The 72,089-nt window shown below is 37.7% G+C and overlaps 1 protein-coding gene across 1 annotated transcript; it reads left to right on the plus strand.

Moving 5' to 3' along the window:
* Positions 1–48,713: 48,713 nt before the first annotated feature.
* On the plus strand, positions 48,714–49,190 carry LOC114305109 (17.9 kDa class II heat shock protein-like). Its single transcript, XM_028250226.2, has one exon. It carries the CDS (start codon positions 48,714–48,716, stop codon positions 49,188–49,190), a length of 477 nt encoding a protein of 158 aa, XP_028106027.2.
* The last annotated feature ends 22,899 nt before the right edge of the window (positions 49,191–72,089 follow it).

A 72,089-nucleotide genomic window follows, 5' to 3' on the forward strand; every position in this document is an offset into this window, starting at 1 on the left:
GTAGTAGTAGAGGTCCAATATATTTTTTCTTATTAGTTAAGATCCCTCAATAATGTTATTATTGAAATTTCAATTAGTTATAGAAAAAAAAATTTCTCTGTAAAATTTCTTTTTAAAGAGGTTAAAATTTTTATGAAAAAAAATATCTCTGTAAAGAGTTGGAAATTTTTTTATCTCTATGAAAATATTAAAAAATCTCAACTATTATAAAAATGTTACATATTCTTTATCTTATAAAATTTTAATATCAGAAATCTTAAATTAAAAATCGCTATATATATTTAAGGGTTACAAATAAACTTAAACACTCACTTGTCTATGAGTGCATGCTTAAAAGTGTAGTGGGTGCATTTCTAGGTAATCTAAGGCCTCGTTTGGGTATATATTATTTCAGTAATTTTTTAACTAAAATATAAGATAAAAAAATTAATATATTTATGTTGATTTTTTGATTTTTTTAAAAAAATAAAAAAAATAGAGAAAAAATCTTTAAATTTTTTATATAAATTATTAATTTTTTAATTGTTAAGTTAAAATACTAAATTGCCAAACGAAAACTACGTCCATTGTCGTGGTGTGAAATGCAGTGTCAGTAGAATTGTTGTATTTGTTAATTGCAGATTTTTAAGCACAAACTGGTAAAAAAGAGCAGAAAGTAATTGAGCAAATTACAAGTAGGTGAGAGAGCGATAAAATAATTATATTATATATAAAAAAAATTTCGGTGTAATTCTGATTTACAGAAAAGATTTGAAATGAATTTGTTCCATATTTATACCACTATAAAAATAAAATTATTTTCTTACCATTCCACTTAAATGTAATTTTTTAGGAGTTGTGCTATACACACCGATTACTATCAATTAGTATAACATTATAATTTTAAAATTATAGACTATACCTATTATATAAACAATAAAAACTTTAAATCAATAAAATTATATTATATCATCTATTAATACATCAATTAATATACTAATTAATAGGTATAGTTTTTTTTCTTTTTCTTTTTTCAAAGTAATTCAACCCCAACTGAAACTTTGGGGGCTCAAAGTGATTTTCTTGGGTTTCACCCTCCAAAATAAGGGCTATTTCTTGGTGTGTGGTTAACTAGTTTAGATGTTTGTTAATTTCTTGGTGTGTGATCTTTTGGGCCAGTTCAAGGCAGGGAGCATTTGACTTTTATTGGCTTCTATACTTTGATTTTTTAATTATTTTAATTTTGTTTAAAAAGTTTATTTGAATTGATTTTTTAAACTTTTTTTTTGTAAGAAAAAAAAAATATGATTTAAATATGATATTTTATTTTATTAATTTTTTAATTTATTTTATATTGTTGTGACTAAAAAAATCACCCACCTCAAAAAAATCGAATGCCAAACGAACTCTTAAGAATGTTGATTGGACAATATTGTTTAGGATTGTGGAATCAGGGGTCTATTATATCAACGGTAATGATACATTCCACTAAAAGTGATACTCTAAAGTATCATTAATGAGTTGGCAAGCACTTAAAAAAAAAAAAAAAACCAAGACACAAGCAATAGGCCCCGTCCAGTGCCACATCACTAGTGGTGCTTTTAGAGCACTACTTTTAGTGGTCTCAAGCATTATTGATTATATCAATTACACATTACAAAAATTATTTTAAAAAAAAGTAAATCATTGTGGGTTTGACCAGATTTCACTGACTTGAAATTTAAACTATACGTTCATTTTTAAAATAAAATTCAACATAAATTTTCAAAATATATAGTATTTTTGATATTATATAAATCAAAATTTTATTTTATAGATCATAGATCATCAAAAAATAATAAATAAAAAGGAAAGAAAAGATAGAGGTTCTATAATCATAATCATATAAATTTTGATATTTATTAAAAGACAACTTTAATTAATTCATATATTTACTATTTAGTGAATTAATTTTATTTTTTTATAATCCAATTGTGGATGTAAAAGTTTCGTTTTTAGCAGGCACAATCTTACAATCCTCTCAAATTACATAATATGGAACTCAGTTGAGAGGTCCATTTCGCCTAAGGTTAATTTTTTGGGCCTATAAAAACAATAACAATATAAAAAATTATATTTAGTAATGATTCAGACTCCCACAAAACATTACCCCCATAACCTCCACTCACTTATGATTGGTCCAAGTAAGGAGAAAAAAAAAAATATATATAAATACATCATTGGTTCACATCACTGTGGCGGTGGTTGGGGTCTCCCCAAAAGGGGGTCCCAAACATTATTCAATTAAATTTCCCTTAATCTGTTCAATTGTCATCTATTTATCTATCTACATCTAAATGTCATCTTTCTATTCACGTGTCAGCTATCTATTCATCCATTTGTTCATGTGTCACTCGTTTGTTCACCTAATTTGCCTATCTATCCAAATCACCACCATCACCGGCCATCGCCAACAACTTTTTCATGTTGCCCAACTACTATTCAGTGACGGTCTAACAATGGTGTCGTGTGCAATGGCCATCACCAACAACTTTTTCGAGTGGTCCAGCTATTGTTTAGCGGCGGTCCGATGGTGGTGGTGTGTGAGAGTGTAACAACGCAAAGGTGAAAACGTAAGAATTTTTATTTCGAAACAATAATTTGTCATTTTGACTAAAATTTTAAATTATCACGTCCTTGCAATTAAAACAAATCAATAATTGAACTTAATGCCATAGACAGCTTTTTTTTTTTTTTTTTTTTTAGTTGGATGTTTGAGCCAATTTACCTACACCTTGACTATATCCATGACCCTGAAGTTAAGGACCAACCTCCAGCAGCCTCTTGGGATGAGACTCGAACGCGAGATTTTGAAATTTATTCTCAAGTTCTTACTACTTGGCTAATGAACTTTTCACCAATTTTCTGTGCATAATATCTATATACTATTATACAAAATGCACTACTTACTCTATATGAATATTTTGGTCACAAAATTTTTTTATTCCTAAATCATTTTTCTGACTTATAAATATTTCAGTAACTGCTGATTTTATTTAAAAATACCTATGGTTGTGCACACCTTCTGTTACCTAGATATAGGTATGTATTGTGGTGAGAATAGGAAACTAAAATAAAAACATGACAATTGGTAAGGGGCCTAAAGGGAAAGGAAGAGTGAGTGCAACGTAGGAAGCTTTTTATGTATATGTAGTAGAAGGGGCAAAAGCAGAAGGAACAGACAGAGAGCAAAGAAAGAAGAACAATAACAAGAAGAAGAAGATGATGATGATCAACAAAAGTTGCATTGAAGGGTGCATATTAGATGTCCAATCTCCATTGCCACTGGAGAAAAGACACATGAAGCTCTATCAATGGGCACAAGCAGATAAAGAATTCTTGAGACTGTTGACCAAGAACAAGCAAGAGGAAGGCTCATCATCATCACCATCACCATCACCATCACCATCTTCTTCTTCTTCTTCTTCTTCTTCTTCTTCTTCTTCTCCTCCTCTTGGCTATGCAAGGCCACCCACAAATCTCCATGAGAGCTATGCTTGGAGACAGAGATATCTCAGAAGTTACACCTTTAGTACCAAGAAACAAACTACTGCAGCGAAGACAAAGAAGTGGCTTAGTGCAAAGAAGAAGAACTACTTGATCAAACCCAACAATGATCCAAAGGTCAAGAAATTTTCTGAGAATGGGTCGTGTTCTTTCATTGATGCTTTGTTCAAGTTCGTGTTCCTGTGTGTGGCTAAAGTTGATGTTCATGAAAATTAGGAGCCACTTCGTTTTTTCTTTTCTTTTTTTGTTTTTGTTTTTGTTTTTGATTTCAGTTATGGAGGATGGCTTGTAGCTAGGTTTGTGATGTAGTGGTAGTGAATGAGTTCTTGGGTCATGAATCTCAATGGCAAGAAGAACTATCTATTATCTAATCTAATAGTATGATTAAAATAAGTTAATAACATTTATGCTTTGTTCTGTTCTGTGGTGATTGTCTGCTAAGCCTGCACTAACCACAAACCTGACTCTTCTTTTGTCCATAAATGCTCACTTACAAAAGCAAATGAATTCTTAGAAAAAGATTGCAAAACGATGAGTATCGGAATTGGTTGATTTTATTTTCAATAAACAAAAAACACTAAAGCTAAGTACTCAGAGATTTTGCCATAAATTTACTCATAATGGTATCATGTGATTGAGATTCAATTATTGTATTGTAGGGTCCATAATTTAGATAAATCTAAGTCATACAATAATATTTTTGGATAAATTTTCTGGATTTATAGCATTGTTGCTCTTCCTGTATTCTTCTCCTATCCATTGGGATAGGGCTATAAGAAAAGCAGACGGAACCAAACTAAACACTCAACACCGATCAAAATTTTATTTTATTTTTTGCCATTTTTTCATAAGATACGTATTTTTAGGATGATTTTTTTTTTTTGCCCGGATGGAAAAAAATAAAAAAAAAATTTCACTATTTTTTTTTTTTGAAGAGATTAATGTCATGCATTTTGTAATAATACTTAGCCTTTGTTTGGTCGGAGAATTTGATGAAGGATTTGAAAAGGGAAAGAGAAAAAATGTGTGAAATTAAGTACATTTTATTCACATTTCGTTTACCTTTTTCATTTTTTTTTTCAAATTCCTTCCACATCCCCTAACCAAACATAGTGTTAAGGAGTTAGACATTTATAGAATAACCCCTCCTCTTTTCATTTCATTTATTCTTGTAGAATTTTAGGTTGTGTTTGGTTAGCCTCTCTAAATATATTTTCATCCCATGTTTTGCACATGGCGTTTGTTTAGAGTTTTCAAAATTTAATTCAACACTCAATTTTGAAAATTCTGTCAAAGGCGGGAAAATTTGGGTTAACCGGTTGTCTGGCCAGTTGACCGGAACAGTGCAAATTTTATTTATTTATTTATTTTTGACATATGTTAATTATTATATATTCAAAAAAAATATTTTCTGAATTTTTAAATTTTTTTATGTGTTTTAATAGAATTTTGAATTGTATGTTTGGTTATGAGTTGTAAGTTTTTGTATCAAATATCATGTGTCACATCAAAAATTTTCCACTCAATTCAAAACTCTTTCACCAAACAAATTTTTCACACTCAAATCATAATTTAAAAACTCAAAAACTCAAAATACAACTCCTACTCTCAAATTATAGCTAGCAATCTCTACCAAACACAACCTTATATTTTTCTATCCAACCCTCAAAACGTCCGGTGAATCTTTTATTTACGTTAAATTGAAAATTTGATAAAATAGAATACAGTCGATTTTGACTTCTCAATTAATAAAATCGTAAGGTTAAACTCAAAGTTAAATTTTTTCTTTATATCCTGACTGGACCAAGCCACTTGCATCCTAGATTGAGGAAAAAAAAGGTGATGAAACCATTGAGCCTCCGTTTGGGAAGTGGATTGGCTTTTTAGCTTTTTAGCTTTTTTGGCTATTTTAGCCTGGGCTAAAAAGTTTTGTTTGGGAAGGGCTTTTTGGCTTTTTGACTTTTTTGATTTTTTTTGTGAGAGAAGAGTGTAATGATTATGGGTTGGATGTGATGTTTTGTTTGTTGTGGCTAAAATAGCCTGTTTTGTCTTTTGTGGCTATTTTAGCCCCAACCCAACTTGCCAAACACCACCTGAATTGGAATAAAATTCCCTATATTGGCAAACGGTTGAGAGTGCTTTGAAAGAAGAAACAACTTGTATCATTGAGAACTATTTGACTGCCTTTAAGACCCTGATGGTGGAGGTAAAAAAAAATTTGAAAAATTACAATTTAGTGGTACATTTATAAAATATTATAAATTTATTAAAAAAATTTTAAATTTTAATTATTAGTAAAGTTTACCGTTGATCTGAATTTTTTTTTAAAAAATAAAAATACTAAATTGTAATTGTTCAAAAATATTATCCTCCTCAATGAATTGTATATTTCTGTTGGTTGCTTACTATCTAAGCACAGCGCACTCCACCCACCCAGAAAAGAAGTATTTTGCTAAAAATTGTAATAGGTGGCCCTCTCCTATTAACACCAAAAATCTTTCATAACCTATTTCTCATCTCTGATTTAAAATAAAAAAAAACAAACAAAAAAAAACTGTTTCTCATCAATTTTACTATATGTACGAGTAAGAAATAATCTTCTCGTATAATCCTGTTGATCAAGTCCGTGCTCCCCCAAACGTCGTCGCTTTACTCTCTGAAAATACAAACGTGAGCTAGCCAGCAGGTGTGTGCCGGATACCTCTCCGATGCCTAAGTCAGCAAAATAGACAAATAGACAAATAGACAAAAGCTCTGTGTATTCGAGAATCAAAGTTGTGTTACCTCTCTATAGGTGATGTTATGAGCTTTTATAGGTTCCGTGTTGCACAATCCTAGTAAGACTCTTACTCCTCCATGTAAAGTCCTCCTAGGAATCACATTCCTGAAAGATAATGTTTATCCTTCAACACCCCTCTCACTGCTTAAACCAAGTGAGATGGTTTTACCATGGCTGGATGTCAATACGACCGAGATAACATGGCCACGCTAAGCCGCAGACTAGACCGAGCTCCAACTAGCTCGGTTCTTCCTTTCACTGCGCGTGTACCTCGGTTGACATATTCCAACTGGGTTGTTTGAAACCGTGCTATCCACAATAAGCTTGGACCGAGCTATCTAACAGCAAGGTCCTAAGCAGAAGCCAACATACTTCGGCCCAACATAATATGATCGAGCTAACTGTCATCGCGCTAACTGTGGTGACCGAGCTAACCACCAAGCTCCTTCGGACCGGACTATTTGCAAGGCTCTTCTGGACCGGACTAATTACAAGGTCCTTTCACCCGGCCCTTCTTACCGTGACCCATATAATGGCCCATTTACCCAACTTGGCCCGATTTATATATAAATTACTCTCTCAATTGCCCTATAATTCCATCTGCGCAACATGATAGGAATTACCTGTTACCAGCCGAGCTAAAAAACACTTTAGCCTTCCAACCGAGCTAAATTTACATCGTGCTACCAATCTGTCCGGTCAAAAACGTCTCTTCAGTCGTACTAAAACTGAATCGCTTCCTATTCCACGGACACGTGGCATACTATCATTAGCCCAATGCAGCTGTCACGCTGTCTTCGTATTTCGCGTAATTTGAATAGTCCCGCCCAATTTCCCCTTCTTCACACAAAAAATCACTCATTTTGAATCTAATACGTTCTACTATTCATCTTCTCTCTTTCTTGCTGGAACCTCCATTGCTGCCACTTTTGCCCCTGCGAAGCTTGTATCTTCAACATCACCTTCGTGGTTTCAGACCTACATCATTCCTTCTCCAATCTGTAAGTAATTCCTCAATCCCTTTTTTTTTTTTTGCTTTCCGTTTGACTGGTTATATGTACTATTTGTATATACGTGTTTCCTCACAACATTTTTCAAAATAGTTTTACTTTGTAACGAGTAAGAACAACTTGAATGATATCCATCACTACTGATTTTGCGAGAAAAATGAACTGGGACGTCTTAGATTTGAAATCATACTCCAACCGGACTTGGAAGTAGTTTTTAATAGGTGCGAGCCTTAGCAAAACTGAACAACCGAGCTAAGACATTATGAACATTTGCTGTTTCAAGTAGGTCTAAGAACTTTTTGCTTTACTTAGCTGAGCTAGCGAATTAGATTAGGTTTGCACAATACCGTACTAGAAAGCCTCAACCATTGACCGAGCTAAATCTTGGGGCTAAACCAGCTCCCTTAGTTCAAACCGAACTAAGATTGCTGCCCCAATAGCTCGACCGGGCTAAAGCCCTTTGCTTAAACCGAGCTAGGACTTCATTTATCTTTGTAATAACCCTCAATACTGCTTACCGATAAACATTGATTACCATTGAACTGAACCGATCACGACTGATAATTGAACTGATTAAAGTACTGAACTGACTGACTGAAAACTGGAACTGAATTGACTGAGTATGTACGTTAATTTGTATTCTATCTGTTTGATTGTTTATTTGATCTGTTCACGTTTTATGTTTAAACTGCTAATTGAAGGCCTTATCGGCGGCCGAATCCGGAATTGATTAATGTTTTATGATCGTCAAAATTAATGTGATTTTTGGTATATTTATCTGAAAACTATTAGGTATGATTAAATTAGATTAAACATTGATAAATTGCAACAGTTGCCGTAATTATGATTTTGCCACACTTAGTGGGCCACTACCTCACACACTTAGAGACTTGTATATGCTTGATCAAACCATTTCCTCAGCCCATTCCCTTTGTTCTTGCCGACCAAGAGAGGAGATAGGAGAGAATTGAGCTCATTTTGTTGAATTGCTTGGAATTGAAGTGTAAATTGTCAAATTGGACTCCTAAACCTTGAATACAAGACTAAGGTAGGAAACTCATCTTCTTCTTGTGGTTATTGAGCTAGTTCTTGCATGATTCATACTTCATTGTAGAACTAAGTCATGATTTGGTTCAAGAATGTGGAATTATAGCTTCATTTCATGCATGCATGTTTGAATTGTAGATGTTTGAGTTGTTTTCATGGCAAAAGGTTACATGCATGTTCATAATTATGTTTAAGTCCATGATTTCACCATGTTTTGAAAAGAATTGGCTCCTTAGAGCATCAAATTGGAGCTTCAAAATGATTTGAATTCGTGCATGTTTGCGTGTTCATATTGTTCATGAAATTGGTTTAAATTGAGTTTGAATTAAACACCCTTGGGCTTTGATTTCTTAAAATTGAGCTTTGAAACGTGTTATTCTATGTGTTTATAAATGTTTTCCAGAAAATGGGCCCAAGAGGATCGGTTTTGATGCCTCTGAACTTGGTTTTGAGCTTGGAGGTGCAATCTGGAATTTCCAGATTTTGCACTTCCGCTCGAGCGGGGGAATCGCCGCTCGAGCGTGGAATCCGAGCATCCAGTATTTCTGCACTGTTTTACAGTCTGCTCGAGCGGAGAACTAGGCGCTCGAGCGGAGTCATGTCTCAAGCTCGAGCGGGCGTCGAGCGGAGATTTCACCCATCCAGTACTTTTACAGTACGCTCGAGCGGGAAAGTTTACGCTCGAGCGTGTACCTTTGTTGCATGACCGCTCGAGCGGAGAAACTTGTGCTCGAGCGGGACTCTGTTTTCTGAAAATGCTTTTTAAATGTGCATCTTTGCATCCTCATCCCATTCTAGGCATTCTTAGGCCTAGTTTAAGGCATCTTGTTGAGGATATAGATGTAGAACACACCGAGGCATTAGGGATCAAGTTGTTATCTTTCCCAACTGTGTAGCTTAGTGTGTGTTCAACCTGTGAACTGTGTAGGGTTGACGACTGGGGAGGCACGCTCTAGCATACTGTAGCCAAACTCTGTGAGTAACAATTGTGTAAAGATATGTTCAACTGATTATCTTTTGAATACTGAACTGAACTGTTTACTGAACTGGTATTACTGAATGAATGTATGTCCTTTATTTCTGAACTGTACTGTGGCATCCTTAGCACCTACTGTTTACTGTTACTGTTACAGAGATCTCTGTCGGTTCCCTCGTGGAACCACTACTGTTTACTGATTGATGGCCATCATTACTGTTCGGTCTTTTAAGACCTAATGTTACTGTTATGCTAATGGATGTACCACATATGACTGTTTACTGTACTGAGCAACTGAAATACTGATTGAAATGAACTGTTTTCATTACTGTAAGGACATTAATTCTAAACCCCTTTACGCTTTATGTTATTCACTGGGCTTTAGCTCACTGTTTATATATATATATATGTAGGTTCTCAGCCACCAGATCGGAGCTAGGAGCGTGGGTTAGACTCCAGTTTTGTCAAGCCAGCCTTTGTGCCTCACTGCGAGGTTCCGAGTTGCCATGCTATGGCTTTGGGGTGTCTTGTTTTTCCCCCTTTTGTACCGTCTACTGTTCTGTATAGACTGAATGTTTACTGTACTGTTATCAAGGGATTAGGTCCCTGTACTGTGTGACTGTAAATTTTGTATAGACTGTACTGTTTGTATATGTGTTTTGTATATGTGAATGCATGAAAAATCTTTTTGGCATACAGACTGACACAGCTCAATGGACATTATTCATTTACTGTATTGGCTTCCGCCAGGCCCTGTACTCTGTTTTACTGTACTACTATTCTGCAGGCCTTTGGTAATCTCGGATTACTGGCCGGTTACGGTGCTAAACCCATAGGGCCGGGTTTGGGTCGTGACAGAGTGGTATCAGAGCGATACTTAACCACGAGTTGTACCGCACACACGTGTCCAAATGAGCTATAGGGTGTCCTAGAAAAGTGATTAGGGCATTTCATGAACTTGAAAAGTGTGTGGCTATGTTATGATTGAATACATGTTGATGTGATAACTGTCTAAATACGCGACTGTTTATGTTACAATTTATAACTGTTATAACTGCTTATAGTGAAATGGACAATGCAAATGAACCTGAATCCTCATCTACTGAGGCAAGAATGGAAAGAATGATGGAACTGATAACCGCTAGACTTGAACAACAACAGAACGAACAGCCCCCACCTCCTCCTCCTCCGGTACAGCCGGAACCTAATGCGAATGTGAATGATGGGGATATTATTGCTCTCACCCATAAATTTAGCAAGATGAAACCGCCATCCTTTCAGGGAGGACTGGAACCGCTAAAGGCTGAAGCTTGGGTGCTTGAAACAGAAAAACTATTTGAGGTGTTCCCGTGCTCAGAAGCGAATAAAGTATTGTTAGCTACCTTCACCCTACAAGAAGAAGCTAGAAGGTGGTGGATGTTGATCCGCGATACAAATACTGTTATGACTTGGGGTCAGTTCAAGGAGTCCTTCTTTGAAAAGTATTTCCCTCAGTGTGTCAGGGATAGAAAAGTGACCGAATTTGAACAGCTGAAGCAGGGCACAATGTCCGTTGCGGAATATGAGACGAAATTCACCGAGCTTGCTAGATATGCACCGCATATGGTGGATACTGAATATAAGAAGGCCAAGAAGTTTGAAGGCGGCCTTAATGTTGCAATTCTCGACAGAATCAATGTTTTGAAGCTACCGAACTATGTAAATGTTCTTGACCGAGCCTTGATGGCTGAATCAAACATTGAAGCACTGAAAACTGAAACACCAACGTTGGAATGGTGTAGTAAGAGGCAGGGTTTCAAATTCAAGAAAGGCAAGCACAACCCGGCCAACAAGAAACAGAATACGGGGTCGACAACTAGCCCCAACCAAGGGAGTGGTTTCATACCACCCTGTTCTGAGTATGGCAAGAAGCACAAAGGGGTCTGCTACAAAATATCTGGAGCCTGCTACAGGTGTGGCAAGGTGGGCCACATGGTTAAAGACTGCCCCTCTGCGCCACAAGCCAGTAGTAAAGCTGCACCAAGCGCAGCAGCATCAACTGTAGCACCAAAGCCTAACCCCAAAGCTACTGGGAAAGAGCCCATGAGGCAGGGCAGAGTGTTCGCCCTAGTACCGGGAGACGTGCAAAATACAGAGACCGTTGTGTCAGGTATCCTCTCTATTTGTACACAAAATGCATATGTATTGATTGATTCGGGGTCTACACATTCTTATGTATCGCGTGCTTTTTCACGGAAATTGAATAGACCCTTAGAACCCATGAACTATCTGCTAGCCGTATCATCACCCGTAGGAGGATCCATGACATGTACTTATATGTACCCCGCATGTGAAATCATTGTTGGGGATATACATCTGTTTATTGATTTACTACCATTGAACATTGATCATTTTGATGTAATATTGGGGATGGATTGGTTACAAAAATATCATGCCACTATTGATTGTGTGACCAAGCAAGTTTTTTTCCGTCCACCTGGTTTGCCTGAATTCATGTTTAATGGGAGTGGAGTAGTGCCTCCTCCGTATTTGATTTCGTCAGTGAAAGCCGTTAAATTAATTAGAAAGGGATGTAAAGGATATCTGTGTTCTGTGCTGACTGTGTCTACTGATGATAGTGTTAAAACTGATGTGAATTGTATTCCTATAGTCAGGGAATTCCCAGATGTATTTCCAGATGATCTGCCAGGGGATTTGATTGACAGGGAAATTGAATTTACCATTGATGTGATTCTGGGTACACAGCCGATATCGAAAGCTCCTTACAGAATGGCCCCAACTGAATTGAAAGAACTGAAAGTGCAACTGCAGGAACTGCTGGACAAGAAGTTTATCAGGCCTAGTACTTCACCGTGGGGTGCACCGATTTTGTTTGTAAAGAAGAAAGATGGCTCACTGAGACTGTGCATTGACTATCGTGAACTGAATAAGGTAACTGTAAAGAATAAATACCCATTACCGCGTATTGATGACCTGTTTGATCAGTTATAGGGTGCCAAAGTGTTTTCTAAGATTGACCTCAGATCGAGGTATCATCAACTGAAGGTTAAACCGGAAGACATTGATAAAACTGCTTTTAGAACGAGGTATGGCCATTATGAATTTTTAGTTATGCCATTCGGAGTCACGAATGCCCCTGCTGCTTTTATGGACCTCATGAACAGGATTTTTAAACCATACCTTGATGATTTTATTGTAGTGTTTATTGATGACATATTGATTTACTCTAAAAGTATAGAACAACATGAACATCATCTGAGACTTGCCCTACAGACCCTAAGAGAACAGAAACTGTATGCTAAACTGTCTAAGTGTGAATTTTGGCTTGACCATGTTATGTTTTTGGGGCATGTTGTTAGCAAAGATGGAATTTCTGTTGATCCGCAGAAAATTGAAGCTGTAGTGAACTGGCCTAGACCAACAAATGTGACTGAAGTCCGAAGCTTTTTGGGATTGGCTGGATATTACAGAAGATTTGTCAAAGATTTCTCCAAAATTGCCCTACCACTGACTCAGTTAACTCAGAAGGGGACATCATTTGACTGGACTGACCAAAGGGAATCAGCATTCCAAGAGTTGAAAACTCGACTTGTGACTGCACCGGTTTTGACTTTACCTTCAGGTACGGATGGTTATACTGTATTTAGTGATGCTTCTCATAAGGGTTTGGGGAGTGTGTTAATGCAGAATGGGAAAGTTATTGCTTATGCTTCCCGACAGTTGAGACCACATGAAAAGAACTACCCGACCCATGACCTGCAACTTACTGCAGTAGTATTTGCACTGAAAATCTGGCGTCACTATCTGTACGGGGTGACATGTGAAGTATACACCGACCACAAGAGTTTGAAATATTTCTTCACACAGAAAGAACTGAACATGAGACAGCGGAGATGGCTAGAACTGATTAAAGACTATGACCTGCAGATTTTGTACCATCCGGGAAAAGCCAATACCGTCGCCGATGCATTGAGTCGGAAATCAATTGGAAACGTGGCATGTTTGCTTACCGGACAGAAAGAGTTGCTTGGTGACCTTGAAAAATCTGAAATCGAAATCGTTTTGCGAGAACAAGGTGGAACCTTAGCTGCTATTTCTGCCCAACCGGCACTGATTGAAGAGCTTAAAGAGAAACAACAACTGGATGACTTCTTGAAGAAGATTATCGAAGAAAGAGAATCTAAACCGAGACCGGGATTCAAATTTGAGAACAATGTACTGAAATTTCATGAAAGACTGTGTGTACCAAATGATACTGAACTGAAAAGAAGAGTTCTGCAAGAGGGCCACAATTCAAAATTGTCTATCCGCCCGGGGAATACGAAAGTGTACCAAGATTTGAAACAGAATTTCTGGTGGCCGGGAATGAAGAAAGAAATCGCCGACTTTGTGTCCAAATGTCTTCATTGCCAACAAGTCAAAGCCGAACATCAACGACCTGCCGGATTATTGCAACCCCTACCCATACCAGCGTGGAAATGAGAGCATATCACGATGGATTTTATCGTCGGATTGCCTCGCTCCAGAAAAGGTATGGATTCAATTTGGGTTATTGTTGATAGACTAACCAAATCTGCTCACTTCTTACCTGTCAAGACAATCTATAATGCGGACAAATTGGCTGTTATCTATATTGATGAAATTGTGAGACTGCACGGAGTGCCTGTGTCTATTGTTTCTGACAGGGATTCGAAGTTTACCTCGAGGTTTTGGCAAAGCCTACAGACTGCACTGGGTACTGAACTGAGACTGAGTAGTGCCTATCATCCTCAAACAGATGGCCAATCAGAAAGGACCATCCAAACTCTGGAGGATTTACTGAGAATGTGTGTCCTTGATTTTCAGGGAGATTGGGAAAGTCATCTGCCATTAGTTGAATTCGCCTACAACAACAGCTACCATTCTAGTATTGGTATGGCGCCTTTCGAGGCATTGTATGGCAGAAAATGTAGATCTCCGATTTGCTGGGCAGAAGTTGGAGATGGGCCTTTGCTTGGGCCTGAGATTGTTTATGAAACAACCGAGAAAGTGAAACTGATACAACAGAGATTGAAAATTGCACAGAGCAGACAGAAGAGTTATGCTGACGTCAAAAGACGAGACAGAGAGTATGAAGTGGGCGATCACGTATTTGTAAAAGTGACACCGATGAAAGGCCAGACTCGTTTTGGAGTCAAAGGCAAGTTAGCGCCAAGATACGTCGGACCGTATGAGATTATTGAGAAAATTAATCCGGTGGCGTATCAAGTTGCGTTCCCTCCTGAAATGGAGCACATGCATAATGTTTTCCACATTTCGATGTTAAAAGATTATCTCCGGGATCCTTTCCATGTGATCGAGCCTACTCGAGTAGTGTTGAGTGATGACTACACTTACGAGGAACGGCCTATACAGATTGTAAATAGACGAATCAAGAAGTTGAGAAACAAAGAGATCCCGCTAGTGAAAGTCGACTGGCAGAACCATGGTGGCATGTATGCCACTTGGGAAAGGGAAGATGACATGGCTAAAAGATATCCTGAACTATTTCCACTGAACCTTGTTTTCTTCCAGAATGAAGGTAACTCGAGTTTAGAGGACTAAACTCTTTATAAGGAGGGGAGACTGTAATAACCCTCAATACTGCTTACCGATAAACATTGATTACCATTGAACTGAACCGATCACGACTGATAATTGAACTGATTAAAGTACTGAACTGACTGACTGAAAACTGGAACTGAATTGACTGAGTATGTACGTTAATTTGTATTCTATCTGTTTGATTGTTTATTTGATCTGTTCACGTTTTATGTTTAAACTGCTAATTGAAGGCCTTATCGGCGGCCGAATCCGGAATTGATTAATGTTTTATGATCGTCAAAATTAATGTGATTTTTGGTATATTTATTTGAAAACTGTTAGGTATGATTAAATTAGATTAAACATTGATAAATTGCAATAGTTGCCGTAATTACCATTTTGCCACACTTAGTGGGCCACTACCTCACACACTTAGAGACTTGTATATGCTTGATCAAACCATTTCCTCAGCCCATTCACTTTGTTCTTGCCGACCAAGAGAGGAGATAGGAGAGAATTGAGCTCATTTTGTTGAATTGCTTGGAATTGAAGTGTAAATTGTCAAATTGGACTCCTAAACCTTGAATACAAGACTAAGGTAGGAAACTTATCTTCTTCTTGTGGTTATTGAGCTAGTTCTTGCATGATTCATACTTCATTGTAGAACTAAGTCATGATTTGGTTCAAGAATGTGGAATTATAGCTTCATTTCATGCATGCATGTTTGAATTGTAGATGTTTGAGTTGTTTTCATGGCAAAAGGTTACATGCATGTTCATAATTATGTTTAAGTCCATGATTTCACCATGTTTTGAAAAGAATTGGCTCCTTAGAGCATCAAATTGGAGTTTCAAAATGATTTGAATTCGTGCATGTTTGCGTGTTCATATTGTTCATGAAATTGGTTTAAATTGAGTTTGAATTAAACACCCTTGGGCTTTGATTTCTTAAAATTGAGCTTTGAAACGTGTTATTCTATGTGTTTATAAATGTTTTCCAGAAAATGGGCCCAAGAGGATCGGTTTTGATGCCTTTGAACTTGGTTTTGAGCTTGGAGGTGCAATCTGGAATTTCTAGATTCTGCACTTCCGCTCGAGCGGGGGAATCGCCGCTCGAGCGTGGAATCTGAGCATCCAGTATTTCTGCACTGTTTTACAGTCCGCTCGAGCGGAGAACTAGGCGCTCGAGCGGAATCATGTCTCAAGCTCGAGCAGGCGTCGAGCGGAGATTTCACCCATCCAGTACTTTTACAGTACGCTCGAGCGGGAAGTTTACGCTCGAGCGTGTACCTTTGTTGCATGACCGCTCGAGCGGAGAAACTTGTGCTCGAGCGGGACTCTGTTTTCTGAAAATGCTTTTTAAATGTGCATCTTTGCATCCTCATCCCATTCTAGGCATTCTTAGGCCTAGTTTAAGGCATCTTGTTGAGGATATAGATGTAGAACACACCGAGGCATTAGGGATCAAGTTGTTATCTTTCCCAACTGTGTAGCTTAGTGTGTGTTCAACCTGTGAACTGTGTAGGGTTGACGACTGGGGAGGCACGCTCTAGCATACTGTAGCCCAAACTCTGTGAGTAACAATTGTGTAAAGATATGTTCAACTGATTATCTTTTGAATACTGAACTGAACTGTTTACTGAACTGGTATTACTGAATGAATGTATGTCCTTTATTTCTGAACTGTACTGTGGCATCCTTAGCACCTACTGTTTACTGTTACAGAGATCTCTGTCGGTTCCCTTGTGGAACCACTACTGTTTACTGATTGATGGCCATCATTACTGTTCGATCTTTTAAAACCTACTGTTACTGTTATGCTAATGGATGTACCACATATGACTGTTTACTGTACTGAGCAACTGAAATACTGATTGAAATGAACTGTTTTCATTACTGTAAGGACATTCATTCTAAACCCCTTTACGCTTTATGTTATTCACTGGGCTTTAGCTCACTGTTTATATATATATATATATGTAGGTGCTCAGCCACCAGATCGGAGCTAGGAGCGTGGGTTAGACTCCAGTTTTGTCAAGCCAGCCTTTGTGCCTCACTGCGAGGTTCCGAGTTGCCATGCTATGGCTTTGGGGTGTCTTGTTTTTCCCCCTTCTGTACCGTCTACTGTTCTGTATAGACTGAATGTTTACTATACTGTTATCAAGGGATTAGGTCCCTGTACTGTGTGACTGTAAATTTTGTATAGACTGTACTGTTTGTATATGTGGTTTGTATATGTGAATGCATGAAAAATCTTTTTGGCATACAGACTGACACAGCTCAATGGACATTATTCATTTACTGTATTGGCTTCCGCCAGGCCCTGTACTCTGTTTTACTGTACTACTGTTCTGCAGGCCTTTGGTAATCTCGGATTACTGGCTGGTTACGGTGCTAAACCCATAGGGCCGGGTTTGGGTCGTGACAATCTTGCCATATTTCTTGTAGCACAGTCCCACGATATGTGCTTAACACCTTTCTTTTTTACTTTGCAGACTCTGACTAGGTTACCCAGTCACTCCTTTGCACGTCCAGCCGAGATACCCATTATCTGCTTGGCGCCGAGCTAATTCTCCTGGCTAACTTATACATAACTTAAATCCTTATGGGTAAATATAGGTTTTTAGTGAACTCACCAGGTGCTATGGCTGAGTTCCGAAGGGACTACCATATCCCTAATGATGTTCATCTCACTTTAGCCGAACTAGATACCATACCCTAGGGAAACCCTGGCTTTGTTCTTTTTACACTTCTTTTCATTGTAGAAACCGGATTAAGATTCCCTGTACAGCCCCTTCTATGCGAGTTCCTCAAACAAACCAACTTCTGCCCTACCCAACTTTCTACAAATTTATACCACATAATAAATGGCATCGCCGAGCTAAATCGCCGGGCAGGCCTTAACCTCGGTTTAGCCGAGCTTTTCCACCAATACTCCATAGGATCAAATGAAGATAGCTGGGTTTACTATTTAAGAATAAGATGCCGACGTGAAAAGATAATAAAAGATACCCCGGATAAGGATGTTAACGATGATGATTTCCTCTGGGTATCTGGGAATTTTGAGGACCAACAAGCCCAGATCCCAGGCGACAGAATAAACTGGAACAAGGGTGAAGCCAGTAGGATTACCTTGGCTCAATTCCATGCTTATTTTTACCTCAGTTTTCTTATGTTGAACCGCACTGACTGTTTTGTTTTTTTTCATGCAGATTTGAACTTTCTTAAGTCCCAGTACAGCTACCCCAACTTAAACACACTTCGCGCTGCACTATGATATCCCAATAGAAGTTGGGCTGAACTACTGGATTTTGAACCGACGTACAGACACAGTAGTAAGCAAAAGACCAGGATGACTTACTTTTTGTTGGAAGCCTCTCCTGAACCAGACCCAACCTTGCCCCAAATCAATTTGATCCCTCTAACCGCTGAGCAAGAGATGGCCAAGAAACGAGCTGTAAGGGCATTCCTGACTGAGACAAACCAGCCCGAGGTACCACCATCCGGTCAGACTCAGGAGACCGTGGTGGCTCTTCCATCCCAACAACCCTCATTATCTCGTCCAAGTAAGCATGCTCGGACTTCTATAACCGAGCCACGCCTTGTCGGCGAGGATGAAATCGTGGTGCCTCGAACCACTTCACCAAGCCCCCCACCTGAGCGCTCAGACCGAGCTAGCTCCTCAAAGTGGGTACCAAAGATCACATTTCAGAACCGCGCTATCACGGATTCTGACTCAGTGGTCGCAGAAAAAGACCACTTGATGGCCTTCAACCTTGCTAAAAGCGTTTGCCTTCCAGCCAACATGAGGCACCATGACCACCTAACCGAGTTGAAGGCCCTTCGCTTGTCCACAAAATCCATGGTGCTAGTAAGTTGCTCATTCGCGTATTTTTCAAAAATTCTTACGACTTTTGGCTTGATTTTACTGAAAATTGTCTTATCATCCTTTTGCAGGCCATACAGAAAAACCGCATCACTTACAAGCGAGTGTTGGAACTTTGAAAAACCACCAGGCAGGCCATGGCTGAGGCTAATGAAAAGGCGGCCGAGCTAAAAGAGTCCCAACAGAAGATGGCCGAGCTAGAGGTTGAGGTGGCTCGACTCACCGGGATAGTTACCTCGGCTGATGTTGATAAACAAAAGGCCCTGGCCGTGATGAAAGATAAATACTTGCGTGACCTGGCCAAGCTTGAAGGAAAAAAGAATGTCGAAATAACAAAGGTTGAGAAGAAGCTGGAGGATGCGGAGAACTGTGGTTTCAAAGAAGGCGAAGCCCTGTACATCAAGCAGTGTGAAGCTGCGAAGGACCTGTTCTTTAAATGTGGGTGGAGGGGGGCTGTGGCGCAGCTCGGTCATGGACCTGAGACCGAGGTCTTCAATCCTCCTCCATATTTCATACCGAGCTCACTGGCAGAGTATGCTGCTACCATTCAGTAACAATTTCTGGAGAAAGAGGATGAAAATGAAGCTCCAGAAGACAACACTCAATCCGGTCGCCAGTCTACCTCCCCAACTCCAGAGGTCTCCATCCCATCTTTGCCAGTTGTGTCCGATGCTGTGCTTCCAATCGAGTTTAACCAGAGTGTGGTTGCCACAACCGAGCTACCTCTGGGCGAAGACCGGGTGGTTTTAGATGCTAACTTAGATGACCTGTTTGCTTAACTATGTACTTTTTTTCTTTTTTGCCTTTTGGAAAGAGAGACTGTAACCAGACTGAAGTCCCCTCTTTTGTACTTTGATTTTGTATGATCAATGAAATCTCTTTTGTTCCAACTGTTATTTCGGTTAACTGCCATGCATGTAACTTTCTAACTGTCATCTGAATGAAGTGTAATATTCTCTGACCAAGATACTTTTATCCCGATTTTAGCTTTGCAATCTAACTGGCCATACCTGCCAACCTCTTTAGCCTCGATCCTTATCTCGGCTAAAGAACAATAAGCGTTGGTTTTTTCAACTGACCACTTTTCAGCCTAGATCCTTACTTCGGCTGAAGAGTACTAAGTGTTAGTTTTTCTAGCCAACTTTTTCAGCCTAGATCTTGATCTCGGCTGAAGAACAATAAATGCTGGTTTTTCCAGCCAACCACTCTTCAGCCTAGATCCTTACTTTGGCTGAAGAGTACTAAGTGTTGGTTTTACCAGCCAACCTCTAAGTTGGTTATTTCTGCCAACCTAGAGCGAAGTGTTTGGTTATTCCGACCAAACGTCCTACAGCCTGGATCCTTATCCTGGGCTTAGGAAGGGTGTTGGCTTTTCCAGCCAACCTCTAAGTTGGTTTTTCCTGCCAACCTAGAGTAAGGTATTTGGTTATTTCGACCAAACGTCCTGCAGCCTGGATCCTTATCCTAGGCTTAGGAGGGGTGTTAGTTTTTCCAGCCAACCTCTAAGTTGGTTTTTCCTGTCAACCTAGAGTAAAGTGTTTAGTTATTCTGACCAAACGTCCTGCAACATGGATCCTTATCCTGGGCTTAGGAGGGGTGTTGGTTTTTCCAGCTAACCTCTAAGTTGATTTTTCCTGCTAACCTAGAGTAAAGTGTTTGGTTATTCTGACCAAACGTCCTGCAGCCTGGATCCTTATCCTGGGCTTAGGAGGAGTGTTGGTTTTTCCAGCCAACCTCTAAGTTGGTTTTTCCTGCCAACCTAGAGTAAAGTGTTTGGTTATTCCGACCAAACGTCCTGCAGTCTAGATCCTTATCCTGGGCTTATCCTTGGCTTAGGAGGGGTGATGGTTTTTCCAGCCAACCTCTAAGTTGGTTTTTCTTGCCAACCTAGAGTAAAGTGTTTGATTATTCCGACCAAACGTCCTGCAGCCTGGATCCTTATCCTAGGCTTTAGAGGGGTGTTGGTTTCTCCAGCCAACTTTTTTAGCACTGATCCTAATCTTAGCTGAAGAGAGTGCAAAGTTGGTTATTCTAGCCAACTATGCTTACAGTGCTCCTAACCCACTAAAACAATCTTTTACAGAAAGAAACAACTATACTGAAAAGAAACTACTTGTTTCATTGAGAAAGAAAAAATTACAAATACTTGAAAGAAAAGATAAAAATAAAATAGTTTGAGATTGGCAGTGTTCCATGGCCTGGGAATGGCTTTGCCGTCCTCGTCTTCTAAGTGGTATGTCCCTTTACCAGCTAACCCAACCACTTTGTAAGGTCCTTCCCAATTGGGCCCTAACTTGCCATCTCCGGGTACTAGGGTGTTTCCCATTACTTTGTGTAGTACCCAATCTTCGATCTTGAATTGCCTTGGATGTACGGTCTTGTTGTATATCCTGGATAACTCCTGTTGGTATGAGGCGATGTGAACTAGTGCTCTTTCTCTTCTTTCTTCTGCAAGGTCGAGCTCTAATGTGATGGCTTATCCATTTAAGTCTGGATCAAAATTTTCACTTCGAATGGTGGGGAGGACAACTTCCAATGGGATTACTACTTCTATGCCGTAGGCTAAGGAGAATGGTGTTTCTCTCGTTGATCGTCGAGGTGTGGTACGGTAAGCCCATAAAACATGAGGAAGCTCCTCAGCCCATTTTCCTTTTGTTTTCTCTAACCTTTTCTTCAATCCATCCAAGACAACTTTGTTTGATGCTTCTGTCTAGCCATTTGTTTGGGGGTATGCTGGTGTAGAGTTGTAGAATTCTATCTTGTACTCTTCACAAAAGCCTCTAAAGATTTTGCCGTCGAACTAAGTGCTGTTGTCTGATATTAGCGCCTTGGGTATGCCGAACCGAGTGATGATATTTTGCCAGACGAACTTCTTCACATCTTTCTCCTTTATTGATGCTAGTGCTTATGCTTCCACCTACTTTGTGAAGTAGTCTGTTACTGCGAGGAAGAACTTTCTGTTGCCGGGTGCTGTCGGAAGTGGCCCTACTATATCCAAGCCCCACATTGCGAAGGGCCATGGACTAGTTAAAGGTAGAAGCTCTCTGGCTGGCTAATGTATTTGGTGTGCGAACTTCTGACATTTCTCGCACTTCTTGACATACTTCTCCGAATTTGCTTGCATGTAAGGCCACCAATATCCCTGTGAAATTGCTCTATAAGCCAATGATCTCCTCCCTTGGTGGCTTCTGCATACGCCTTCGTGAATTTCGAACAAGAATGCTTCCACTTTGCTGGGGTGGACACACTTTAGGTAAGGTCCTGTGAAGGATTTCTTATACAATGCCATTGATAGGGAGAGCCAAAAGCGCTGTGACTTTGCTCTTATTTTGTTGGCCTCTTTCTTTTCTTCCGGTAAGACGCCGTCTTTTAGGAACAGTATAATGGGATCCATCCACGACGGGCCTAGTTCGGCACAACATACCTCTTCTACTTCGGGTTCTTCAATGCTTGGTCTTGGTATGTAGTCAATCAATAATGGATGAGGGATGGAGGTATCTGCCATTAAAGCAAAGCCTGCTAGTTCGTCCGCTCTACTGTTTTCTTCCCTGTCGATCTGCTCTATCCGCACTACTTCAAATTTCTTGATCTCTTTTCTGATTAACTCTTGGTACTTAGACATCCTGTCATCCTTTGCCTCGTAGTCACCTGAAATTTGGTTTACCACCAGCTGTGAGTCACTGTAAACCATTAGCTCGGTGGCCTTCATGTAGGATGTTGATTTTAAGCCTGCCAGAAGCGTTTCATATTCCGCTTCGTTGTTTGATGCTGGGAAGCCAAGGTTGATTGTTTGCTCTACCATTAGGCCATCTGGTGAGATGAGGACTATGCTTAGTCCTGCACCGTGCCTGTTGGACGCTTCATCCACGAAGAGCTTCCACATCTCTCCAACGAACAGTTTCCAACAAGTGGAGGGATCAGATGATGCCTTGGGATCAAGAGTGTTGCTGGTGTTTTCTTCAAGGTCCATGCTTGCTATTTGCCCCTCGCTATCTGATTGTACCAAGTCTTTATTTGTTGGTGAGTCTTGGCTTGGTGTAGCATGGTTTGCTTCTTCTTCCCTTACTTTACTCTGGTCTGCCTTAAGGTATGACTGGGTATCCTGCACCAGGGGTTGCGCTATTCTGGCGTCAACTTACAACTCTAGTTCGGTTGTATCAGTCAGGTCGACTGGGCTGATATGATGACTTCTTGGGGTAAATTCTGCGACAAAGTCTACCAAGGCTTGGGCTTTTATCACAGTTCTGGGTTGGAACTTGATGTCGAACTGTCCCAACTCGATTGCCCACTTTAAGACTCGTCCAGAAAAGTTCGTCCTCTCAAATAAAGCTATTAATGGAAAATCTGTGAGGACGATCATTGCGTGGGCGTGGAAGTAGTGCGACAATTTCCTTGATGCCATCATCAAGGCTAAGGCCAATTTTTCCAATGGTAAGTACCTGGTTTCCGCGCCCAGCAATGTCTTGCTGACATAAAAGATGGACATATGTTGGATTCCTTCTGCTTGGACCAACACTGCGCTGGTTGCATGCTGCGAAACCGCCAGGTACAAAATAGTTCTTCTAAAGGTATTGGGGTCACTAGCAATGGTGGAGAAGACGTGTATTCTTTTAAACTTTCTAGGGCACGGTCACATTCTTCATCCCACTCAAACTTGGCCTTTAATGCTTGAAAAAATGGTTGACATCTGTCTGACGACCAACTGATGAATCGGTTAAGCGCGGCTGCCATACCGATGAGATGCTGTACGTCTTTTACTAAGTTGGGCCTCTTTAGATCTTGAATTGCTTTGATTTGAGAGGGGTCTGCTTCTATACCTCGGTTAGTCACCAGAAAGCCTAGGAACTTGCCAAATCCTACACCGAACGCACACTTGGATGCATTACGGCGTAGCTTGTGCTTCTTCAGGATCTAAAACATCTCACCTAGGTCCCTGAGATGGTCATTCTTATCCTTGCTCTTGACCACCATGTCGTCGATATAGGCTTCCATTGTTCTGCCTAACAATGGTTTGAACATCTTGGTGACCAACCGTTGGAATGTTGCCCCTGCGTTCTTAAGGCCAAAGGGCATGACCTTGTAACAATATAGTCCTCTTGGCGTCGTAAAAGATGTAACCTCCTGATCTGGTTCATACATGGCGATCTGATGGTACCCTCTGTACGCATCAAGAAAGCTAAGATGGTTGTGTCCTGCTGTTAGATTTACCAGTTGGTCTATTCGTGGAAGATGAAAGCTGTCTTTTGGGCATGCCTTGTTGACCATTTTGTAGTCTACACAGACACGCCGTTTTTCATTCTTCTTAGGTACCACTACTGTATTGGAGATCCATCTAGGGTAGTGCACCTCTCTGATAGCTCCTTCTTCTAGCAGGTTTTCTACTTCTTCCGCCACTATCTCGGCATAGTGGAGTGCCGATCTGCGAGTGCGCTGTATAATTAGTCTGGCAGTTGGGTGGACATTCAATTGGTGACAGATGAAGCTTGGGTCAATGCCAGGCATGTCATACGGCGTCCAGGCAAACACTTCGATGTTAGAGGTCAAGAATTACATGACCTCTATTCTCTCAGTGCTGGACATAAATGAGCCAAGCAAAAAAAACTTATCCGGGTTCTTTTCATCTATTCTTACTTGTACCAAGTCTTTTACTGTCTTCTGTTCAGCGGCTTTGCCAACATCCACAAACAATTCATTACTCCTGGGTTCTTCCACCATCTGAACAAACCCCTTGGCAGCTCGGCTGCCATTTACTGTGACGAAGCATTGCTTGGACATAATTTGGTCTCCATAGACCTCTTCAATTACCCCGACTTCGTTGGGGAATCGCATTACTTGATGGTAGGTTGATGCTACTGCTCACATGGCGTGCAACCATGTTATCTCCAAGATTATGTTGTAAGTGGAAGGGACTTTCAATACCTAGAATTTCACTTGTTTCGTCATGCTTCCTGCTCTGACTGGGAGGATAATCTTACTAACTGGCCACTCTGGCATTGAGTTGAATCCGTTTAGGGGAGATATGGCAGGTGCCAAGTCTTTGTCCTCTAGTTTCAACTGTTTGAAAGTTTCGTAGTACATTATCTCACATGAGCTCCCTTGGTCGATCAAAATTCGCTTGATGTCGTAATCCTTGACGTGAAGAGTGACGACCAGTGCATCATTGTGAGGGCAATATATCCTTGCCAAGTCTCTGTCTGAAAAAGACATGACGTTCGTGGCCTCTGTTTTTCCCTTTTTGATGGTGGGCTGCGCACTTAATACCTTCCTTAAGTGCTCAGCCTTCTTTATCATTCCCCTGAACTCACATACTTGCTCAAGTTTGAATACCCCATGTATTACGTTTATCACGCCTTGAGGTGGGGCGTCAATCGGTGTTCCGTCTGGGTGATCGTGGTTTTGGGGGGCTGGCTGCGTCCCTCCTTCTATGTACCGGTCCAGGTGACCAGCTACCACTAACTCCTCCAGATACTGTCTCAACGGCATGCAATTTTCAGTGCGGTGCCCCTTTTCCTTATGGAAGGTGCACCGAGATCTTTCGTCGTAGTCCTTTTGCGCTTCCCTTAGCTTAGCTGGCCATCTAACGAAAGGTTCATCACGTATCTCACTGAGAACTCGGTAGATTGGTTTTTTGAATACCGTGGTAATGGCAGTGCGGACTCTCAACCATCTTTTATCTCGGTCCTCTTCGTTGTCTCACCTGTCTCGTCTATTCTTGCTTGGACGTTCTACCGTGTTCACTTTTGCTGTAGTCTTTTTATCTGGTGTTGCTGTTGCACCAGATTTTGCCTTAGTACGGGCGCCATCCTCCTCCACCCGAATATGTTGGTTTACTCTCTCCATCAAGGCTTCCATCGTGAGGGGTGGAGTCATAGTAATCGAATCCCTCAATCTGTTTCCGATTGGAAGTCCTCTTTTTTATTGTGTAATGGCGAGATTGGTGGGGCAGTCCCCTATCTGGTTGAACGTCTCCTAGTAGCGACTGTTGTAGGATCTCAATGTTTCCTTGTCGCCTATGTCAATAGAGAGTAGCTGATCGATCTCTATTGGGGTCTTGGTGTTCGTTCTGAACCTTGTCACGAACGCCTTTGCCAATTGTGCCCAGGAGGCTATGTTGCCTTCTGGTAGCCTTTCGAACCAGGTTAAACCTAGGTCGCCAAGGCTTGATGGGAATAGGATGCACATCAAAGCCTCGTTCCGCCTGTATACTGCCATGACTTGGCGAAAGTGGCTTAGGTGCATGTAGGGGTCTGTCTTCCCTTCGTAAGTTGTAAATTTAAGCTGGATGAAGCTTGAAAGTAAGGGCGCGTTCTCAATCACCGGAACGAACGGCGGGCTATATAGCCTTGCCAATGCTTTATCTGTTGGCTCGTAGGCAAGGTGCGGTATCAGCATGCCTACCTCGACGCTTCCGTGCGTCCGAGGAGCCAACCGCTGAAGGGCTGAAATTCTGCGCGGGTCGCGTGCCCTAGCATCCTCCTTCCGTCGTGCCCTTTCTTCAAGCACAGTCCATAAGTTGGACGATCTAGGCAACTCCGTTTTCCTGGATAATGTCTGGTGCGTATGTGAGGGCCGATAGGTACTTCCCTCAGTGTAAGACCTCAATGATCTTGTTCTCTCAAACCTGGAGTAACGAGTTCTGGAAGTCCTTGATTGAGTGTCGCCTGTCCTGAGGCTTCTACTTTCTGCTTGAGACGGTGTGGTATGCCTACCACGATCCTCCGAGTGGTGAGGGGGCGTGTTGCCTTTGCGCTCCTCTCTTGTCGCCACCATTTTTCCCTTGATCTGGCATTTCATGGCCTCCATGTCCGCCGCCATCTTCCTTATTGGTCGATTCTTCGCCTTTGCCTTTCAGGACTTTGTGAGCGAGAGCGACGGGGGCTGTTGTTCTGCCTTCCTCTTGCATCCCTTCGAGGATTCTGTCGCTGGGGCTCTAAGTCCGCCATGGGAGGGATAGAGGGCAATCCTTCGCGCCTCCCACCCCCCTCTGGGGTTTGTCCGTCGATGGCGGACTGCAACAAATCTTCATTGTGCGCCATTCAACTAGCGAGGGAAACTTGATCAAGAGGTTTTGTTCTTTGTCTGATATTTCCACAGACGGCACCAATTGTACGAGCAAGAAATAATCTTCTCGTATAATCCTATTGATCAAGTCCGCGCTCCCCCAAACGTCGTCGCTTTACTCCTTGAAAACACAAACGTGAGCTAGCCGGCGGGTGTGTGCCGGATACCTCTCCGATGCCTAAGTCAACAAAATAGACAAATAGACAAAAACTCTGTGTATTCGAGAATCAAAGTTGTGTTACCTCTCCATAGGTGATGTTATGAGCTGTTATAGGTTCCGTGTGGCACAATTCTAGTAGGATTCTTACTCCTCCATGTAGAGTCCTCATAGGAATCACTTTCTTGAAAGATAATGCTTATCCTTCAACACCTCCCTCGCTGCTTAAACCAAATGAGATGGTTTTACCATGGCTGGATGTCAATACGACCGAGATAACATGGCCACGCTAAGCCGCAGACTAGACCGAGCTCCAACTAGCTCGGTTCTTCCTTTCACTGTGCGTGTACCTCGGTTGACATATTCTCACTGGGTTGTCTGAAACCGTGCTATCCACAATAAGCTTAGACCGAGCTATCTAACAGCAAGGTCCTAAGCAGAAGCCAACATACTTCGGCCTAACATAGTATGACCGATCTAACTATCACCGCGCCAACCGTGGTGACCGAGTTAACCACCAAGCTCCTTCGGACCGGACTATCTGCAAGGCTCTTTTGGACCGGACTAATTACAAGGTCCTTTTACTCAGCCCTTCTTACCATGGCCCACAGAATGACCCATTTACCCAGCTCGGCCCGATTTATATATAAATTACCCTCTCACTATAGTATGTAGAGCAACTTCGACCACACTCTCCACTTTTCACTAACTAAAGTACAAAAAAAGTACACTATTTATTTTATCTAATTACTTTAGCTATTGTGTTCTCCAATCACGCTATTTATTTTAGCTAATCATTTAAACTAACTTAATTAATCTTTAAAATAAAAAAATACTAATTGTTGATATTTTACTAATATAAATTTGCTATAATAATAAATTTGCCCATACAAACATACAAAACCTGTAGAATGAGGAGAAAAAAAATATAAAATACAAAATAAGTTATTCCGTAATTCATCAAACAGAATTGAAAGAACATATAAATTGCTACATACACACACACACACACACACATATATATATATATATATATAAAATATATAAAATCCCCAAATCCAAAACCTAAATATACAAAAATCTAAAATATGTACATACATAATTGTTTGGAGAGCCTATGAGGCTCTTCAATTGTAGCCACCAAAAAAATAGGATGGTAAAGTAGTTAACCCAATAGCCAGTCCATTGGAGCTCAAAATTAGACTTACATTAGATAAAATGCTTAATAAGCCTTGTTTAACTATTCCCATGAAGATGTTTTAATATAAATGTTAGTCTAACCTTTTAAATTCAAGAAGGTGACAATTAATTAAAATATTTAAGATAATTTTATTTTTTATCGTGTCTAATCATTAGCCCATCATTTCTCTTATATATCACTAGATCTAGGAAATGAACTTAGGTATCATTTTTCATTTTACAAATGGTTGGAGAAAAAAAATAATGCTAAGGCAAAGAACTCAGACTAAAAAAAGGACTTAGTCCATCATGATTCTCTTAAGGGTTCAGTTCTAAGAGGGAGATCATAGGTTAAACTCTCTCTCTCTAAGGTAGAGTTGATTAAGACCCAAACAATTTGGATGGGTGAGGAAGCTAATTCCCATCAATGCTAATATAACAATTTATAACTAAATTTTACTGATAAAAAAAAAAAAAATTCAAATTCAACACTTGTGTATTCAGACTTCCACTTTAAATAAATTTAAACCACAAAATACTTTTCTCCTCCATCCCTAGCATTACTTGAAAACAAAGAAGGCTCTAAATTCCATTAGGGCCCATGCATGCTCTGCCTACTGTGCAAGGTATTGGAAAAATCATTTGTGCATTAATCAAAGGAGAATTTACAATTTGTCACACAGTCACAATAATGCGAAGTTTGCCCCCCCAAAAACAAAAAAACAAAAACAAAAACAAAATCATTAACTAATCTATATGAGGGGTGATTATTATGAGAGGGTAATCATGTTGGGCAAGGAACACTTCATTCACTAAGCCAAACCCATTTTTAGAAAGGGAATAGAGGATTTGGTTTGATTTGCTTTTTTTTTTTTCATTCAAATTTGTTCATATTGACACAAGAGATTTGCACTATTATTTTTTAACTGCCTAACTGAAATACAATTTCCTTACCAAAAAAAAAAAAAAGGCACATCAACTTACCTAAATTTTTCAATAACACAAAAATTAGATTTTTTAGTATTTGCTAAACACATCAATTTTTTTAATGACTTTATTTCCAAAAGTAAAAAAATACTAAAACAAACAATTGTCAAACCCAACATATGTGCTACACATCTCTGGTCTTTATCCTATTTTTTGTCAAAATTAAGGTCGCAGCATATTAATTGAGATTTTTTTTGAGAAAATTTGTGATAAATTCAATCTAAGGAAGGTATAAGACATTAGGTCCAGTAGATATTTTTTATTGGTATGAGGTCTACGTTTTGTGAAATAGTTTGGTGGGAAGTTTTGAAAGAGATTTTGTTTCTAATTTTATCTCTTGACTTTTTTCTTTTCTTTTTTTTCTTTTTATTTTTATCTATTTGATTTTTCGTTGACTATCTGTCAAATTTATATCTATATGTTCAAATTATTTTCTATCTATTCAAATTTATATCTTTCTATTAATTTTTTTTATCAATCTATTGAAATGATATCTATTAAAGTTGTGAATTTTTTTCCTTATCTGTTCAAATATTTGTCTAGATTTTATTATATGTTCGATTTTTTCACTTATCTATTTAAATCTATCTATCCAAATTTTCTTATCTGTTTAATTTTTTTTTCCTAGATCTCTCATCTGTTGAAATTCTTTCTCACCAAAACTACAAAAAAAATCTATATATATATATATACACACACACAAATTTGACTTTGGTTTTTATTTACACAGATCTATAAAACGAACCCATCGAAACAAATACATATCTATACATACATATATATACAACTATAAATCAAAACTAAGAATTTAATAGCGACATGGTGGTTCCACCACTGTACTTCTCCTTCTAATTCCGGCCACCCCCCTTACGTGCTGCTGTCGGCATTGGCTGCAAGTTATTGATGACCAATCTCTAGACAATAAATCTGCATACAACAAACACAACTTGTAATCCATCAAGTATATAGAACAACAAAACTTTTTAATCAAAAATCAAGAAAAAAAAACATGAACAATTTGTAGACCTCGTCATCTGTTGTATCCAACATCTATATTAACGTTAAATCATTCATAAAAACAACAGTGTCAGAAATAAGTTTTCTTAAAAAAAAAATTTCATCAATGTACATAATACTTGTATGATCCACATTACAAAAGCTATATCATATTTTGTTGCTGATAAAATACACACACACACACACAAAAGCTTTATCATGATATTGTACCCCATGCAACTTTAGAATAATCAATAATAATTATTTAAATGAACAATAAGCAGCTTCACACGAGAAAAATCAAGACTTCATACCTAGCTATCCATCTGCTTCACATGATCATAATTTAAAAAAATCAAAATTAAAAATTCAATTTGGATTCTATACGTGTAACGAACATTATCCAATCATGTACCTACCAATACGCATATACACATATATAAATTCATAAACATTTTTGAAATGAAATCATTTGAAAATTGAGATTATAATGAAAGTTTTACCTTTTGTTCGATCTCAAGAACCTTCATATGGTGATTTTATTGTAGTTGTTGAAACGAAAAACGACTTCTCAACAGATTTGGATATGGATCTATATATGGATCCAGATCTGTGCCTTTGGAGATTTTTATAGAGATCTAGCATAGTGATCTCCATGTTGTCGATGAAAACTTGCGTAGCGGTGGCTGTGATAGCTGCCTTGTAGCGATCCCGGTTTCGATCTTTCTTTCATGATTTGCCACTTCGACTGGGCCGGTCGGGGGTCGAGCTGCCCGGTCAGCTCGCGGGGGTCCAGGGGACAGCGCTCTTTGGCGGGTCCAAGGGCAGCGCCCTGGCGGATGACAGTTGATGTTGCTACCACCACTACCTAACCGATCTCAGAGTTAGTCTCAGTTTTAGAATGGAGGCCAGGGATTTAATTGTTATCAGTGTGGTCAACCGGGACATATGAAGAGAACTTGCCTTCAGTTGGGAGGCGCATCTGGCTCATCAAGGTCGATGCAGACTCAGAGCCACCAGCAGGCTCATTCAGCTCAGGCTTCACGAGCTAATCAGGGAGCCACTTCAGCTCAGTCGGTACAACATGCCTATGCTCCGAGAGGGGGGCAAGTTAATTAGGGGCCACAAGGGCGCGTGTATGCTATTACTATGCCAGAGCAGTTGCCAGAATTCTCAGTTGTGAGAGGTATTTTTGTTGTGTGTAATTCTTTGGCTAATGTATTGATAGACACGGGTGCGTCTCATTCATTTATATCTATTGCATTTGCTTCTGCATTGGGGTTAGAGGTAGCACAGTTAGTGCCTCTACTCAGAGTAGAGTCACCTGTTGGGGGTACAGTTGATTTAGACCGGGGTTGTCGTGATTGTGAAATAGAAGTTGCCGGGCGTCGACTTCTGTTTGCTTTTGTGTTGTTAGATATATCGAGTTTTGATGTCATTTTAGGCATGGACTGGTTGTGTTCTTATCAAGCTGTGATTGATTATTACTGTCAGAGAGTTACAGTGTGTACTTCGGGTGGGGATTGTTTTTATTTTTGGGGGAACCGAGTTGATAGAGCCTTGTCGCCAGTTGTTGACCCTCATAGTAGGAGAAAGCTTAGTGGCCTTCTTGCAACTCTCTTGGATAGTGAGAGTGACAGGGCTCGTGTTGAGTTACCAAGGGTAGTTTGTGAACACCCGGATGTCTTTCCAGAAGATCTTACTAGTTTACCATCTCACCGGGAGATCGAGTTCTCCATTGAATTAGTGCCTGGACCGACACCAATTTCCATATCACTGTATAGATTTGCACCCGCCGAATTGCATGAGTTAAAGATTCAACTCCAAGAACTTTTAGACAAGGGCTTCATTCACCCTAGTACATCACCTTAGGGAGCGTTGGCTCTCTTTACGAAGAAGAAGGATGGGTCATTGCGATTGTGTATTGATTACCGCAAGTTGAATAGAGTTACAGGTAAGAACAAGTATCCTCTACCCAGAATAGATGATTTGTTTGACCAACTTAGAGGGTTTTGTTACTTCTCAAAAATAGATTTGAGGTCGGGGTACCATCAGTTGAGAGTCCGGGAGGAGGACATTCAGAAAATGGCATTTCGTATGCATTATGGCCATTATGAATTCCTTTTAATGTCTTTTGGGTTAACCAATGCGCCTGCTTTCTTTATAGATTTGATGAACAGAATTTTTCGAGAATACTTGGACCGTTTTGTGGTCGTTTTTGTGGACGACATCTTAATTTATTCAACCTCCGAGGAGGAACATGAGGCTCACTTATGGGTAGTGCTTGAATTGCTTGAGAAACACCGTTTGTATGCCAAGTTTGAGAAATGCGAGTTTTGGTTAACCAAGGTAAAATTTTTGGGGCATGTAGTGTCAAGAGATGAAGTAACAGTAGACTCCTCAAAGATAGATGCCATACGAGATTGGGAACAACCCAAGAATGTTTTCGAGATCTGGAGTTTCATGGCATTAGTAGGGTATTATCGACGTTTTGTTAGGGACTTCTGTAGACTAGCTGCACCTTTGACTAGGTTGACTAGAAAGGGTATCAAATTTGAGTGGAGTGAGGCTTGTGAAAAGTCATTCCAAGAACTTAAGACTAGATTGACCATCGCACCGGTCTTGATAATTCCAGAAAGGGATTTGAATTACATTATCTATTATGATGCGTCCAGGAATGGACTTGGTTGCGTCTTGATGCAAGAGGGAAAAGTTGATTTTTGCTTTGAAAACTCATGAGAAAAATTACCCCACCCAAGATCTAGAATTAGCAGCGGTGATTTTTGCTTTGAAAATTTAGAGGCATTATTTGTACGGTGAGAAATTTGAAGTCTTCTCCGATCATAAGAGTCTAAAGTATTTGTTTTCTCAAAAAGACTTGAATTTACGACAGCGGAGGTGGATGGAATTTATGGAGGATTATGACTTTGAGTTACATTATTATCTAGGGAAGTGGTGGCCGATGCTTTGAGTCAAAAATCTATGAGTAGTTTGGCAAGTGAGGCCATTCGGGAATGGGATATGCTAGATGTTATTGGCAAGTTTGATTTGCACTTGCGTGAGTCCGGAGAGAGTGCTACCTTATTTACTTTGAATGCTCAACCTACCTTGGTTAATAAGGTCAGAGAGGCACAACGAGGAGATCGTGATGTGGAATCAACCCGTGTTAAGATTTCCAATGGGAAGGAAGAGAAAAGTTTGAACGTTCACTCGGATCTGAGTGTACGTTACCTAGACCGTTTGTTTGTACCAGAATCTTGTAGTGAGGAATTACTTCGGAGTTCCATCACGCACGCCTTGCGGTACACCCAGGAGGCACTAAAATATATCATGATCTTAGTCGTCAGTTTTGGTGGAGGGGTATGAAACGGGATGTCACTTTATTTGTATCGAAGTGCTTTACTTGTCAACAAGTGAAGGTCAAACATCAAAGACCAGCGGGTTTGTTACAACCCTTACCAATAGCCGAGTAGAAATGAGAGCGTGTTACCATGGATTTTGTAGTTGGGTTTCCTAGAACACAACGAGGCAATGACGCCGTTTGGGTGATTGTTGATAGGTTGACTAAGTCTACCCATTTCATTTCGATGTGCACCAGTGACTCAGTTAAACGCTTGGCAGAGGTGTACATTAGAGAGATAGTTAGACTTCATGGAGTCCCTAGGACTATTGTGTCGGATAGGGATCCTTGTTTTACCGCCCGGTTATGGCAAAGCCTTCAAGAGGCGTTGGGAACTAAGTTGATTCTTAGCACCGCTTATCATCCTCAAACCGATGGACAGTAGAAACGTACCATTCAGATTTTGGAGGACATGCTTAGAGCTTGTGTCCTTAATTTTAAGGGGTCTTGGGAAGGGCACTTACCATTGATTGAGTTTGCTTACAACAATAGTTACCAAGCTAGTGTTGGGATAGCACCATTTGAGGCCTTATATGGCCAACATTGTAGATCACCGGTTTGTTGGGCCGAAGTGGGTGATACACCGTTACTGGGTCTGAAAATTGTTAGAGAGACAACCGAGAACGTTGTTCTCATTCGAAAGAGGTTAGATATGGCCCAAAGCCGACAAAAGAGTTATGGTGATAAGAGGAGACGACTTTTATCCTTTGAAGATGGTGATCATGTGTTTCTAAAAATCTCACCAAGGCGGGGTTTGATAAGATTTGGTAAGAGTGGTAAATTATCTCTAAGGTTCATTGGGCCTTTTGAGATCTTAAAGCGAATTAGGGAAGTGGCATACCGGTTAGCTTTACCACCACAACTTTCAGGAGTTCACAACGTATTTCATGTATCCATGCTTAGAAAGTATGAACCCGACCCTTCTCATGTTCTTGATTAGGTTGACTTGGAGGTAAATGATGATGCCTCTTACGATGAACAATCGGTTCAAATATTAGATACCCGGGAGCAAGTGTTACGGAGCAAAACTATACCATTGGTAAAGGTATCGTGGAGACAACATGGGGTTAAAGAAGTGACGTGGGAACGAGAGGCGAAAGTTCGCTTCAAATATCCGGATTTATTTAAAAATGCTTAAGTTACTTTTTTTTGTAATATTCCTTAGTGTTGAGGGAAAACGTATTTAAAGTTATTAACCACATGTTGATATGTGCGTTGTTGTTTTAAGCATAAGGTTGTTTAGAGTTGTAATTACTTTTTGGGTAATTTCATGTTTATGCATATTTGGGAGGTTGTTGTTAATGAGATAACCATGGTGGAAATGGTGGAATTTGGTTGAGAGTTAGTATTGTGATTTGCAAATGAAATAGCGTGGCTTTGATCGCTAGAAACCCCTTTGTTTGCGTAGTTTGATTTGAAATTTCGGGGACGAAATTTTTTAACGGGGGAAGGTTGTAGCGATCCCGATTTCGATCATTCTTTCATGATTTGCCACTTCAACTAGGCCGATCGGGGGTCGAGCTGCCCGGTTAGCTCTCGGGGGTCTAGGGGGCAGCGCCCCTTGGTGGGTCCAAGGGCAGCGCCTTCGCGGGCGTCGAACTGCCTGGTTAGCTTGCGGGGGTCCAGAGGGCAGCGCCCCTTGGTGGGTCATAGGGAAACGTCGTGGCGAGGTTGAGGCGCAGCACCCCCAAAACAAAAATGCAAAATGCATTCGAAGTTGCTTGTTCACTCGAGCGGCCGTTTATGCGCTCGAAGGGAGAATGTTTGGTTTCAGAAGTTTGACCTGTCTACAAAAGTACTGGGTTAGTGTAATTCACGCTCGAGCGGGGCATTCCACGCTCTAGCAGACCATGTTATATCAGTTTGTGAATCCAATATTTCATATCACTTTTCAGTTTTCTCTCTCTCCAAAACTCTCCAGAATTCTAGATCGGGAGCTTCTCTCTCTAGAAGTCATATTCTCTCTTTGATTTCTCCAAATCCATTGGGATTTAGACCTAAGTTCTTCACCAAAATTGTTTATCATTTCGAGGGCTTCGTTGTATGCGATGAAGATTGAGTTTCGACACCATTGATTTTGGGGATTTCATCTCATTTCTTTTTCAAAACTTGAGGTAAGGATTTTCTTAGAGTTATATACATGTTTTTGCAAGATCTAGATGATTTTCGAAATCATCCTTTGATTAGCTTTGAGAAATTGATTATTGATTTCAAGAAGATGAGTGATTTTGAAAGAGGGTTTAATTTTTTTTCCTTTTAAAATAGAAATTGAAGGTTTTGAACCATATTGATTGATGAAAGATGATTTTGGGGAGATTCTTCTAAATATCTTGGAGATGAATGGTTTTGGTGAGAAAACCTAGAAATTGGGTCTTTTCTTTGAAAGATGTTGAAAATCCTTGGAAAATATTGTCATATTTATTTTGTGTACCAAAATAAATAGATGTTTTGAAAATTATTTATTTATATATAAATGACGAATTTTGTGAAAAAAATGAGAAATGTTGGTTTTTTTGGAAATTGTTGTCAAAATGTTGATTTAGTCTTGAATTGACATAATTGTTGAGATTGCTCGAAATGTGGGAATTACGTTATTCTCTTGAATGAATTGGATATAAAAGTGTATGTATATATATATATATATATATATATTCATCTTGTGAAATTGTGATTGGAAATTTTGATCACAATGGTATATTGTGTAGAACAATTGAATATGAAAGTAATGTTGCATTGCATTATTAAACATACATTGGCATTTCACTTCATTGGACTATGTTAAGCTTTAGAAGTTTGTATTGAGAAAAGAATGTTGGGAAATAGGTTTTCATGAAATGGTTTGGGGGTAAATACGGTGGTAAGTCTTGATAGATGGTGTAGATGAAATTGTTTAAGTTGGCCTGAGTGTCCTTGGTGAAAGACCAGAAAGTCGCGCGGATAGGTGTTGAGCCTTCCGATTAATACCTGTAAAAATGACAATTGGTAGTACTCGTATAGTCTACTTGTAGATACTAACCTAGGGATTACCAGAGTTGTATTTACTGCCTCCTTTAATTAAATTGATAAATTTTAAACAATTGAAGTTGCATAACATTATTGAGCATAATGGTTTTTAAAAGATGAAAATGTGTTTTATTTTCAAAAAGGCATGGCATGGCATGTGCATTTATCTCTTGAGACTTGTATAAAATATATATACTTTGTTAAGGATTTCCTACTGGGCTTTATGCTCCCCCTACCAGATTTTTGTGCAGGAAAAGACGTGAATCCGGCTAATTGAGGGCATGGAAATGTGTGTGTTGAGAGCACTAAAGTTCTCATTTGCTGTGATCCTATTTGTAAGCCAAGGACTATGTATGTGTGGGTTTGAATAACCATTTTGTGTACCGGGCTTAAGTCTTGGAAGATTGCAAACCCTTGGGGGTGCTTATCTGATTATTTACTTGTTGTTGAATCAATGTAATATCGCATGAGGAACTATTATTATTATGTAATGAAAGTATGTGAAGTTATATTTGGTTTTCCTTTAACAGAGCCATGATTGTTGCATTATCATTTGGGTTAGAAATTTGGGGCGTTACACGCCTCCCTAATTAATTAAGTTAATTATATGATTTATGTTGATTATGTGTTTATGTGTTAATTATGTGCCATGTCTCATTGAGAATAGATATGTATAGATATGAAATGAACCTGTCTGAATTAGTAATTTAAACAAGTTAGTATTAAATAATTGGATAGGTAATTAGAGCTTAATTCTCATTGGCATAATTCAGTTTAGTCTAGTTTAGTTAGATTATGATGGGAATTGATAATTTGGGTAAATTTGATTTAATTTAGTTAAACCTATAATTAATCAAGATCTAGGACAATTAGAGACTAATTGCATATTCTTAAGCCTATTCGTCAATTGAACAAGAGAAAAAGAGAGAGAATGAGTGCATTTTGTAGAGAATTCTAGAGAGAGAGAGAAAACTCAAGAAGAAGGAGAGGGAAGAAAGAAGAGGAACTTGAAGGAAAACTTGAATTCTCCAAAAATCCATCAACTTAAGGTCAGATTTTCATTCAAATTTCTTGAAATTGAGGCTTAGAAACTCATCATCTTCTAAGATATAAGTTGAGTTAATGAGGAATCATGCATAATTAGGAGTTTAAGGGTGCAAATTGATGTTGTGAACCCACATGAGCTTAAAAGAGATGATTTATAGGAATTGGCTTAAATCATCACCATACATGGCAAAATTTTATGAAAGTCTTCTTCATACAATTTAGTTCTTGCATGGTTTATGTAAATTGGAGAGGAAATTTCAATGATTTTGAAGATGGAACTCAAAGAATGAATGGTTTATGATTTTACATATTAAATTTAAGATTTGACCTTTTGCATGGAAATTGAGCTTCAATTTGAAGTTATGATTTTTGTTTAAAATTATATATGATGAAATCAAGATGTTTTTGAAAGGTTTTAGGTCTTGAGATGTATGAGAATGAAGTTTAAGTTACAAAAAATTGGGTTTCAAACTTAAGCAGATTTTCAGAGTTGAGTAGACCTAGAACCGCACATGCGGCTTGGGGCCTCGCGCGTGCGGAAATAGGACACTGAAAGCTGCACACACTATTTTAATTGCACGTGCAGTGGTAGTTCCGCACATGTGGCCAGTGCTCCCGCACTTGCGGATTTCACGATGGTCCCGATTTTGTTTTCTTTTCATTTTTCCGACTTCTGGGCCTCCGTTTACATGGTTTTCACATGTATTTCAAGTTCACATGCATGCCATGAACATGAAAGAAATTAAAGAAAGAATAGGAATAACCAAACGGATAAGTACCGAATGAACTGAACAATTTTAAAACCAACTGAATGAATGAAATGAATTTTGAGATGTTGTGATTGAATGTGTTATGTAGGTCGTCTGCACGAGGACTATCATCCGACCAAACACTGTGAGTAATGTCTTTGTAAAGATATTTTCGTATATGAATTACTTTGAAAATGACTATGTTATCCGATAATTTGTGAAACCTATGTTATGTTATATAATGTTTGATACGATATGTTTTTTATTAAGAATTTTGGAACCGCTAAGTATGCTTTGAAACTCTAAATTTCGAACGATACAATATGTTTCCGAAAATGAGATCTGGATAAGAATGAATGAGATTCCCTTTTTGATTATTGAATGTGATACCCATGAACACATGCTTTAATTTTTGGAAATCTCCATTATGCTTGTGTCGATCCCTTGTGGTCGTTATGTATACATCAAGCCATTGTGGTTGTTATGTTTAAGTCAATCCATAGTGGTTGTTATTTATACATTGACCCATTATGGTTGTTATGTCTAAGTCGACCAATTGAGGTCGTTATGTCTTTGTCGATCCATTGCGATTGTTATATGTCGATCCGTAGTGGTCGTTATGCCTATGTCCTTGATCCATTGTGGTCGTTTTGCTAATATTCTGTTCAATACTATTGGTTATACCACGAAATGTAAGTAACTCTGAACGGTTAATGAACTTTATGAATTCTAAAGAAATATATATCTGATAAATGCTTCATTTCATCGTGGACGTTCTGTATAGTATTTTGTCAAAAGGTGTAATAATGCTTTTGGAAATGTATCGTACTATGTGTTAAACTATGAAAGGTTCTCTGAAGGTTTGAGGAACTTTATTTATTATTACGAGTATCTGGAAAATGCTTTGATCTTGTTATAAGTTATGAATCTCGTTTATTTAACTTCATTACATCGAGATTATTTACTAGGCTCTGGCTCACTGTCTTATATATGTATGTAGGTGATCGAGCATAAGACTAGACCTAGTGGCGTCGAACTATTCTCAATTTTGTCAAGCCAACTTCTGTTCCTTACTACGAGGTTCCATACAGTCAAGCTTCCAGGCTTCATGAGTGGTGTAGAGTTCACCATTTTGCATCTTAAATTAAGTGTTTTAAATGTTAAAGAGACTGGTTCTGAGTGTGGCTATGATTGGTTTAGTTTGGTTATTAGGATTTATTCCCTAATCATGTTTTTTTGTTTTTGTACATAAGTTTTATGACTTGGGCTTTTGTGTACATATGTATAAAATTTGTTTTGTTCATGTAAGTCTTCACAGCTCATTGGACGTTATATTCTAGTATTTAAAGGCTTTCACTAGCCCCTATGATTGTATTACTGTAAAGCAGCTCTTCAGTAATCGCGGACTACTGGAGGATCACTTCTTCAATCCTTTGGGGCGGGGGTTGGGTTGTTACAGTGGCGGCGATGGGAGTGGTTGTTCGATCCTTTTTCTAGATATTTGAAAGTAGATAGAGAGAGAGAGAATAGATCGCTCATATGACGTCGACAGTGGCGGATCAGTGGTAGAGGAAGTGACATTACACCACTACGTGCCAATGGGAAGAGAGAGAGAGAGAGAGAGAGAGAGAGAGAGAGAGAGAGAGAGAGAGAGAGAGAGAGAGAGACCACGACGGAGGAAGGGGCGGCATGTGAAATGGAGGGTGAGGGTTGGGCGGTGGTGATAGAGAGTGGAGAGTAGAGAGCACAGAGAGAGAGAGAGAGAGACCACGACAGAGGAAGGGGCGGCATGTGAAATGGAGGGTGAGGGTTAGGCAGTAGTGATAGAGAGTGGAGAGTAGAGAGCACACACAGAGAGAGAGAGAGAGAGAGAGAGAGAGAGAGAGAGACCACGACAGAGGAAGGGGCGGCATGTGAAATGGAGGGTGAGGGTTGGGCAGTAGTGATAGAGAGTGGAGAGTAGAGAGCACACACAGAGAGAGAGAGAGAGAGAGAGAGGTTGTGAGGTACTAGGGTTTGGTTCGTATATATAGCATACATATATATATATATATATATATATGGATTTTTGGTCATTTTATCTAAACTTGTCCTTATAGACAAAATGTTTGAGCGCTTGGACTTCTAGCCAAACAAAATTTAAAATTGGATTTATGGACTGAGTATCCTTTTTTTATTATATATTTCTTATTTATTAGAGATTAACATTGTTAAATTAGGAGAGTAAATTATAAATACACCCTTAAAGTTTACTTAAATACAATTTGCCGCTGTGGCTCTAGAAATTACATCTCACCCCTTAAAATTTCTAATTTTATAGCATATTATTACTTTTATTAATAAATTATCAAGTCAATTAACAGTTTTTAATAATGTCAAAAATTTATTTCAATTAATAATTTAGGTAATTTTATCATTGTATAAGAAAACAATTAGAAATTTCATTTTTTCAGTTAATTTTGTTAAATGAAAAATTCTGACAATGAAATATTTGTAACTTTTCAAACTATAAGGGGTAATTCGTATTTTAAATAAATTTTGAAGGATGTATTTGTAATTTACCCTAAATTGGGTACTGCAATTTCCTATATTGCCTTTTTCGGCTTAATAATCTTGGGCCTATTAGCCCAATGATAAAGAAAGATCTCAGATGGGCTTACCATACTGTAACTGTCAGAAAGGTCTCGTGTATGGTAAAACTGTAAGAAAATGCTCCTAAAAACATTTAGATAAAAAAAAAATAAAAAAGGTGTAATGTTATATATAAACCGATTTTCTTATACATAAAGATAATGAGCCACACATTAATAAATAGATTAATTTGATAAAAAAAAAAACTAATTATGTATAAATTATGTATTTAAACAGGCTTTTTAATAGATTTCCTTATCCCTATTTGCCTACTGTATAAAACTGTCAATATCCATAAGGCTGGGGAGCAGTATTTTTTTTTTTTAAGGCTCGGCCATTCTGCAATGAAGTGGTTGGAATTTGTACCATCAAAATAATCCTACATGAGAATAATGTGTTGGAACTCGTGGTAAACGAGTTTTGGAGCAATTTGATCGATGGAAACATAGGATAAGGTAATGTCAAATTAGAGTTCAAGTGCAAAAAAAAAAAAATTGGAAAGACTTTAGAATTGTGATAATCGAGTTCAAAATGGTCTTGAGAATACACACCAGAGGATTCTTTGAATTAACATGTTCAACAATTTTATACGAGGTTAACATGTTCAAAAGATTTCTAAAATGTCTCTTGTTTGAGACTAAAGCGAATTTCATTCCTAATTATCAACCAAAAAGGTAGCAACAACCAGGGTTCCATGAATACCAAATAAACCAAATAAAGATAGATCTTCTTTAATTTAATGAAAAATTGCACATTGAAGATTTTCTTGACAAGAGAGTGGAACCATTCTTTGGGCGTAATGGAAGTTCCAAGTCAAAAATTGTGAAGTTTGTTGCAAACAAATGGCAAGGTGTTATTATATGAAAATCTTTCGCACACTTATATATATATATATATATCTATGTATTTTTAAATCAGGAATCATATCATATATGCAAGGTTTTTTAGGTTTATTTCAAGAAAATGTAAATTCAAAAATAAGTCGATTCCTCTAATTACGTGATTCGGACAAATATAAAAAATGGACAAGAGTTAAAACCTGAGCTAGATATCATATGTGAGAACAAACTTGTTACTCACTCTTGCAAGTCTGCCCGATACCTCTAACCCCACTTTTACTGCGTGAATCTCAAAGATATATACATATATACATATACACTCGGGGGTGAGCGCGGGTTGGTTGCGACCACAGAATTTCTAATCCGCTATTCGTTCGCCAGATTAGCAAATTGAAAAAAATAATCCGCATCCGTCCGCCAATCTGCCGGATGTAGATTGAGTGGATTGACGGATGGATGCGAATTGGCTTGGCGGTTTAAATTTTTATAAATTTTTAACATAATTCAACTTGTGCACTTTCTAAAAAAAAAAAAAAATTACAGTCAATGACTTAGGCCTGGTTTGGGAACAGGCTATTTTAGTAACTTTTTGGCTTTTTACGAAAAGATGTGCAGAAAAGTAGAGAGGTGATGTGACAAGTTTTACTACATGCCTCATCCAAAGGAAGAAAGTTTGAAACTTTATCCACACATTACAATCACAGCATGCCTCATCCACATAAAGTATTATAATCTGTGGTTTTTAAAATATAAAAACAATTCAAACTACCAAAACCATGAACAGAGCAGTAATAGAGATTGTATGCCTCTGTATTATTACATCCATATCTGTTTTTGAAAATAAAAATCAACCAACATATATAATCTTTTTTATTTATTATTTTTAGAATTAGATTTAAAAACTAAAATATATAGATAAATAATACGTTTATTTTTTTTCAATTCAAAAAATATATTTAAGTTGAAAACTCTTTTTCAACATAATACATTCAACAGAATATTTAAACTCTTTTTCAATTGAAAGCACAAAATCTTACAAATTATTAGGGGTGCTCGGCGGTTTGGCGGTTCGGTTGGGGCCAAATGAACCTCAAATCCGCCATCCGTCCAAAACTAGGCGGATTGAAAAAAATCAATCCGCAACCGTCCGCTCGTCATCACGCATCCGTCCAAAATACGGTGGATCAGTTCGGTTCGGTTGGTTTGGACGGATCGGTATATCCGCTGCTCACCCCTAATACACACACAACATTTATGCATGAATTTTACAAACATAATATATATGGACTAAACTAGGAGAAGATTATAGAGGGTCATAGCCTCTCTATTTTTGTGAAAATTATTAGTACTTAAAAAATATATATATCTATACCATTTTATACATAAAATGGTCTTAGTATATATATATATATATATATATATATATATATATATATATCTCATTTTTATTCCATCTTACATTTTCTATCTATTTTGCACCAAAAAAGCTTTTTTATCCTATTACAGATTGCTTCTACGATATATAATTTTTTTTTCTAGGCATATATACAATTTAGGGTAAATTACATTGACACCACCTAAGGTTTATGTTTATTACAGTTCCTCTTCTCACATTTTGGAAATTACATCTCTCTTCCTGAGGTTTAAAATTTCATTACAGATTCCCCCCTCGGCAATTTAATTTTTTTAAATACCAAATTTTCCCTCACTTGGTTAATTACATTGACACCCTCTCACATTTTGAAAATTACAATCCCCTCCATAAGGTTTAAAGTAGCATTACCAATTGCCCCCTCGGTTAGTATTAGTTGGAAAAAAAATTCATTGACAAAAAAAATTATTTGAAAAAAAATTATTTGAAAATTTTTTTTGTTAGTAAAATTTTTAAATTTCTGTTTAAAAACCAACATAAACTCATTTTTTGAATTTACGTTTTTTCCTCAAATTAACAAATTGAGACAACAATTTATAAACCAAAAAAATTAGCAAACAAGTTTTTATGATAGTTTTTAAAATTTTTATAAATATAAATTGAAAACTGAAAGGGAAATAGTTACCAAACATGACTCAGATGGTAAAAATGTCGTAAAATTAACAAATAATTAAATAAATTACTAACGTAAGACATGCCTTATCAAAGATTCTTAGACTATGTATAGTTTGATTTTTAGAATTTTCTTTAAAAAAATTAAAAATTAATTTGGTTAAGAAATAAAAAATAAAAAATAATTATCATTTAAGGGTAAAAAATAATTATCATTTTAACTTTTGGGCAGGTTATATAGATACATATGGTTGTTTCAATTTAATTTGTAAAAAATTATTTCTAGCGACTCGAAAGATAAAAATTATATAAAAGTGATAATTATTTTTTTATTTTTTATTTCTTAACCAAATTAATTTTTAATTTTTTAAAAAATTTCTAAAAATCAAACCATACATAGCCTAAGAATATTTTGATAAGTCATTTTTTACGTTGGTAACTTATTTAATTATTTTTTAATTTTACGACATTTTTATTATATAAAGCCTGTTTGATACCATTTCATTTTCAGTTTTTAATTTATATTTACAAAAAATTTAAAAATTATTATAAAAACTTGTTTGATAATTTTTTTGATTTATAAATGGTTGTCTTAGTTTGTAAATTTGAGAAAAAAAACGTAAATTCAAAAAATGAGTTTACGTTGGTTTTTAAATAGAAATTTAAACATTTTACCAACAATTTTTTTTAATTAATTTTTTTTCAAATAATTTTTTTTTCAATTAATTTCCTTTTCAAATAATTTTTTTTCCAATTAATTTTTTTTCAATGAATTTTTTTCCAATTAATACTAACCGAGAGGGCAATTAGTAATGCTACTTTAAACCTTAAGAAGGGGATTGTAATTTCTAAAGTGTGAGGGGTGTCAATGTAATTTACCTAGTGAAGGTAAAATTAGTATTTAAAAAAATTAAATTGCTGAGGAGGAATCTGTAATGAAACTTTAAACCTCAGGGAAGGAGATGTAATTTTCAAAATGTGAGGGGAAGAACTGTAATAAATATAAACCTCAGGAGGTGTCAGTGTAATTTACCCTACAATTTATATATCATATTATATATAAATGTGCGTATGGTGAAAAAAATATTACTTTTTTAATCCATTCGATAATAAAATTCTGATTCCGTCTTGATAATATATAATTGAGATTCACCTCTTACCCTATAAAAAATACATCTTAAATAAATCTAAATTGTATATTGAACCTTTTAAATATCTTTTATATACAAATTTTGTCTAGAAAAATATTTAGTAGCGTGAATTTGTGTGACTCGAATAGTTCGAATATATGTCGTTTTATTCCTAAAATGACATCGTTTTGAGATATTAGAGCCATTCAAGGCATAAAAATTCAAACTACCAAACATTGTTGTTTTTGTATGGGTGAATTACACTAAAGGTCCCTATAGTTCAGGGCTTGTATCACTTTGGTCTCTGACTTTTCAATTGTGACACATTTGACCATAAATTTTGATTTTTATTTCAAATAAGGACAATTGAATATACCATTACTCAATTTCAAGAGCAAAATCGTCAATTTGATAAAATATAAACTAATTTGACAAAAATAAATGTCAAAAAATATTTTTAAATTTTTAAAAATTAATTCTACCCACCAATGATCAAATTATGTAAAATTGATAAATCTTTTACACATTTATTTATTTATTTTTCTACCAAATTAATTTATTTTATATGTTTGGATGATAATCATGTAATGAGCGGCTGTTTTTATTTTCATTAAATTAATTTATATTTTTTCAAAAGTTAAATATGGCGACAACTTTGATATCATTATTAAACCAACCAATTAAATCAAAAAATTTAAAACTAAAAACATTTCATATATTAAATATATCGATTACACAATAAAAGCCTAGCAAACACCCATTACATGATTATCATTCAAACTCATAAAAAAATTAATTTGGTTAAAAAAATAAATGTGTAAAAGTTTATCAATTTTATATAATTTTATCTTTGGTGCGTAGAAATAATTTTTAAAAATTTAAAAATATTTTGTTGACATTTATTTTTGTTAAATTAGTTTATATTTTATCAAATTAACGACTTTGCCCTTGAAATTGAGCAATAGTATCTTCAATTGCTCTTATTTAAAATAAAATTTAAAATTCAAAATTAAATATATCATAATTAAAAAATTAAAGATTAAAATGATACAAATCTTACACTATGGCGACTATTAATGTAATTCGCCATTTTTGTATATATCAATACTCTCCCTCCCCTGTATATGCTTCTTGCCAAACAGCCTGTCTCACCCTTCTTTTTGTAACACGTGCCATGTTTTTAACATCTCAGAGTCATGACCCATTGGACCACAATTCCCACGTGGCTACGGCAACATTTTGCCGGCCGTGCCACATGTAGCATGTTGTGGACCACCTTATATACATACTAGTACTCCCATTTTGTTTGAAACCGACGTTATAACAATGTAATTCAATGAGGTTTTTTTTTTTTTTTTTTTTTTTGAAAGAAATGACCCACTTTTTTAATTATTTAAAAAATTAATATACTTTTTAAAATCACATTTTAAAAATATAATTTTAAATTAAAATCACATTTTTAACATGTAATTTCAATTGTATTTTCAACATGCGATTTCAAATTGAAATTGCATGTTGAAAATACAATTTTTAGTTTAAAATTATATTTTAAAAAAATAGGTTGATTTTCCAAATAATTTAAAAAGTGAGTTAATTCTCTAAATTAATTTTTTAGAATATTAAAAAAAACTCGTAATTCAATAGGTACTTTTTATTTTAAAATAAAACATTCATAAAATAAATTTATTTATAAAAATAATATTATTCATATGAAATTTCTTAGAAAAAAACATAAAAAAGAAAGGGTTTTAAGCCTTGAAATCAAATAAATTTGAGTTTTTCATTTTGTTAATTTAAATTAAATTTTTTATTTACTTTTACTTTTAATCATTTGTCTATTTTCGTTAAATAAAATTGACAAAAAAATAATAGTTTAGTCATTATACTCAATATACATGTATGAAATATATATATATATATATATAATATCATTTTTTATTGAGTTTAATGATTAAAATATTATTTTTTATAATAAAATAAACAAATAGTTTAAATTGAAAATAAATATATATTTTTAAATTTAAATTAACAAAATAAAAAATACAAGATATATTTTATTATAAGACTCAAATTTAATTTTTTTTTTATAATGTTTGTAATTTTTTTTTTTTATATAAATAAAGTTCTCTTTCTCAATAATTTCACGTCCTTATCTTCAATGGAGATATCTCTTGAAGGGCTTCCAAGCTCAGAGCTCAACACTTTTTTTTAATGATTTTTCTCTTTTCCCTCCTTGTTCTTTTGTGAAATGTTATCGTGTTACTATTATTATTATTTTTTTAGATAAATTATATTATTTTTTTTGCAATTTAAAAATATATATAATAATTCTTATAATTTTGATATAATTAAATTAGATTTTTTTAATATTTTAATTCACTTGACATTAAACTCTATTTTCATTAATAAATCGTTATTCAAATGAATGAAAAATAATGTTATCATCTCTATTATATCAAAATGTAAAATTATTCTTTAATATTATGTCTTTAGATCTTCTGCATTAGTTTCTGGTCATTCAACATTACTAAATGGGAAGTTAGCGTAATTATGTTAAAATTGTGAGATTTGTTGTATTTTTTCAAACTTTAAGGGAGGTTAGTATAATTTATCTTCTTTTTTTTTTTGTTTTTTTTTTCAAATTTTTAAGGAGTTAAAGGTGAAAATAAATTGAAGGGAGAAAACAGAAAGTTACAAAAGGAAGAAGAAAGGAAAGGGAAGAAAAATTATAATAAAAAGTAGGCATGCCATGAGAATGTTGGTCCAGTACTTAAATTTAATCATCTGAGAAATGATAGTGATACAGTTAAGAAAAATACGGGTGTTTGGTTCACAGGTTGAGGATTCTTTCCGGTCCGGTCTGATGTATTGGCCATGTTTGGTAGGGTTTATTTCTAACTTATTTCAGTTTTTAGTTTAATTTAAGCTATTTTGATGTGTTTGGTTCAGCTTAACAATACAGTTTATAGCTTTTTGTAAGTCAAAAATCAACTTATTCTTTGAGTAGGGGAGGAGAAGCTTAATTTATAAGTCAAAAATCAGCTTATGTTCACAGTTATAAGTTATAAGCTGTTAAGTTATAAGCTATAATCACTTTCCCACAGCTCTACCAAACGGGGCCATTATTTGGTTCGTGGAGCTCGCCATATGGTCTAGACTGATGTATTGTTTGGATTTTTGGAATTCATCATATGTTCAGTTTTAACGATCTAAATTATTTAATTTTTTGAAACTCTTCGTGTATATCATTTATATAAAAAAAAAAAAATTAGATCAATTCTATAATTGTAATATATTCATTTTATCGTATTTATCTTTACAAAAATGAGATGTGTTTTTTTAAAGAGAAAATTAGTGTAAGGTCCCTCTCTCATACTTAGTAATAGAAGAGATCCACAATTTTATTTTATAATGTCTAAGGTCCCTCAACTCCTACACTGATATATCACAGAGAAATTTGACTCTCTCGAATCAAACCTCATTTTTTTTTTCTCTCTCTCTCTAAACTTCTCCCTCTCCAAAGATTTTGGGATTAAAGAAGGGTTGTTCTGTTGATGATGTTTGCCAGGCATAAAATATATATATATTACGCTCCATAATTCAACCAATCCAATGCAAGGCACCAACCAAAATTCGAAACAATTTCATTTCATTCCAATTCCAATTCATCAAAAAATGGATTTAAGGCTACACTCTCCAGCACATGATGGATGTGGCTGCTGTAGCCGAAGCTTCCGCCGACGCAGCTTTCACTGGCAAGTCGGTGAACGCAACGTTGCGCAACTACGTCCGTGACGCCAAGTCCATAGCGGTGACACATGCGGACGTGAAGGAGTACCCGAACTCGTACGTGTTCATCATCGACATGCCTAGGCTGAAGTCAGCGGACATCAAGGTTCAGGTGGAGGGCGACAATGTGCTTGTGATCAGCGGAGAGAGGAAGCGAGAGGACGAGAAAGATGGGGCTAAGTATTTGAGGATAGAACAGAGGGTTGGGAAGTTGATGAGGAAGTTTTTGTTGCCTGAGAATGCTAATACTGATAAGATCTCTGCTGTTTGTCAGGACGGTGTGCTCATTGAATTTCTCTGGAGCAGAATTTCTCTGAAGAGAAATTCCGAAGTGCAGAGAAAATTGGTCAAAACACAGAGAATCCAGAGAAATTCAGAAATTCAGAATTTCTGAATTGAGAAATTCAGAATTTCTCTGGATAGAAATTCCGAAGTCCAGAGAAATTTGGTTGAAACACAAAGAATCTAGAATTGAGAAATTCTGAAGTCCAGAGAAATTCTCTGGATTGAATTTTTTCTGGATCAATGTTGAGGGACCTTAGACATTATGAAAATATTTAGTGTCCTTTATGCTATAAAATCTTAATATCAGAGACCTTAAAAAAAATCTCATTTTTTAAAATAGACGATTTAATTGTTTTAAGACAAACACGATAAAATAAATATATTGCAATTATTGGATTAACTTAAATTTTTGTGTGAATGATATATATGAAAAGTCATAAAAAATAAACGACTTAAATTATTAAAATTAGACTTGTGATAAACTCCACAAATCCAAACAATACCTCTCAAATTCAAATCTGGAATGAAAAGAATCCCCAACTTGGTTCACAAATCTCCAAGAACAATAATCCCAAATAATTTTTAATAATTTTGGCATGGTTGGCCTTGCCAAGCCTGTCAAGATAATAATTATTAATTATTTTAACAATTATATATTTTGTTGGAGGTAAATTTCTTCTAGTTCAAAATTTAAATTGAAGAGTGTTATTTGGGTCCGTAGAATTTATTATAGGTCTTATTTTGATCATTTAAATTATTTATTTTATCTGACATTTTGTGTAATTCTTCGTAATGCACTTTGGAAACGATGTCATTTTTTTTATAAAAATAAAAAATAAAAAAAGAAAAGAAAATGGGTATTTATTATTACTATTATCTTTAAGTATTGCTTTTAAAATAACGTCATTTTAAAATATTATACATGATGTACTATAGATTATACATTACTGAATTGTGTTACGTTGTACAATATGCATGATTAATGTTATGCCTTTTGAGAGGGAGTTTTTATTTGCATTGGGGCCGAGCTAGACCAAGGCATGGTAAATGGGCTGTTCTTTGGGCCGTGGTGAAAAGAGCTTAGCAAGTCGACCGCAGCCCAAGTGGTAGCTCGGTCCAAGTATGAAAAGGGCTCGGCAAGTGTTAGCTCGGTCCAAATGTGATTATATTCACCAGTCGGAGTAGAGATAGTTAGCTCGACCATAGCATTCGAAGCCGAAGTATGATGGCTTCTCATGGTGAACCTTGCATTGATTAGCGCGGTCGAGGCTTGCTAAAAGTTAGCTCGGTCTCAGCAGGCAACCGAGGTACAAGTGAACAAGAGTCGAGCTATAAGTTGCATGTGAAGGCGTAGGATTAAGTATGACAAAGTGCTAGTGTTAGCTCGGTCATACCTTCATCCAACCAAAGCAAAACCATCTCACTTGGTTTAAGCAGTGAGGGGGGTGTTGAAGGATAAGCATTATCTTTCAGGAGTGTGATTCCTAGGAGGACTCTACATGGAGGAGTAATAGTCCTACTAGGATTGTGCCACGTGGAACCTATAAAAGCTCACAACATAACCTATGTACAGGTAACACAACTTTGATTCTCGAATACACAGAGCTTTTTGTCTATTTTGCTGACTTAGGCATCGAACAGGTATCCAGCACACACCCGCCGGCTAGCTCATGTTTGTGTTTTCAGGGAGTAAAGTGACAACGTTTGGAGGAGCGCATACTTGATCAACAGGATTATACGAGAAGATTATTTCGTGCTCGTACACCTTTCCTCTTAAACTCTTTTGCAGGTTTGATTTTCTCTTTGCTTCAAATGATGTAGTTGGTCAACAATGTTAATGTCAACCACATTAGATAAGTAACAGTTAAATTTGAAATTTCATTTCCACTGTTTCAATAATGTACACCTTTGCCGAATGGATCCTTTTTTATGATTCTTTTTTTATGTGAACCTTGAAGTGTTGGTCCATGTTAGGCCTACTATATATTTTTTGAGCTCTGCTGGGGACCTTAGTGGGGGTGACCCCAACACCCCCACCTCCATGTGGGGCAGTGAGAGCAAGCCTTTAAAAAAAAAAAAAAAAAATTTCACCAATCAAAAAACAGTGGAGTGATGGGGTCACTCCCACTTGGGTCTAAATCTTTTCTGATATTTTTTTTAGGGTTGGATTGGGTTCATTACATATCTTCTTTTTTTGATCATACCATATATTGATTGGTCTGATATAATTGTTTTTAAAAAATTAACTGCAAATATAATTTTTCAAAATAGGTTGTCTAAAAGATAACATATTGAATTATTGAAAGTGGTGTCATTTGTGTACCAATATGCTTAGACTAGACTGTCCAATCGCCTAAGATTGAATGTATGATAAGATTATGAAAAATAAATTGAGTGTTGCTATTAGCATTTCATAAATTATTTTGGACTTCTAATTTTTAACTTTTTTTTATTATTAAAATAACCTCAAATAAAATTATTACAAAGGATATCATTAATTTTGAAAAATTCCATCTCATAATTAAACCTACACACCCACTACATCATGAATTAGGATTTATGAGAGCACCCACCTCCATCACTACCCATCCATCTTTTCCAAATTTCACCTTCAAAACTTACCTACCCTCAAAACCTTGAATACCCTTTGACGACAATATTCTGGCGGTAACGGTGGCTACTGTGGGGATGTAATTTCTGAATGACAACACGTGTCCGAGGTGCCATGTGTCCTGGACATGATGCCGAGGCAATCTTAGCTAGGTTGAGGTTATCTGCGAGAATACCGAAATTTGGGGTAAGCGGATAAGGGACAAGAGTCCTAGATTGGGAGAGGACTTCAGTTTGGGTAAAGATAAGAATCTTAAAGAGTTTATCCCAATCCCACTGGGAGTCCAAGATTAGCAGTAATCCAGAGTCCATTGAAGCTAGGCTTCTATAGGGATTAGGTTTGTATTGGCTATAAAAGAGAGGCACTCTCGTGGGTCTAAGGTACGCTTTTTGTATTCTGAATAGTGAGTTAAGAACTTTTGCTATCTTTGAGAGATAACTAACTTGATCGTTGAAGTGCTCCTAGGTGGACGAACCACCACCGGAATCTCTTCTTTCTGTTATTGGTCGTTCGGGCGCAATCTATTCTGCCAGTGTTCACCAGCTGTGTACCTGTTTGGCAGTGTGAGTAGAAATCGACTCATATAATTTGGCACCGTTTGTGGGAACGGAAGAAGAATAGATGGTCAACGACGGATAGAAAGAGAAGGTTGGGGATGACATCCCTACTGGGAGCGGTAAGCACATTGACCTTGACGTTGAAGAAGACAACTGCAACGACGAGACTCTTGATAAGAATTATGAAGATAAAGACGTCGGCCAAGAGGGCGACGTACCAAAGAAATTAGACCGAAGCGGGTATTATAACGATGACGACCTCCAGGTATGGAAAAATAGATGCTTGCGGAAGGACGAAGAGATGAAGGGAATGGCAGACAAATTGGAAACGGTCGTCAATTTCATGATGCAGAACAACGTCATGCAGCCACCGTTTCCGTTACAAGACACGCCGATTCCAGCGGCCAAGAACAATGCCCAGAAGGGAGGGCAGAAAATAGTCCCTATAGCCCCCCAGCATGTCAGAACCATGGAACACTCTCATCGGCCTTCAAGGGAGGTCGGGCGAGGAGAGTCAATAAAAAGAGATTCACGGAGGACGCATCGTACCAAGGAGGATGACCCCAAAGAACATCGTCATGTTCAAGGGAAGGAGCTCTATTTCGACGCAACTAACGGAGAGAAGTCCAAGAGGATTCACAATGACACCGCAAGTAGTGTACCGAAAAAATTGAAATCCGAAGATAGCCGAGCTCCTGGGTGGACCAAGGAGGATCTGAGGGATTACCTCTATAGGAAGCAACACAATGCCGAGGTATCCTCCCCAGTTAAGCCGAGAACGCCGTTCTCAATAGAGTTGGACAAATTTGAGGCCCCAAAAAGGTTCAGTATGCCGAGATTCCAGATATACGACGGTAAGTCGGACCCCAACTTTCATGTTGGTTTGTACCTGAACTCGATGACATTGTACACTGGGAATGAGCCGTTGCTCTGCAAGGTGTTCCCCTCATTCTTCGGCGAGATTGCATCGGACTGGTTTCATAAATTGCCAAAAAGAACTGTGAAAACCTAGAAAGGCCTGGCCGAGATGTTTGTGGCCAGGTTCGTGACAAACAAACTATAGCCATTGAGGGTGGACGCCCTGATGGCTTTGAAAATTAGCGAGGATGAAAGCCTCAGGGCCTATGCTAAAAGGTATTGTGAGGTATTCAACCGAATACCAGGATGCAACCAAGAGGTGGCGGTCGTGTCGTTTAAAAATGGCCTGAAAGATGATTGCCTGCTTCGAAAATCACTGGTAAAGACACTGCCAAAAAGCATGGAGGAACTCATGGCTAGGATAGAAAAGTATGCCAGGGCCGAAGAGGACAAGCTGGGGACAAAGGCGTCGAAACAAGAGAAGAAAAACGGCTCACCGAAGCGATGCCGAGGTGATAGTGGGTACAACAAGCAGGAGACAGGATTAAGGGCTGAACAGGCAGTCACAACCATAGTCCGAATCCTAATTTACAAAATCTTAGAGAAAATCCGAAATCAACTCTATTACAGAGCACTAGTAAGGGCTCTTGGTGAATTTATGGAAAGAAGTCTTAGCAAGCACTGTGCTTACCACAACGAAGATGGGCATTTGACTCAGTGGTGCAGAGCCTTAAAGGCACATCTGGAAGACCTAGTAAGACAAGGTCATTCAAGGGCTCTTATAGACGAGGCCAGGACAAGGGAAGAGCAAACAAGACTGCCTCAGGCACCGGCAGTCCGCATCCTCCAACACAACAACCGCATGCTGGCGGACCTCGAGTGATCAATGTGATCCATTCGAAGGTCAATGAGAACGAAATATGTGGGGAGACCTAGAAGGTAAAACACTTGCAACATGTGTACTAGGTCAGGCAGAAAAGACCTAGGGCAGATGAGTGCCAAGGACCAGTGGTGTCCTTTACTGAAGACGACCTAGAAATGGTGCAGCATCTCCACAACGATGCTTTGGTAATACCCCTCCAGATTGGAGAATGCCAAGTGAAGCGCATTTTAATTAACCAAGACAGCTCTTGTGACATCATGTCTGTCAGATGTTACAAGGACCTTGGCCTTCACCAAGATGATATGGAACAATCCAATGGTCCAATGGTCGGGTTCAATGGAACGCCAACATGGCCCTTGGGAGCAGTTAGTTTGGAGGTGCAGGTTGGCACCAAGAAGATAAAAACTGAGTTTACAGTAATTGACACTCCCTCCCCTTATAATGCTATCTTGGGAAGGCCATGGCTGCATGCAATGGGGGCTGTTCCCTCAACATTGCATCAGCTGTTGCGATTTCTAACTAAGCATAGAATGTAGGAGGTAAGAGGGGACCAAGTGCAGGCAAAGAATTGCTCCATAGCAGTAATGAAATCCACTTGCAACATACGAGAAACAGAACCAGCAGAGATTGAAGACGAAGACATAGAAGTCTTAAAGGATGTTGGCAAAGAGCCAGCCGAGAAGAGTGAGGAAGCCCTAACGAAAATCCTTGTCCAACAAGGGGATGAAGAGCGCTTCTTCCTTCTCGGCTCGGGCTTGGCCGAGGAAGAGGAAAAAGAGCTAGAGGCGTTCTTGAGAGCAAACATTGAGGTGTTTGCTCGGACGCCGTACGAGATGTCTGGCATTGACCCCGAGGTCACTTGCCATAAACTAAATGTAGACAAGTCGGCTAAACCTATCATCCAGCGAGCAAGAAAGCCAACGTTGATGTATGTCGAAGCAGTAGAAGAGGAGGTAGAAAAACTTCTGGAGGCCAAGTCCATTCGAGAGGTAAATTACCCGACATGGTTATCAAACGCGGTAGTTATGAAGAAGAAGAATGGGAAGTGGAGGGTCAGTGTGGACTTCACCAGCCTGAACAAGGCTTGTCCCAAAGACAGTTTCCCACTACCCAAGATTGACCAATTGGTGGATGCCACTTCAGGGCATGGAAGGATGAGCTTCCTGGATGCATACAGGGGGTACCATCAGATAGCTATGTATCGACCAGATGAGGAGAAGACTGTATTCATCACCCCAAGAGGGCTATATTGCTACAGAGTGATTCATTTTGGATTGAAAAATGCAGGAGCAACTTACCAGAGATTGGTGACCAAGATGTTCAGGCATCTAATAGGCAAAACAGTGGAGGTATACATAGATGACATGGTCGTGAAGACCAAGGAACCTGAAAATCATCGGGCCAACCTAAAGGCAATTTTTGACATCCTTAGAACATATCGGCTCCAACTCAATGCATCAAAGTGTGCATTTAGAGTTGGGTCTGGTACGTTCTTGGGATACTTGGTAACAAGAAGGGGCATTGAGGCAAGCTCGGATCAGATCAAAACCATCTTAGAGCTGAAGAGCCCAACATCGACAAAGCAAGTGCAGATGTTGAATGGTATGGCTGCAGCCCTAAATAGATTTATAAGCAGAAGCTTTGACAAGTGCAAACCTTTCTTTAGCTTAGTGAAGAAAGCCACAGACTTCTTGTGGACAGAAGAGTGTGAAGCCGCCTTGGCCGACTTAAAGAAGTATTTGACCACAGCTCCAGTTCTCTCAAATCCAATACCTGGAGAGGAGCTGCTCTTATACTTGGCAGTTTCAGAGCATGCAGTGAGTGTAGTAATAGTTAGAGAAGAAAAATGAGAGCAAAGGGCGATTTACTACGTAAGTAAAACCCTGGCAGACGTAGAGACCAGATACCTACCCTTGGAGAAGTTAACACTAGTTTTAATAATAGCTTCCAAGAAACTGAATCATTACTTTCAAGCCCACAAAATTGTGGTGTCAATTGAACATCCTTTGAGGTCCTTGTTACAGCAGGGAGATCTGACATGAAGAATAGCTAGATGGGCAGTGGCTTTAGGCCAATATGACCTAGAATTCAAACCTAGGACAGCAATCAAAGGCCAAGTCTTAGCCGACTTTGTGGTCGAATTCACACCAGACGCCGTCATACATCGGGCTCCGTTGAGCCGAGATATACAACGTCCAAATGAGCAAGGAAAAACCCAGTAGAGGATAGCAGAACAAAGGAAGGAAGAAAAGCTCAGGCCCTGCAGTATTTACATCGGTGACTCATTCCGGCTGTTTGTTGATGGGAGTTCAAACCGACAAGGAGCGGGGGGCTGGAGTAGTGCTAGTATCTCCAAATGGGCATATATTGGAACAATCCATTTGTTTGGGGTTTAAGGCCTCCAACGATGAAGCAGAGTATGAAGCACTAATCGCAGGATTAAAGCTGGTAGTAGCAATGGAAGCTGAGGAGGTAATAGTCTTCTGTGACTCCCAACTCATAGTCAACCAGGCAATAAGGGAATATGCAGCCCGAGATGAAAGGATGTCGGCTTATGTAAAGGAAGTGGGCAGACTGATAGCCTTATTTCAAAATTACCGATTACAGCAGGTTAGCCGAGATGACAATAGCCATGCTGATGCTCTGGCCAACCTGGCTAGCGAATTGAAGCCTGGAGAGGTGAGGACAATAAGGGTGTGTTTGATTGGACGAACTAGAAAAGGGGGGATTAGAATCCATCGGACTTGAGTCCTGGGACTGTGAATCCCCCGGACTATTTGGTCGGATTGGATATGTATCCTGTGTTTGTTTTTTCATGGAATTAGATGTCTGGATAGGACTATTTTCAGTGAATCCAATGTTTGGTTGGACGGACTGGATAGGATAAATGAACAAAAGACTATTTTGCCCTTTTTCAATTGTTTACTTAGTAATAGTAATATTAAACATATCTTTAATATTTTAATTATTTTTAATTAAATAAATTTGTTTTTTTAAATTAAATAAATAAATAAATAAAATATCAATAAAATTTGTTTTAAATCATTACTGTATAACAAATCATTATTTTTTTTTACATACAAAACTTTACTGTGTTTGTTTATTTACACAATTAAATAATTTACTGTGTTTGTTTATTTACACAATTAAATAAATTTATTTTTTTACACAATTAAATAAATAAATAACCACTAAATTTGTTTATATTATTTTTTAATTAAAATTTTAAATAAAACACCTATTACAATTTAAATAATGAAATTAAATAAATTATAAACAAAATTTTAAAATAAAACATCAATAAAATATCTATAAAAAATTATTTTAAAAAATTAAATAAATAAAACATCAATAAAAAGTTAAATAAAATTATTTTATTTTTAAATTGAGACATTTAAATTTTATTGAATTTTATTAAATATAATACATAATTAAATAGTAGAGGGTCAAAATGGTCATTTTCGCATCTAATCCCAACAGTGGATAGTCCCCCACTTTCTGTCCCACCCCCCCCCTAGGACACAATAGTCCCCCATATGGGGGACATGGAGTCCGGCGGACTAAAAAAAAATCAAACGGCGGATAAGGAGCACTATTTGGATTACAATCCAAATAGTGGATAGTCCCCCCCCATAGTCCCCCCAATCAAACAAGGCCTAATGGTTGACTACTTGTCAGGTCCAAGCATAGAACCACTGAACACAGAGCGTGAAGCAATGTGTGTGGAGATGGGACCAAGTTGAATGGATGCAATAATAGTATTCCTTAGAGATGGGAAGCTACCAGATGACCATAAAGAAGCGCACAAGATCAGACTGAAGTCAGCAAGGTTCAGTTTGACAATAGAAGGACATCTTTACAGAAGATCTTTCAATGGACCCCTTCTGAGGTGTGTGCATCCTTCACAGGTTGACGACTTTCTGTACGAGATACATGAAGGAGTATGTGGGAGCCATGCTAGGTGCAGGTCACTTGCTCATAGGGCCATTACTCAGGGGTACTGGTGGCCCTACATGCAGAAAGACGTTGAAGCTTATGTTAAGAAGTTTGAGAAGTGCCAAAGGTTTGCACCTTTGATACATCAACCAGCAGCAAACTTGAACCCGGTGTCCAGCCCTTGGTCATTTGCCCAATGGGACATGGATCTTGTTGGACAATTGCCTCAAGTAACTGGATAAAGGAAGTACTTACTAGTGGCAACAGATTACTTCACCAAGTGGGTTGAAACTGAACCCCTTGCAAAGATTCGGGACATTGATGTTAAGAACTTCATATGGAAGAACATCATCACCAGATTTGGAATCCCAAGAGCAATAATTGCAGACAATGGTACACAATTTGACAGTAAGCTAATTAAGAGCTTCTGTGCAAAATACAAGATCAAGAATTACTATTCCACCCAAAGTTTTCCTCAAAGCAATAGACAAGCAGAAACATCTAACAAAGTTATCTTGGATGAGATTAAGAAGAGACTGCAAGCAGCAAAAGGAAAGTGGGTGGATAAATTGCCTAGTGTACTTTGGACATATCGGACTATACTGAGAAGATCGACTGGGGAGTCTCCATTTGCCATGGCTTATGGCACAGAAGCAGTCATTCCACTGGAGGTTGGCATCCCAGGGATCAGAACCCAGGGAGTAGAAAATGGGACCAATGAAGCATTCCTAGCCCGAGATCTGGATCTACTAGAAGAAAGAAGGGAGAAAACAACGATTTAGCTGGGGGCATACCAGTAGCAGCTTTTCAGGACTTATAATAAGAAGGTGAACCCGCGAGAGTTCCAAGTCGATAACCTCGTCCTGAGAAAGGTCGTCGGTAACAAGAAGGATCCCAGAGAGGGTAAGCTTGGCCCAAATTGGGAGGGACCCTATAGAATCATCTCCGTCTTGGGAATTGGGGCATATCGGCTTGAAGACAGTGAAAGCAAAGAGTTGCCAAGACCCCGGAATACATGCAATCTGAAGTTTTTCTATCATTAGATTTTCTTATTTTTTAAGTTTTCTTTTGTTTTGTTATTAGCCGAAGTAATAATAAAGTTTTAACTTGATTTTTTAACTTGTGTAGTATGATTGACTAGTCACTTGGCGATGTTTCTGATTGAAACATGATGAATAACTTAGACTTATTATATGACAGAGTTTCTACTTGCATATAATAGAGTTGAACTAAGTTGGCGATGTTTCTGATTGAAACATGATGAATAACTTAGACTATTATATGATAGAGTTTCTACTTGCATATAATAGAGTTGAGCTAAGTTGGCGATATTTCTGATTGAAACATGACGTATAACTTAGACTTATTATATGGCAGAGTTTCTACTTGCATATAATAGAGTTGAACTAAGTTGGCGATGTTTCTGATTGAAACATGATGAAAAACTTAGACTTATTATGTGACAGAGTTTCTACTTGCATATAATAGAGTTGAACTAAGTTGGCGATATTTTCGATTGAAACATAGCGAATAACTTAGACTTATTATATGGGAGAATTTCTACTTGCATATAATAGAGTTGAACTAAGTTGGCGATGTTTCCGATTGAAATATGACGAATAACTTAGACTTATTATATGGCAGAGTTTTTACTTGCATATAATAGCGTTGAACTAAGTTGGCGATATTTCTGATTGAAACATGATGAATAACTTAGACTTATTAGATGACAGAGTTTCTACTTGCATATAATAGAGTTGAACTAAGTTGAATTAACTTATATCAGTTAGATTAACAGGGAGACCGAAGTTGATGACCTCGACCATCCTCCGTTTGAATCTGATCTCGGCGACAAGATCAATGCCATATACTTAATGAGAACCTAAGTGGAACTTAGGTTCACATTAGGGGGCAGAGGGTTGGAGAATGGTGCTTGGGAGTTGGAATTTCCAAGTGAAGATTGGTTTGACACTTGTTGAAATTTTGAGAAGAATTTACGAGTTAAAGTTAAGCCGGGGTCATGTTGAAAGAAAAATTGGTTTAACACTTATTGAAATTTTGAGAGCAATTTACAAGTTGAAGTTAAGCCAAAGTTATTTTTAAAGAAATATCTGTAAAATATTGCTGAGATTACCATATTACCAAGATTTGGAAAATAGTGGAAGACAGAAGCCTTGGTAAGCAAGAGTGAGTTGGCAAGTTGTAACACTTGTGAAAATATTATAAAAAATATTTTCAAGTGTTAGTTGAAAGCCGAGATAAAACTACTAGCAAGTATATCCGAGGTATTTTACCCCAAGGAAATTACACAGTTAAGGTGTACTTTGAAGAAACATGCAAAATATTTCAAGTATGGAAGCTTACAAGATAGACAAGCATTCAAACACTCAGAAGAAATACAAAAAGAAATTTGAGGGTGCATTCAGATAAAGAAAGAAGGCACTTTGGCCTGACATTGAAGAGCAATTGTTCAGATTACAAAAGTGGCACGTCGGCCAGATTAAAACTTACATTGTTTCAAAAGTAGGAAAAAAAGTACAAGTTCCAAGAAATAAAGAAAAACGTCAAACTAGACTATTCGGCGTCATTGGTTGGTTGGGTTTGGGGCTCAGAGGAAATCTGCGAACTCTTCTCGACGGCTTTCTTAGCTGCGAGCTCGGCGTCGATCTCTTTAAGAGTCTGGTCCAGGCTCATCTCGGTGATAGGCACCTCGGATGATGACTTCTCGGCAAAAGCACCCTTTGAGACCTCATCCTCCTCATCACGAGTCAATTCCAGGACTTGCTCATTCAGAGTTGGGGACTTGGTCCCCTCAGCCTCGGCCTTCTTGGTCTTCTTGTCTTTAGCCTCCTCCTCGGACTCAACTTCGTCCTCGGACTGGCTTGGAGTAAGTAGGAACGGCAGGGCAAGGCTGCTAGCATTCCTGAGAGGGGAGTCCTCGGGGACAGCCAACAGCTTCAAAGTAGCCATCCAACCAAGGGTATAGCCCTTGTTGCATGCCTGTCTGACTTATTTTTTGTAATCTTCTTTGACGTCGGCCGCCCCCTCGACATACGCCTTCTCATCTATCGCCTTGATCTCGGACTCTTTTGTGGCCAGGGCATCTTGAAGCTTTTTTGGGGCCTCGACCATCTTTGCCTCGGCCTCTTTCTTTTCGGCCGTAAGGACCTTGGCAATGGCCTCCGCAGCATCAGCCTTTTCCTCGGCCTCGTCCTGAGCCTTCTTGGCTGCCTCAGCCTGCTCTGTAAAGGTCTTCATTTTGCCATCGGCCTTGCTGAGGGACTTAGACAAGTTTGCAGCCTCCCTAGTCTTGTTGGCCAACTCCTTCTTGATGGCAAAGGCTTGCATCGCGAAGGAGTGGCTATGCTCGATCGCTTAAGAGAGATGGAAAAAACACATGTTAGTAAAAACTTTGTAAGTATGAAATAGCAGAAAATGAAAAGTATCAAGTGTTAAAGGCATACTTGGACAGAGCATTGCAACATCAAAGCAAAATTCTCGTATTCACTCATCTCAGCGTTTCGATTGAGATCGTTGGAAAGGAGCAAGGCGGTAGAGAGGGCCACGCCGACTTCAATGTCGTCGGCGCTGTCGTCAGCTTTGACCGACTTGTCCTCAATTGTAATTGAGGGGGCCCAGGGGACATCGGATTTAAGAGACCCCGAAGTGGCCGTAGAGGCCGACCTCGGTTTCTTTGACTAGGTGGATTCGGATGGTTCGGCCTCGGCGGGCCTCTTCTCAGTGGCAGAGGAGGTCTTCTCACCCTCGGCCAATTTTGATATCGGCAAGGTGTCCTCAGTGTTAATCTGAGTCACTGTTGCCTTAGGTTGGGCCTTCTTCAGTCTTTTGGACTTTGGCTTTGGTTGAGACTGGGATTGAGAAGGTTGAGCGTTGACAGTGTCGGGGATGTCGGCCAGAAGATCGTCTGCAACTGCTTTCTTGTGACCCATCTCGGCAACGATTGCAGTTCAGCATCGGCGCTTGCGTTGAGATGGAGGGATTAGATATGGATCTGAGGTTGATGGTCCCTCAGCTAGATTGGAAGTTGATCCCTGATCTGGCCGGGGTGATGAAGTTGCTGGTGGAGTTATGGCGGAAGGAGGAGACTTGTTTTTCTTCTTCGGGACGTCGGGCAAAACGGATCCGTAGGTTGGGATGAAGTTAAGCAGTAAAGGAGCTCTCCGCCTCTGAACTGGCAGATCCAACAGCTTCTTAAGGTCCTTGCTGGGAAAGAAGGACTTACGAAAGTCCTTGGGTGGCTATGGAAGAACTGCAGGAAAAAGCAGACGTTAGAATATATAGAAGGACCAAAGTATTAAAGACTTGAAAAATGAGTGAGTGTAACACTTGGTTCTTACCATTACCCTCTATGAATACTGTTCGGCTAAGAGGGTAGAGGTGAAGGTCTTCATCTGGAGTAAACTCCCAGTTGCCCGAGACAATGAAGTAATTGTCCACATCCCCCTTGTTGGAGTCTGGGAGGTCGGTAACAAGTTTGTATTCTGTGGACCTCGGTTTGAGGTGGTAGATGTAGCCTTTTTCTAACTTAAGGCCACACATGGTATAGTAGTACTGGATATCGGCAAGGGTAACCCTAGCGTTCTCTTTTTTGGCTAAGGCTACTATGCCATTAATAACTCGGTAAGAGTTGACAGTGAGCTGCATTGGGTTCAATTTGCAGTAATGGAGGACTTCTTGGAAAAGGATGTTGAGAGGGAGCCTAAGCGCACATTCTATGAAAGCTACAACTGGGAAGGGCATGGAATCGACTGTGGGCATGATGGAGTCATCCTCCCCAGCCAACCTGAGATGGACGTTGGCAGGAACGGAAAACTCCTACCTGAAGTATTCTAACTTGGTTGGAGTGTTTACCCTATACCTCTACATACCCATGATGTCGGCTTAAGGGGAAAGTGTTGGGATTCAGAAGGAAGTGTTTTGTAGGGGTTTGAAGGGCCTTGACCAAAACCTAAATGTGTGCTGGGGTAAGAATTTGTGAGGATCTAAGGGGAATTCGTTTCAGTTTTCCCTAAGATTCGGGAGTTCTACGACAAATCTTAAACCTAAGTCTAAGCAAACAAAGATTGAATGCAAGAATCTGGAAAAGACATAGAAAACAGAAACAAGAACAATGATTCAGAAACAAGAATAGTGATGAACTATCAAGAACACTATGATAGTGTGTACACGGGTGCGAGACCAAGAACAGTGGCAGAAAACCAGGTGTACGAAACAGATTGTGCATACATATGTATTTCCATGAACAAATTGCAAACAAAGGAAAATTTGCAACATATAAAGGTTTAAGAACATGAATAAAGTCATAGTAGCAGAATATAAACACAACAGTTTAAGGAGAAACAAGAAATAGAAACAAAGAGGAACAGTAACTCACCGAAGAAAATGAAGCCGGTGTGAGGTACGCCGAAGTACGATGATGGCAGCAATCGGAGAAGGGCAGCAAAAGTCTCACCGGAGGAGGTGAGCAGAGTGGTTGCAGAGCTTGAGAGCTTGAAACAATGGCGGATTCGGGAGAGTAAAGAGAGAGAGAGTTAGCATGAAGTTGAGGATGCAACGATGAAAGGACGGAGAGAGAGAGAAGTGGTTTTGATCAAAACCACGAAATGATAGCAAAATTGCAATCAATGTGCCTAGGGTGACGTGCTTGTCAGACGGCGCACGCAGACGCAGGGTGACTTAAAGGCGCGTGTCAAGTACGATCCAGTAGGAGAAAGACACATAACAGAAACGGTTGAAATACTGTGCGTGACAGCTCACACGCATGTTGAAGCTTTTGAAGTTCTTGGTTTAATGAAGCAAAGACCTCAGCTAGGAGGATGATTTCGGCTAAATAATTTGAACCAACTTGGTTATTTGTTTACAGGTCTTGTCATATGGGGCCAACGAATGATGACCTTGGTAATGAAAGACAAAACGAACTTAGCTGACATGCTGAGTAGAGGAAATGATATAGGTTCCATCACCTCAGGATGCCGAGGTTATAGAAACCAAGGGGCAGTTGTGGGGATGTAATTTTTGAATGACAACACGTGGCCGAGGTGCCATGTGTCCTGGACATGATGCCGAGGTAGGCTGAGGTTATCTGTGAGAATACCGGAATCTCGGCTAGGCTGAGGTTATCTGTGAGAATACCGGAATTTGGGGTAAGCAGATGAGGGACAAGAGTCCTAGATTGGGAGAGAACTTCAGTTTGGGTAAAGATAAGACTCTTAGAGAGTTTATCCCAATCCCACTGAAAGTCCAAGATTAGTAGTAATCCAGAGTCTATTGAAGTCCGGCTTCTATTGGGATTAGGTTTGTATTGGCTATAAAAGAGAGGCACCCTCGTGGGTCTAAGGTACGCTTTTTGTATTCTGAATAGTGAGTTAAGCACTTTTGCTATCTTTGAGAGATAACTGACTTGATCGTCGGAGTGCCCCTGGGTGAACAAACCACTGCCAGAATCTCTTCTTTCTGGTACAGGTCGTTCGGACGCAATCTATTCTGCCAGTGTTCACCAGCTGAGTACCTGTTTAGCAATGTGATCAGAAATCAACTCATACCATTTGATTACCTACATTGAACGATTAAAACATAAAAATTTCTTAACACATTGAACGATCAAAATTGCTAATGCTTGCAGAAGTTTTCATTTTTTCAAGTTCAGGAATACAGGTCCGAACATTACTTACTTGTTCGAGAATATGTTCCCGAACAAATAAGTAAAGTTTGGGAATGCAGGTCCGAACATGAAATTTTTTTAACACATTGAATGGTCAAAATTGTTAACGCTTGTTAACGCTTATAGAAGTTTTCATTTTTTTAAGTTCGGAAATACAGGCCCGAACATTACTTATTTGTTCGTGAACATGTTCTCGAACATAGATTATTTATTCGGGAATGCAAGTCCGAACATGGAAATTTATTAACACTTTCAATGGTTAAAATTCTTAACACTCGCAGAGATTTTATTTTTTCCAAGTTTGGTAGTTTCAGTTTTGAAGAAATAATGCGAGAGAGAGAGAGAGAGAGAGAGAGAGAGAGAGAGAGAGAGAGAGAGCATACCAATTATGACAATGGTTAAACCGACAAAGACAGTATTCTTCTTCTTCTTCTTAGTGGATTTTGTTAGGGTTTTTTGGAAGTGAAGTTTTTTCGAAGGTGGAGAGATGTGCATTCAATGAGTGGAATGTTTAAGGATGATTTTGGTGTTATTTGAGGGGGAGGGGGAATTTTAAGGGTTTCAAAATTTACAAGTAGGGATACAAAGAAATGGAAGGTCCAAAATAATTCATAGGGTGCTAATAACACCACTCAAAAAATTATATAAGGTGGTAAATAAAAGAGATAATTAATAAGATAAAGGGAGTAGAGTATTATATGTTTGATTAGGATGGGGTAAAAAAAATTTATTTTTTACCATTGGATAAATAAGGAAATAATCTGCAAAGGCCTAATCCCTTAATACTTCAATTCTTATGGTATTGTAATTCCTATTTTTTCTCATTTAATCACCATAGCAGTAAAGTTATTAAGGATTTTAATAGGGGTACTTACGTGTAGGTCCTAATGAGTGAATTTATTGTCTAATAGATCCTATAGAAAAAATTTGTCATAAAAAAATATCACTAATTATAAATTTTAGCAACAATTTATAAAAATCATGACAAAAAAAAGTCACTAATTGTCAATTTTTAACGACATATATAAAAAATTATCACAAAAAAATTATTTTTAGCGATAATTTTACCAAGACTTATTTTCAATAGGATTTGATAGAAATTAAGTCTAACTATTAGGACTTATTAGTAGTTTACCCATTTTATTTTAATGCTATACTAAGGCCTTGTTTTGCAAGTGATTTTTTTAGCCAAAATGTTAAAAAGTTACTAAGACTTCGTTTGGGAAGTAGGTTGGCTTTTTGACTTTTTGACTTTCTTGGCTATTTTAGTCTGCGCTAAAAGCTTGGTTTGACAAGGGCTTTTTGGTTTTTTGACTTTTTTTGTGAGAGAAGAATGTAATGATTATGAATTGGATGTGATGCTTTATTTTTTCTGGCTAAAATAGCCTATTTTATTTTTTGTGGCTAAAATAGCCTATTTTGTCTTTTGTCGTTAAAACAGTCAAAAAAGTCCCAAATCCATCTTCCCAAACAGAGCCTAAAAAAACCAAAAAGCCAACAATTTATACTAAAAAGTCAAAGATTTTTTTTTCTCTTTACTTTTTGCACATCTTTTCATAAAAAGTTAAAAAGTCAATCCAAACATATTAATTTTTTTACATCACATTTTACTAAAAAATTAAAAAATTATTAAAAAAACTTGTACGCAAACAAGGCCTACGTAACCATTGTACTAAAAAAATATGGGACTCAATGCTTCCCCTCGCTTATCATATTTCTTTATTCTACAATCAAATAATGTCCCCGTCCCCTGTTTTCTTTCTTTATCCCGCAATCAACCAAAAACTATTTTTTTGGGTGAAACCCAATCATTTTTCTCACCCTTTGGCCTCATTTGAGAAGGTAATTATTTTAGCAGGTTATTTTAGTTTTTGACTATTTTAATAAGTTAAAATCGTTATGTATGAGAAGAGAGTTGAATTTTTTTATAATTAGATATGATGTTTGTGAAAGAAAAAATAAAATAATTCTGAATTTGATGTGACATTTTAAACTATTTTATCTTTTTATAAATTTTAATAAATAAAAAAAACCCAAACCCAACTTCTCAAACACCCCTTTATTTCCTTTTAGTGAGGTAATCAAACTCGGTCTTAAAAGGACAGGAGAGAAACTATTTTTAATTTTTTTTTAATAGTCAAGAACATCATAATACATATTATTGTGCTTCTTGCAAGATAATTAACACATGGTCAATGCTTACCCAATCAGAGGGTAGTCTCATGTTATTATCAATTATAGTACATAAAATAGCGTTGTGTCTATGTCTGTTTTATGATTATTTTGTCAATTTGAACTTGACACGTAGGGTTGTTTTCTTACTTTTTTTTTTTATAATTATTGATAGGTCATGCCGTGGACAATAGGGATATGTGGTTGTTAAATCTTTAATTTATATTTATCGCTGATAATTTATCCAATCCTGAGTTTAATTTTACGTTTTTAACTAAGGTTGTCCCATATCCTATGTTACACCTCACTCCTAGTACTATGAGCTACCTTTTATCCTATTTATCCTCATAATCTACCAACTACTTCTTGAAAATGCTGTTAATATTCATGAAATGTGTTGGTAGCTTCCCGACCTAAATCTGTACTTGCGTTCTTATCAAATTTCTATGGCCTTGTTTGGGAACTTAGGTTTGATATTAAAATAGCCTCAAACACTAAAAAAGTCAAATAGTCTCAAATACACTACAACAAAATATACTTTTGGCAATCAAATTTGGCGACTAAAATATCTGTTAGTTGGCGTTGGTTGAAGGTTTTAGCTACTACATTATTTTAGTAGCTATATAATGTTTATTGGCGACTGAAAAAAACTTTAGTCACTAAATACAACTTAATAGGCGACAAATATAATTTTTTGTTGGTGTTAGTCGAAATTTCAGACTACTAATTCCTTGTTTAGTTGCCGTATACTGTTATTTGCCGACAAAAAAAAATTTAGTCCCCAAATAATAGGGACATTTAGATGAACTTTTAGTGACTAAAATAATTTAGTCGTTGTATATTAAATTTTTGCCAACGAAAATAACAATTAGTAGCCAAATGTTAGTTTTTGGCAACATTTGCCGACAAATAATAATTTGGTCGCTAAAGATTGAAAAAAAAATTTAGAGGGAAATCCATTATATTGGCGCCCAATATTGTTCACACAAGAACACTTTTTGTTGTTGTTGATCTGTTCTGTCTCACACACCAGACACAAAGAATAGTCAATACCAAACCTCACTCCCCCTCACCACCGACGCTCTCCACCATCGCTGGCCACTAGCGCTCGCCACCGTAACCACTGTAAATCAGCACCGCCACTGAATCACAGGTAATCTTAGGTATTTTTCTCTTGTGCTGTTGCTCTCGGTCTCTCTCCCTCTTTGTTGATCCCAGTCTTTCTCTTTCTCCCTATTTATTCTCTAGTTCGTTAGATTTTGTTTTGTTTTTTTTTTGCACCGGAAGCAATGTCCTTAGGTTCTACACTGACAATGCCCTATGCCTGAAGATCAGCCCCACCGTCGTCCTCGATATCAGCCTCTGCTTCATCAGCTGCTCTCCACATCTTTGGCAAGCTCTACCGCTACTGATTTGGTGCCCCCAGAGCTTGATTGATTTCTCTTACCTTGATTGTCCGAGTTTAGATCCCTCGGTAATTGGTAAGGCCACGAATTTTTGTTCTGTAAACTTTTTTTTCTCTAGGGTTTTATTGTGTTGAATTTGGATTTCATTTGGTTTTGTTTTGGGCGAGAGATAAAAGAGGATCTTAGTTTGAATGAACTTCTTGTTTTGATCATTGGAGGTGATGAAGCTTTCTTGATCATATCTCTAATCGACAAGGTTTGACATTCTTTAATTGGCTTGGATTAATAAGAGCTTGCTAACTATGATTTTCAATCTTTATTGAACGAGCAGTATTTAACAAAATTGTGTGTGGATTTGTGGTTGCTTGGTTATCCAAAACCTAAAAGAGAATGAATAAATTGTGATAAATGATAATGTAAAAGTCAACTGGTTTGTGTATTGTTATGGAGTATCTTATGTTCCAATCAAGATAAAATTATTTATGCAGAACAATGAGACTAGGACATGAACTGGACATGCTTTTTAAGGGTCTTGTTGTTTGCTTTTTCTTTGTGTTTTGGATTTTGTGTGCTTACATTTTCTCTTGCACAAAAAGATCATTCGTAATATAATAGGAAAGATTTTCATCAGATAATATATTTGAGCCCCAACTAAAATTTTGAGAATAATCTGAAGTGTTATATGATGTAAATGGCATTTATTTTACTTGGTTTCCTAGGTAACATTTAATTGATTGCTAAATATTATAGTTCATCTAGCCAAAGTAAATGCCCATGCATAAGAAGTTGTTCCGATTGCTGAATTTTATGGTGATAATTACTAGAATATTCTCATGATACTTTTCATTTCTACAAATTGATAGTTTATTAGTTTTGGTTTGTGGGATTCCTTCAATATTTGTTTCATGGGATTTTAATTTTTGCCAGATGAATTGCTACTTTGTTACCATGTCATCTTAATTGATAGTCACATCTAGATGTTATTCCATCATTTTATATCAATATTTAGTTGCTTGAATTTAAGACCTACCTCAATGTTTAGTTTTTAACTTAAATTATATATACAGAGCAACCATTTTTGTTGATAGGTAGCCTTTATGGCATGCTGTCTAGCATGAAAATGATTGTTTGCTACAACATGTGAAAATGGTCATATTACCTTGAGTTAAATGCCTAAATGCATGTTGTCTTAATTGATCGCTTTAGCTTACAAATATCATCATGTTCCCTCAATATCGTGAGGTAGGACTTCAGATTGTTATGATTAGTAGGTTTATAGAGCATTGTACTTAATTGTTTATGACTTTTTGTTTTTTGTTTTTTGTTTTTTGGGTGCATAAATCATAAATTAAGACAATGAAATATACAACATATACAAGGGGTATACCCTAAGCCCTAACAACAATAGAACAAAGACTAAAATGCTACAAAAAAATTAATAAGGCCTAAACCCTAGAACATGACCAAATCAAAACCCCATCATGACAAAGAGGGGCCACAAAACAAGGAAAATTACACATCAAAGAAAAACAAAAACAAACAAGCTACACCAGCTACAACAGCAGTAGCAACAGCAACAGCAGCCAACAGACAGTTACACTAACTGCATCGATAGCAACAACATTCAAGTTGCTGCAAAATTTACCAATACTTTAGGCAACCAAACAGCAGCAACAACAGCCATCAACAGCAGCCAGTACCACTAGTAACAGCAGCCACAACCAACAATAATTTATGGCTTAGTTGTTAGCAATGTTTGTAATTTGGAACTTGCTTTCCCTTCTGTACCAGGGTGAACAAGGTCAACTCGCGTACGAGGACTTACATTAGGCAAAGGAGTGGAGAAAAAAATAGCTAGGAAAAAAGGAGAGAAATTGCATGTTTAAATCACAAAGAGCTACTGAGGGAGAAAGAGGAGCACCAAAGAGATCGTAAGGAACTTATAAGGGAAAAAGAGGAGATGATGAAACAAGTCAAAGAAAAAAAAAAGCACGGGAGACACAACAAGTACAACTCAATCATCTGAATGATGTGGTGTCACGGCTCATAACCCTCTTGCAGGGTTCAGATGGTCATCCTACTATTGGGTAAGAAGAATTTTATTGATATGGTACTAAAAGTTCTACAAAAAATGGATCATATTGACTATTGTGTACGATGAACCTAGAGTTGTTTTTTAAAGCTCCTATTCAAACCTATTAGAACGTTCATTATGGGTTTTGTTCTTTTTTTTTTTTTTCCCCCTCTTCTTCTTCTATGCTTCGAATAGGTTTTGAGGCATAATATAAATAGACTTAGCAGCAAAGGACCTGGTGTTTCAATACATTAGGCAAATGACTTCATACTGATTTCCATAAGGTAAAAACATAGATACTTGTTGAGAGTTTTTTTTTTTTTTTTTTTTTTTTTTTTTTTTTTTTCACGTGAACAAGTTAATACATAGATATGCAAGGGTCATTTGAGATTTTAGATTGAGTTGAATCAACCAAGTGAACTTGGAATGAATTTTTAGCAACATGATTTACTGGCTGAATTATGAGATGCATTATGAGATGCCTGAACCACTCTATGGATGTCACGGGTAGTTTCCTCGTGACAAATAGGATCTGTGGGGACAGATGAGATGTAATTAGCACACATAGGTTGGGAGTTGGAGTGAAAAATGCCATAAACTTAGTTGAAAAAGGCCGTTCGGGGTCGAAAATGCAAAGCAGCCCCCGAACCACTCTATGGATGTCATAGGTAGCTTCCTCATGACAAATAGGACCTATGGGGACAGACAGAATGTAATTATCACACGTAAGTTGAAAGTTAGAGTGAACAACGCCGTAAACTTAGTTGAAAAATGTCGTTTGGGGCCGAAAATGCAAAACAGCCCCCGAACAAGCTCAACAATGAGAATTATCATATAGATGGGTCCATTTGTAAGATTCTAGGTGGTTTGGGTTGACTAATCAATGGCCTAATTTATTGAATTTTCATAGCTTATATGCAATAGGCAAAACCATTTCAATGATCTCTCAGTATAGTGAAACATTTACTCAACAACATGACATTTTTGCTAAATATGACAACCAAACAGGGTTGTAAAGAACCAAACTGAAGAGTAGGCCCAATTTAACCTTAATGTTGACCTTCAATCATCTTCTAGTTCCACAAATAAGCATTGCCAAGTTGTTTTATAAAGAAATTTTATGTCATTACTGCTGAATATGTTGTACAACCTTACATTGATTGTCATTTTTTAAAGGCGATATGTTTTCTCATTACTGCTGAATATGCTGCACAACCTTACATTAATTGTCATTTTTTAAAGGCTACATTTTTCCTCATTACTGTTGAATATATATGCTGCACAGCCTTATATTGATTGTCATTTTTTAGATGCCAATGAAATTTTACTCTTGTGCACTTTGCATTGTTTAGGTTTCTAACATTTCAATAATGTTAATTTTATTTTCAAAATATTATGATTGAGGGATGAAACTACACCTCAGCCAAAAAATAAAAATAAAAAAATGAAAAAAAATCCCTTTACAGATCTAATAACTTTTTTTTTGCATGGTCTTATGTTCAAATGCTATATGGAACTAATGGGTGTAGTTTTTGTTTTGTATATGTCTTTTGGCATAGACATGTGGATCTTTCATTTTTGTGTACAGAGGATAATTTACACTTTTGAACAGTCCTATTTTTTTGTCGTCCTCTACTTTTTGTATGGAATTTGGATGAATCGTACATATAACTTTTGGCGAGATACAGAATACTTTTGACATGAAACTTGTATTTATTGCCGTGGTATATAGATTACTTTTTGTCATGGTAATCTATACCATGCCAAATGGTCATTTCGCATAGTAGTAAATATATTTTTGTGTATGGAAGACATTGTTTTGGTATGCT

Source organism: Camellia sinensis, chromosome 4, assembly GCF_055761805.1.
Source record: "Camellia sinensis isolate YWXY chromosome 4, ASM5576180v1, whole genome shotgun sequence".
NCBI lineage: Eukaryota > Viridiplantae > Streptophyta > Magnoliopsida > Ericales > Theaceae > Camellia > Camellia sinensis.

Bases quoted from the DNA above. Each gene is read 5' to 3' on its own strand.
- LOC114305109 (XM_028250226.2), top strand. From the start codon at position 48,714: ATGGATGTGGCTGCTGTAGCCGAAGCTTCCGCCGACGCAGCTTTCACT.